At 44.1% G+C, this 68,840-nt stretch overlaps 10 protein-coding genes and 1 pseudogene across 15 annotated transcripts in view; 8 read left to right on the top strand and 3 right to left on the bottom strand.

Annotated features, from left to right (window-relative positions):
* Positions 1-887, bottom strand: part of LOC134179336 (uncharacterized) — a 1,245-nt gene extending 358 nt beyond the window's left edge. The window contains exon 1 of the mRNA XM_062646204.1: positions 549-887. Within this exon, the coding sequence (XP_062502188.1) occupies positions 549-887 (339 nt within the window). The remainder of the gene's footprint in view (positions 1-548) is intronic.
* A 66-nt stretch (positions 888-953) lies between these two features.
* Positions 954-2,067, top strand: LOC134179335 (uncharacterized; annotated as a pseudogene).
* A 12,585-nt stretch (positions 2,068-14,652) lies between these two features.
* On the top strand, positions 14,653-15,152 carry LOC134180537 (otolin-1-like; the record flags this gene model as incomplete). The annotated part of the gene is made up of 1 exon (XM_062647711.1): positions 14,653-15,152. A coding segment is annotated over exon 1 (270 nt), but the record flags the coding sequence as incomplete, so codon positions are not given.
* A 3,984-nt stretch (positions 15,153-19,136) lies between these two features.
* LOC134179334 (otolin-1-like) lies at positions 19,137-19,418 on the top strand (the record flags this gene model as incomplete). The annotated part of the gene is made up of 1 exon (XM_062646203.1): positions 19,137-19,418. A coding segment is annotated over one exon (282 nt), but the record flags the coding sequence as incomplete, so codon positions are not given.
* A 1,564-nt stretch (positions 19,419-20,982) lies between these two features.
* On the top strand, positions 20,983-22,441 carry LOC134179333 (otolin-1-like). The gene is made up of 3 exons (XM_062646202.1): positions 20,983-21,194; positions 21,642-21,982; positions 22,420-22,441. Exons 1-3 carry the CDS (start codon positions 20,991-20,993, stop codon positions 22,439-22,441), a joined length of 567 nt encoding a protein of 188 aa, XP_062502186.1. The 5' UTR covers positions 20,983-20,990.
* A 4,627-nt stretch (positions 22,442-27,068) lies between these two features.
* Positions 27,069-27,939, top strand: LOC134180325 (otolin-1-like). The gene has a single exon (XM_062647458.1). The coding sequence runs from the start codon at positions 27,075-27,077 to the stop codon at positions 27,618-27,620; it is 546 nt and encodes a 181-aa protein (XP_062503442.1). The 5' UTR covers positions 27,069-27,074; the 3' UTR covers positions 27,621-27,939.
* Positions 27,940-35,420: 7,481 nt separating this feature from the next.
* LOC134179292 (2-oxoadipate dehydrogenase complex component E1-like) lies at positions 35,421-54,276 on the top strand. The gene is made up of 29 exons (XM_062646155.1): positions 35,421-35,749; positions 35,812-35,926; positions 39,027-39,097; positions 39,159-39,265; positions 39,344-39,454; positions 39,508-39,619; positions 39,848-39,945; positions 41,975-42,038; positions 42,101-42,174; positions 42,235-42,333; positions 42,957-43,001; positions 43,077-43,192; positions 43,249-43,324; positions 43,600-43,688; positions 43,740-43,842; positions 43,894-43,995; positions 44,065-44,137; positions 44,190-44,251; positions 44,322-44,442; positions 46,900-47,039; positions 47,092-47,248; positions 47,425-47,525; positions 52,871-52,972; positions 53,055-53,117; positions 53,231-53,310; positions 53,366-53,465; positions 53,529-53,592; positions 53,726-53,811; positions 53,897-54,276. Exons 1-29 carry the CDS (start codon positions 35,641-35,643, stop codon positions 53,999-54,001), a joined length of 2,745 nt encoding a protein of 914 aa, XP_062502139.1. The 5' UTR covers positions 35,421-35,640; the 3' UTR covers positions 54,002-54,276.
* A 172-nt stretch (positions 54,277-54,448) lies between these two features.
* LOC134179293 (hydroxysteroid 11-beta-dehydrogenase 1-like protein) lies at positions 54,449-55,611 on the bottom strand. Its single transcript, XM_062646156.1, has one exon. It carries the CDS (start codon positions 55,440-55,442, stop codon positions 54,561-54,563), a length of 882 nt encoding a protein of 293 aa, XP_062502140.1. The 5' UTR covers positions 55,443-55,611; the 3' UTR covers positions 54,449-54,560.
* A 1,664-nt stretch (positions 55,612-57,275) lies between these two features.
* Positions 57,276-61,331, top strand: LOC134180484 (neurexin-1a-like). Its single transcript, XM_062647644.1, has 2 exons — positions 57,276-57,457; positions 57,977-61,331. Exons 1-2 carry the CDS (start codon positions 57,397-57,399, stop codon positions 61,120-61,122), a joined length of 3,207 nt encoding a protein of 1,068 aa, XP_062503628.1. The 5' UTR covers positions 57,276-57,396; the 3' UTR covers positions 61,123-61,331.
* Positions 61,332-61,366: 35 nt separating this feature from the next.
* LOC134180485 (uncharacterized) lies at positions 61,367-66,723 on the top strand. Of its 5 annotated transcripts, none has more exons than XM_062647647.1 (6): positions 61,367-61,501; positions 61,563-61,763; positions 65,158-65,216; positions 65,284-65,386; positions 66,008-66,061; positions 66,482-66,723. In XM_062647647.1, the coding sequence occupies exons 1-6, from the start codon at positions 61,378-61,380 to the stop codon at positions 66,592-66,594; spliced, it is 654 nt and encodes a 217-aa protein (XP_062503631.1). In that variant the 5' UTR covers positions 61,367-61,377; the 3' UTR covers positions 66,595-66,723. The 5 variants fall into 5 exon arrangements, with proteins under 5 accessions (XP_062503631.1, XP_062503632.1, XP_062503630.1 ...); XM_062647648.1 differs by having other exon boundaries at positions 65,155-65,216; positions 65,284-65,380; XM_062647646.1 differs by having other exon boundaries at positions 65,155-65,216.
* A 1,835-nt stretch (positions 66,724-68,558) lies between these two features.
* LOC134179909 (SNW domain-containing protein 1-like) overlaps positions 68,559-68,840 on the bottom strand; it is a 10,678-nt gene continuing 10,396 nt past the window's right edge. For both annotated transcript variants that reach the window (XM_062646929.1, XM_062646930.1), the window contains exons 17-18: positions 68,778-68,840; positions 68,559-68,718 (exon numbers count right to left, since the gene is read on the bottom strand). The exon at positions 68,778-68,840 is cut by the window's right edge and continues 105 nt beyond it. In XM_062646929.1, the coding sequence (XP_062502913.1) occupies positions 68,679-68,718; positions 68,778-68,840 (103 nt within the window). In that variant the 3' untranslated portion in view covers positions 68,559-68,678. The remainder of the gene's footprint in view (positions 68,719-68,777) is intronic.

Raw genomic sequence — 68,840 nt, 5'->3', positions numbered from 1 at the left:
ATTTTCTTCCTTGTGTCTGATATCATGTTGTAGGCTTTTATAACTTCGAAGTCTCTTCTGCAGTTTCTTGCTCATTTCAACAAGTAAGCGAATGCAGTTTTAATCGGCAGGGCAGATTTACAGGGGATTACCCAATCACAATTGGTCATGTCAGGTGGCACATGTCTCTATGACACACAGCTACCTCCTCTAGCTAGACGAGATTTGCTTCCAGCACATCTGAGTGACCTCTGAACCCACGTAGTGGACATACATATCATCCCATGCGGCTGTTCATCTGGTAGTTTTGTAGATATAGTGCCCAATGCATCACCTGATCGTTTAGAAACCTTGCTTGCTTGAAGTATGTTAGAGGTTGGTGATCTGTTTGAAGGACAAATTCTCTTTCATACAAAATATCCTCAACTTTTTCACACTCCAGAGGATCGGCAAGCATTTCCTTCAATCGTCGAAAACCGTTTCTCTCATTTGGTTAGCTTGTTTCTGATGTAGGCAACTGTGAACATCTTTCTGTCATGTTGCTGCATCAGCACAGCCCCAATACCTACCTCAGAAGCGTCTGTCTGTAAGAGGAATGGCTTGCTATGATCTGAAAGGTGGAGAATTGGGTGACTTGTTATCATAGCCTTCAATGTCGTGTACGCCTTCTCCTGAGCAGCAGTCCAGATCACTTGGTTGGGTTGTCCTTTCCTCGGAGCATCTGTCAGCAATACAGCTATAGCTGCGTAATTTGGAACAAACACATGATAGTACCCGGTTAGGTCAAGGAATGACCGAACGTCCTGTTTGGTCAGTGGCTTACTGGCTTCTCTCACCTTCCTAAGGTTCTCTTCAAGTGGTGCACTTGTTCCGCAACCGACAACAAAGTTGTGTTCTGCCCCAATCATTCTTGGATGGCCTGACTGTAAAGTCTTAACAGTTCTCGGACTGCTGCCACATGACAACCCCTCGGACACATGGTTTCCTCCCCTATGCAATTTCCAGAAGGACAAGAACTGAAGCAAGTGATTCGAGACTTTCAAGCACTCTGTCACTTGCCTCAATGTGCAGGAGCATTAGATGGAACTTTTATGAAAATAATAAAACCGGTGGAGTTTGGAGACAGTTACTTTTGCTACAAGCGTTTCACTCAATCATAGTGGTGGGATGTGTTGATGCCAGAGGAATATTCACTTCTGTAAATTCAGTCCGTCCTGGATCAGTGGGTGATTCCTACACAATCACAGCACGTTGAAAGCTAAGATTGACGTGGGTGACTGGTTGCCACTTTCTGAATCTAAGCAAATTTTGGGTCATGACATCAGACCTTGTAGCACCCTAGCTTCGTCTGCGCCAATCAGTGTCCAGTATTCACTTACAATAAGTGACATATCCCACTTCTTCTACATATTGACCGGTCAATAAATCAGGCCGTATAACTGACTGGGGCTACTGGTTTATCAAGATGTGAATTGTTTGTGCAAGGATATCAACGCCTCAGCTGGGTGCTACAAGCCGGTTATAGATCTTCTGGCAAGTGTATAAACGAATACACCCCGCTGCGCCCAGCTCGTTAGCACTTGGGCTTCGCCCTTGTGCCAACTTGTGGGCGGAGCGGGGTGTATTTCGTTTATACACTCGCCAGCGGTCTATAACCTATACTTATCTCATAGCTGATGCTGCTTTTTGTTTGAGTTCTACTGTTCAGAAGTGTTTGATAGTGACAGACTAGCACCACCCCGAAATAGTTTCAACTATTCTGTGATTAGAAGTAGGAGGGTGGTAGAGCAGGCATTTGGCTGTCGTCTCAAAGGAAGATGGAAGGTATGTTCAGCAAGTTTGTTGAATGATTCCAAGTTTGCTGCCAAGGTTGCCAACGTCTTTTGTGGACTTTACAACATTTGTGAACGTTTCAATTGCTCTTATGAAGACATTGTTCTACCTGATCCATTAACCTTTCAACAACTAAAACCAGAAGAGGTTGAGAATGAGGATCCAATTGCAGTGAGACAAGGAAGAGATGTCAGAAATATATTGGCAGAATGGATTCATAACTTTTATTCTCATGGGCTTAGAAACAGCGTTTGACTACAACTAACTATTTGTTTATTGTTGCACTTAGGTAATCAAGTATGAACACCCAAAACAATTGTTTCTTAGAAACAACTACAGTCTGTTATTGTAAGTCAAGAAAGTGCACAAATAGAATAAAACTAAACAAACCGTAGCTACAGATCTAGTACAATTCATTTTAATGATTTAGCTAGTACATGGTTATGGTTTTATCTTGAAACAGTCGTTTCAAAAGCTCAGCTTGAAACAGTTGATTTCTTTGAGATATTTGGTCTTGAAACTCCATTCTCTCCCTCTCCATTCTACGCCTGGACTCATAGAAGCGCCTTGCCTTGCTGGCAAGATTGTTGACTTTTGACAAGGCTTCTGCCTCTGAATAGGGTGGTAAATTGAATTCCTTCTGAACGTTTGGATTCAGCAGGTTGGCTACCTTCCAGCGCTTTGCTTTTTTCATGATCATGTGGCCTTGCAACCGCGCGAGTACTTCATACCACACTTCTATCAACTTCTTCTCTGCCTCAGACGGCCACTGGAATTTCTGCTTGTGAGAGGGCACCATTAGCTAGGACACTGGAGGTGCTACGACTAGTGAAAGCTAAGCTGTCCACCTCCATACGTATATGAAGCCATTCATGCGTGGTTGGAGGACTGGCGTAATGCAAAAACAACGGTAACTATATAGGGTTTACATTCACCTTAGCACTTAGCAATTCAGATATGTAGTAATTTGATATCAGCTTCAAATTGATGGCAATCTACAACATTTGACGTTTTAATTAAACGCTGATCTTGTATTCAACAGTAAAGCTAAGATATCTCTTGGGCATAGCTGCCTAGAACATGTTGCCAAATGCTTAGGCAATTAAAGAAGCTATTCTCTATAGAAAGCGCCAATTAGCACCAATTAAAGAACAAAAAGGTGTGAAAATCTTAGGACCTGGACCAAAGGTGGGATGGGACTTTACTCAAGGCCTGGGGTATTAATCGCGTCAGTACGGTAGTTGGTGCCTAGTTTGATCTAACTAAAAACCTAGTTAGATCGTGTTGTAACTGTTTAAGAGGCACTTATCCCTACGCACTAGACGCTGTGCAGTTCTCTGGAGTGTGCCTTAATAATTCTGCACATCACACTCTTGTAGTGGAGTGTAGTCTAATTTGATAAGAGAACAATACTGGTGTTCAGCAATAGGTCAATGTTCCCTGAGTTGCTTGGGCAAGTTTTTTCAATATTTGGATGACTTTCTCTGCTAAACCATGATGGATGGTATGGGGAAGTTCTAATGTAATCGATTTCGTTAATTTGCTTTTATATAGTCCGTAAACTCGTGACTAGTAAATACGATTCAATGAATTCTGTGAATCGAAAAACCTTTCTCAGACCTCCAATGTGATTTTCCTAGTCAGTTGTTTGACTGGTTAATTCTACTTCAATCCATTACGAGTGTATGTCAATTACAAACAATGGCCAAACCATGTTTTTATATCTCCTAGAAAAAACAGGTTTAAACGCGTTCTTGTATGATGAGGCAAAAGTTTATAATCATATATGTGCCAGCACCATTCCCTGTAATGACTGGCAGCATCTTGATCTGACTTTATATTTTTGATGAAGTCTTCTGACTGTTTTTGGGAGATATCCAAAGTTAAGCGATGTTGATGCTTTCTAGGGTAATGACGTTTCTTCAGGGAATGAAATTGCGGCTTCTCTTCTTCTTAGTTTAATTTGGGGGCAGCCAGGCAGGCAGCAGACAGACAGACAGACAGAAGGACAGAAAGACAAAAAGTATTCAGTGGAGTTGTTTGCTAATCACCTAGACTTCATTGTGTGCTCTACTACAGTCTGTGGAGCTTCTATAGTACCTTACCATCATATACAACTAAATGCAAATCATATAGCCTCTTACAGTGATTTTCCTAACCCCCTTCAAACATGCGTCCTCATCTTGCGCATACACTCAAACTCCCCTTATCCGGGCAGCTTGGGACCGGACACTGCCCATAACTCAGAAACGGCCACATCTGGGAACACCCCCACATTTCGCTTCTGCGGGGCAGGCGTCTGCGTTGGTCTAGTGTCAGACATCTTCAGGTAAGTCTTACAAGCTGTAAATAAGAAACTAGCACCTAAGTATGGCTATCTGTCGACAAGAAACTGGACTAGTACTGGACTTTTGATTACACGACCTTTACCTCGACCTCGTGCACGTGGACCACGCGCAATACACGTGATGCAATTGTGCAATACGGGGGTGCCCGGTAGACGGACGTGCCCGGATATGGGGCGTCCGGATAAGGGGAGTTTGAGTGTATTTGGCCCCGCCCCTAAAGATGCGTGGCCTAAGTCGGTAATGTGGTACAGTAGTAAACGTTTTCTATGGAGAATGTAATTGTAATGTATGTATGTCAACCAAACTTGTAAACAGGTTTTATTATTAAACCAAAATTCAAACAAAGGTCTACACTAATATGTTATAATATAGTCATACAAATTATGCCTAGATGCTGTCCAAGTATTATAGGCAAATACTTTCTACTATAGTCTATATCAAACAAACATGTGGGCATGTTTTACTAGTTTATTAACCAAACTTGTGCAAGCAAACTTTTAGTAACAGTCTGTAAATTATGTTTATCATGTTATGTGGCAGCGAATGCCTATAACACTTTGCGCCCAGGGTGCTGTCCAAGTAACCTTCTAGCTTTGTGCTCTTTCCACTTGCAAAATGCTTGCTCAAAATTGAACTCTTACATAGGTGGTCCTTCTAGTGAAATGCGCATCAAGCAGTCAATTTTCTCTTCAGACAAACAGTTTCGTAGTTTTGTCATTATGCGATTCTGACAAGAGAATCCTCTTTCACAGCCAGCATTTGTTACTGGTATGACAAGTCCTGCAGCCAGAAGAAGTGATAGCTGTGGGAAGGCATCTTTGTGTTCAAATATGCTAGCAGATCCGAATTCAACCATTGTCTGATTTCAAAACTTGTTGCTCATAAGGGGCCTGCAAATCAAATATTCAGTCATTGCATCTTCATTGACAAAGCCCGGCTTTTCAAGAGCTTGTTCTCCAAAATGATTGATCAACATCCGAATCTGTTGATCTCCAAACCGACTAGGTTTTCAATAGGAGGAAGATTTCGAGGATCAAACACAGAGAGAGCGTCTAATATAGCAACATATGGAAATCTAGCATGAATGTTATCCAACAATTCCTGCAGATTGATAGATTGACTGTGCTACGTCATCAACATCTGATCGCCAAGCAACTCTTTTCCAGCAGGTTTGCCGTAGTTAGTAAGGGGAGTAAGACAGGCGGAAATTTCTGCAGCTTTTGTTGTTGCAGAGCTAACTGCTCAAGCAGTTTAACACGTTCAGCGTCTAATTAGAACAGCATGTCACCGGAAAATTCTAGCTGGTAGGAAACATGTAAACTGCATGCAACATGCACGTGTGCAAATAAGGTAACTCACTAACAAACACATTTAGGTTGAAAACGTACAAGGCAAACATCTTTCAGCTCAAGAAAACACTGAATTTCGACAAAACTACAGTTGAGTTCCCGCTGTAGGCATCCGGGATTTGCATTGCATGCGGTTTTTTGTTCGCATCATACACACACACCACCTGTTTTGTGTGCCCATTACTGTATAATTCTGTATGATTATTTATCCAACTCACACAGGCATACGAAAATGATGCGTATGAAAGTTTGAAGGTGAAGGGCCAGTCTAGGTCACTCGTTGCCCGGACTCACCAAATCGACACCCTACACCAGTGTACACCCCATCCGTCAACAGTTACTCGAGCAAGCAAAGTCAGTTTAGCAGTAGGTAAAGAGAACAGGCCTGCTAAAACCCCATAAGGAAGTGATGATGAGTTATGAGATAGAGGTCACACCAGGTGTGCTCATTAGATCTTGTACATGTTACATCATTTAACCTAAATGGTTCCATTTGCTTTCTGTACGTCTTACAAGATAATTGGATAATGATCATAGCTCCATCCCTTGTATCTGAATTCTCTGTTTCCTTTGTAAGAAGGGCTTAGTTAACCTAATAAACAAAAATGCCAGGCTCTCCTATACCAAGATCATCGGGACGGTCCAAAAGGCAGAAGAAATATTGCAGATTTTGAAGTTCACCCTTATGGGGAATAGACTAAACCTGCCGGTGTAATGGGTTTTAGTAGACAAGAATGCATTTAATAGGACGCGTCCTGTTGTCTGAAATCTGCATCCCAACCTCCTCAAATGCGTCCCAGGACGCATCAAATGTATTATAGGAAAATCACTGCTCTTACATGATGTCTGTCTGTCTGTCAATGGTAGTATATTTTCATAAATCGTTACTATGAGTCATGTCAATGCCAATTACATAAAGTTCAGCGACCGCAAACTGGTCGCCAGCAAGTAAACTAAAACTAACGAACAACCAACTGATGTATTTATGTCTCTGCTATGCACAGAGTTCCTTGAAAGAACATTTGCATTGCAGTGGTGCAAGGTGACAGCTAAATGGTTTCCAAAGATTTTGAATCATGGCTGTTCCTTTGCTTTCATTATCTATGGATAACTGAGAGAGTTTTTGAAGAAATTGATTTGCTTTCCATCCCCACTGACCAAAATGCTCCAACACAAGAGGAATGCTATTCCAAAGACATTGATTTCCTTGCCATATTTGCAGATTTTGACTGTTCTCTTTTTGTTGCTGTAAAACCATCAACCTCAGATGCTCGAGAAATGACCTTGTTCCGTCTAGTTCAATGTCTGTGTCAGATGAAGCATTAAAATGCGACAATGTCAGGGCGTGATTTGGAACTATCATACATATTTTGGGCTTCTTATGATAAGTCATGTCAATGCTCTGTCTGACTGTCAATGTGCCTGTTTGTCTGTTTGTTTGACAATACATACATACAAATTGTAATTGTGTTGTATTTAGTTGTATATGCTGGTAGGGTACTATCATGCATGTGATCGCTGATTGAGGCAAATACGTAACCAGAAGTTAGTGTCATGCTCTTCTAATTGGCTCTGACTAACTACATTCAAGCTGCAAAGCTATGGCATGCGGAGGGTTTGCACTTTAGTGCTTCTTCAGTTAGCTAGTGTTTTCTCTAATAGATGTCAGACGTCTAACCATGCATGCCATAGTCTAAATGCGAGACTGTGCAACATAGTTCCCCAATTGTTGACAGAAATTGCAGCTTTCTTAGTCTGTTCTTTTAGATCATGGACCATCAACAGTGCGATATGTTCTGTTTGGCACTTTCTTGTCTGTTTTGCAACAATTCTTGATTATCTAGCAGTTTGCTCTACTTCTTTCCCCGAATATCTGAATTAGAAATAAACCACGCCTCTTGTGCAGTGGATACCCGATCACCACTCCGAAAACCCTGTGCAGAACACTGACTGTGGCAGATTAATCTTTAGACTGAACAGTTTCCCTTACTAGATATACAATCTAGTCTGTGTGGGCAATTGCTAAATAGCAGTGTGTATCATCATGATTTATACATTAGAGTGATTTGCAGAAAGAAAAAACCAGTTTTTTGTTTTAGAAATCAATTGAAATTGTTATGAAAAGCATTTATAGTTATTAGGTTACATATTTATGTAACTTTCAATTAAAATCTTTATTCAGAAGTTACACCATGCAGTTGCAATTTTGAAATTTCTGATTTGCTGTTTAGTAAATGTTATTGCATTTTACTAGAATTTTCGTTGAGATTTTATTTGAAACTCTGTCACAATTGGTTCTTTACAGTTGTTACTACTCTTACAAACTTTCAAAGAGTCTTAGGCTCATCAATCTGCCCTCACTTGGAAATTAAATTTTCTTTAAACAGGAGAGTGAACATGCACATGTATGCACTTCCACCTCACGTGTTTGATGTGTATATGCTCCTTTTGGTTAATTAAACGAGGAAATGACGCAATCTTTTTGAAAAGTAGCATTTTTGCTTCTCTAGTTTTTTAAAGGAGCAAGTACATGCTTTAATTAAAGTAGCACTAACATATGAATGATTTGTTTTTCTAGAATCGCATATCTGAACTGGAAGGCCTGGTTGCAGTGTTACAGAAAAAATTGTCTAACATTTCAGCAGAAGCATCAGTTGGTCCTAAAGGTAATGGAATTTAACCAACACTAGGTGTTAGTTCCATTTGATTAGAACTTTGGCTGCTAACCCAGCGACTGCAAATAGCATGCACATGACCATATTTCACAATGAGAAATGCCAAATTGTTTTTTAAGAAAATGGAGACAAATTGGTACGCTAAAATGTTGCTTCAGAAATTATCACATTTATGTGAGTTGTTGAATATCTGACAACCACTAATGCATTGGCAATTATATATTATGGAGATGAGTTGCTTAATGAAGTGATGAACAAAGAGGAAAGACTTAACAAGTTCATTTGTGTTCAATGATTATGGATGCTAATTGTTAGGCAAACACTCGATCTAGCTTAGTTTTTGTAGTTGGCAGCAGTTGACTCTTTGCAAGGAAACTGATTTAGTGATTGGTAATTCCGCGGAATAAGTTAAAGCAATTACTTGTGACTTGATTATTGGTTATTTATGTGTCTAAGGATTGCATTGTAGGAGATTCCCTAATACAGTAGTTAATTAAATTTAGTTGATATTTGGATTGATGGAACGGTTGCTGTGCCAATTAAACAACTTAACGTAAATTCTTGGTACGCTGTAACCAAAGAAATAGCAATTCCTATAACTAATCTCTATATTTATAAAGGACTGATGAGTCCGTATATCTGTCTGTCTGTACGTGTGTCTGTACGTCTGTCTGTCTCTAATGTCAATCACAATCACACCAAAATGCGGGCCAATCGACAGGAAACAAGGCATGAATACCACAGGGAAGTGCTTGTAGAGGGGCTTGTTTCGAGGTTCGGGAACCGACACTAATGGCAAGGATGCTCTTATTGCTGCTTTAGTGTAACAAATTTGTATGACGAACCTCCGAGGTGATGTCTGACGTCCAATAGAAGGGCCGCCTGATTCTGGTAGCAGCGTTTGGGAACTTTCTTCTAGTTTGAGTAACGCCATGTCTGTATTGTGAAGTACATCAAGAACTACAGGTTGCGTAAAGTTGCAGACTAGCGTATTCTTTGTTGAGCTTTACAAACATTTCAAGAAAACATACGGCGATTGATGACAGTTGCTGTATACGGACATGAACATTCTGCTACTCGAGATTCAGAGGTAAGACGTGTACGCAGACATGGCCAAAGATGCCGACCTCTACGAAACCAGTGACTATTCCAAGGACCATCTACTTCACAACACCAAGAAAAAATGCTGGGAAAACAAGTGATGATTGTACGGGTGTTCCCATCCGGGAATATTTACATGGTTCTTGGTCTCAAGATGTACTCAAAACAGTGACCGCTTTTATCAAGATAGCCAAGGGTGAAGCAGGGTGTCGTGAAGATGCAACTACAACATGAGCAGTAGTGTTGAGCGCTACCTTCTAGCAGCAGTACTTTCTACCACGGCGCATGGCGATAATTCGCGGCGAGACACATCACCAAGATGTCTCTATCTCTACTAAACACAAAACGATAGATCTGCGGGGATGAAATCAGCACCCTGGCTTATGGGCACAAGGATACCCAGTGAATGCTGATACTGAAGACTTTTTGGATCATGGAGGTAACGAATTCACCCGCAAGCTAGGTTGAAAGCTTGCAGCATCCAGCTCATCTATGCCTCGACCTCGGGCGAAAGTATCATTACTACATGTAATACCTAATTTTAACACGCTCCGAATGGATGGGCACAGATCTGCAACCAGAGGAGGTACAAAGCTAGCGTGCGTTAAAGGAACACCCATTGTTAGATTGTGGATCTTCTTGGTTTTGCTTATGTGCTGCTATATATATATACAAGAAACATTAAAGAGTCATCACTGAAATCAGTGGACATACCATCATATATATATATATATATATATATATATATATATATATATATATATATATATATATATATATGGATGTTGCTCAAAAGTACGACTGATAAAAACTGGAATCGAAGATTGATGTTACAAGTGGACTTCACATGCTTACGCTGTCTATTCGTGGCGGCACGACCGCTGCTGTCTTTTGTCTATGTGAGACAATACGAGTCGTTGTAGAATGATCTTTGGGGGTTATCCCACGTTATCCCGCGTTTTCGGTAAGTAACGACCACAATTTAACTCTGCGCCGTGCGTGTGCCTGTGTTTGCTTCCGAGCTCAAGGCAGTGCAAACGTAACCGTACTGTAGACGTCTCCAACTGGTAGTACACCTTAGTCTGAGTACACCTTACTCTAACCCTATGAATATCCTGAAAGTCACTAATGTTCACACTTCCTATACCTGCAAAGCAGTCACCTATACGGTACTAGGATAATACGACTGTAACGTTTTCTGCCTGACCTATATATACGTCGATATCGAACGAAATCTTAGGAGTACACGTACGGCCTGTAACAACCTTACTTCATCAAGTAGGCATGACAAAACGAATCCGTCGAATGCTGCCTCTTTATATACCTCCCAACTTGGGCTTGTCGAAGGTTGTTGCCTCCTAATCGAGAATACAGTCGCACAATATTTCGTGACTGCCGCTTGCTGTTTCGGCCATGCTTCGTTGAGATCGGTAGCACCTCATTCGTGGCACAGCAGCTTCGTATGTTTGTTCATGCACTTTGCGTGCGGTTAATAGTGGTGGCTCTTACCTTTCTACATATCCGGTAGGCGCCCAGCGTTTGTGGCCGTCATCCACAGGCATGATTATGGCTTCGTCTAAATCGATCGGATCTGTTGACTCGCTTCGATGGCGGATTGAATACCCTGCCAGTTAGTACAATCAAAGGCCGTTTAGGTGGGTGTAGGAAACTATTCGACAACCGTATCATAGTGAAGAAGCGCTTCTACAGCTGCAAACGTTTGCAACGATAGTACCGATGCCATCTTCTGTATCTATGAAAATGATGTCTCTAACTATACTAGCAGGGGCGTAGCGTGGCATGGGCAAGACCGGGCTATAGCCCATCATTAGTAGGCGTTGTCATGAAAATTGTGGACTATAAATAGTATATACACCTCCTTTTTTCCAGTCTGGATATGCTACTGATTCTACTGTATCAGTCAAATAGAAGCCAATAAAAGCGGGCGTGTCCGTATAGCGGGCGTGGCGCGTAGCATCGTGAAGTTTAGCCTCCCAATTTAGCGGTCACGCTACGCCTCTGATGTAGTTAAAGTAGCCTTACCCTGCCCTAGGCATGGGCGGTAGCAATTTCACTTGCGCGTTTTACACTAGCTTATTAGACGAAGAAAACGCAAGAATGGAGTGTCACTAGTCGTCGTTATATTTGGCAACTTTTTAATGTTCTAAGTTTTTAGAATAATAATTGTTGCGTGCGCTAGCTCTGTATATAACCACACTTCCTTAGCGCGCGTTAGAACGTACCATACGCTTCTTAGTACTCTGTGCATATTACACTCCAGCCAGAGCAGTTTACACTCTACGCATTAGCTTTTGTTGTTGTATTCGTTCGAGCCAGAGTTCTGTCTCTAGCATCCCGACTCAGACTCTTGTCGCGTAATAACGTCATGATCTATTCGTGGAGAATGACGTCACTTCCTCGAAGAAGTCGCATGCAGCTTTCGTCATACACGGACGCAGGCACGCAGGCACGCAGGCACAAGCGGCCCCGGTGAGCCGGCTTACTGCGACTACAGCCGACGAATCTTACGCTGGTACAGTGTACCGTGCAGACGTGAGAATTAAAATGGCGTACGAACAGTGGCAGTCAGGTTCACTTGACATCCGCATACTTGGTTAATTGAATAAACAAACTCTAGCGCGTCTCATTTCATCCCGCCAACGTCTCATTTCGGCAAAATCCGACTCGACCGTTCGTCTTGGACGGTCGGATCTCGATCCGCTCGCCGCCGGCATCGTGTCGATCGGCGCATTACATACACACAGACGGGGGTAGCATAGGACGCAACTCATCAAATATCTCCTGGACCATCACCGAACATTGTTGTCTGTATGCACTGTAATGCATGAACCTCAAATTGACGAACACAAGGTGCTACGATTGGGTCTTTCGTGGTGACTTTAGAATTAGAGTGGGTGTAATTGGTATGGATTTGTATGAGTTGGTAGTTGTTGTTGAGGCGTTGAAGTAGATGGTTTCTTTGGAATGGGTTATGGTCGTTTTACTGTTGTGGGTTTACATAGTACCTTGGCTACTCGTTTTGTCTTTTTTTCGAGTTGTACATACGGAGAGTAGTTTTATCAGGTTTTCGAGCAACGTGGTTTTGTGGTGTAAATTGCCGGATAATAGATCATAGAAATTGAGCACACAGAATCCAGACGTTGTTAACTTAATCTGTAGGGTAATAGTGAGAGTGTCGAATTCGGGCTATACTGTTAGGGCGTTGATCATATGGTAGTATTTGACCAATGCATCTCATAGTCGATAAGGCTATCTTTCAAGATTCGCATAGTTCGTTTCAACGATTTCATTGTATATATCTATAGAAAAGTTACTTGTTGAATAGGGCGTTCATCTTGGAAGTCTTTGACATTCCAATTGCTGCGTGCGATTTCAAAATGATAAAAGAGCGCGAGGATTACCGAGAGAAGCACAGTACAGTGCTAAATCCACAGCTGGTATGTAATAATATATCTCGTCACGTGATAGTATTTTACATACTGAGGTTTTAGCCCAACCACTCGTCTCAGCTAAGGTTTCCAATCCACTCATTTAGCTAAACAAAGATGCAAAGCTGGGTCTCCAGACTTGCGTAGTTACAGGTCAGTTGCTTCGTCCGAGAAACAGACGCGCCGTCATGGACAATACACATTCCCCTTCCGCAAATTCCCGTGGAGCGCCAAATTTCTGTTGAAGACGACACTAGTGATTTTTTGCAACAACACCGCGATCGCTCAGGCACGCACACAGAAAATTCAAGCTGTTAGACTGCAAAACCACTATGCACAAACACTGGAACAAGCAAAATGTTACAAGTCAGGTACAGCTATACACGTACCGCATGGCGCCGGAATCCAGTACCTTGCTCTCTAGACGCCTGTTTGTTGGTGGGAAAACATGCACGTGCATATGTAGACTATAGGCGTAGTTTTCTATCTGCTAAACCGTTATGTAAAGCAAACGACTAAACACCATGTACAGGATGGACGCACGATGGCCGAATTCTCGTTAGAAGCTACCAAACAAAGAGCGATGAGCCTTATGATGACATCACGTTCGTCTATTGGTTGGTAATGACACCACGTCTCGTCTATTGGTCGGAATAGCTTCATTTGCATCTGCGCTAATCGAGTATAAATACGGTCATACGGTCGTACGTACGGTCGTACGTACGGTCGTCGGCCAGACGACTACCATACCCTTAGCCCGGATATCCGGGCCTCTGGTAACAACACGGAGCCTCGCGTGATTGGAATGTTTGATTATCAAAGAGATAACAAAGAATAGCACAGAATTCATGGAGTTAAGAAGCGATAGCAACAGTCACCACGCGAAATCGGAAAGCCGAAGGCACTTGATTGTGCGCCACAACCGCTATTTTATTTGTGTGGTGTGCGTGCGTGTGCGTGCGTGCGTGCGTGGCATCTGTAGCTCAATTTTCAGACAGTTGCTTTTGGAGAATGGAAACATTTGTGATGTTCGGGTCGCAAGTTCATGTTCGGGATGAGCAAAGACGTAATTTCTTGGACAAGGAACTCAGTTTTTTCTCACCACTCAGGGGTATATATGAGTCCCTGGTCTTTGACTGGGGCCGGTAGCGGGCGGGACTGCGACTTGGCCATCATCCGCTGAGGGCTTGGTAGGACTTGGGGTGCTCACATTTCAGTTGGTGTCACAAACCGGTGCTATAATTACGAGTACCCTGGTCCGGCTCCAGAAGTTTAATAGCCCAGGCTCATAGTTTTCCTGAGTAGCGCACAGGAGCCCAAGCCATAAAGCCTAGTTCACAATATCTGACGGACAGGCAGTCCGTTTCGTTCCGTAACGTTCACGGTCAGGTTCGTTTTGTGAAACGTTGACGAAGAGTGATTCACAATCTGTAGCGCACTCTAAGTCCGTGACTTTTATTTTCTTGATGGGAAAGGAAACTTTGTTGTTGTCTGTGTGTGGTGTGGCACTACCGAAGAAGCAAGAAGAAAAGGAAGCGCAGAATGTTCGTCATCGCCTTCAGTGATTATACTGGATACTCAAACGAGCTAATTCGAATATTCGCGTTTTGTTGTGATTATTCAGTTACTGAATTTCGTTTCCGCTCAAACGAAGACGACTTGCGGTGTCGACGCTGGAATAGACCTTGATTCTATCCGTGCATCACCTGAACGTCATGGTTTGCACCCTCGTCACGTAGCGTCAAGGCATTCACAAATATGCCACTGACCTTTGATGTGGACGACGTGACGCTACGTAACGGATTGGACTGCTCTCCGTCACATACTGTGAGCCCGGTTTAAGGCCGGAGGCGTGACCTTGAAAGGCAGCTCCTAAGGTTTACCGAATTTTTTAACGTGTTTGTGTGTGTCTGTTGTTTGTGTGCGTTTGTGTAGTATGTGTTATAGTATGTGTTTAGAAAATTTGAAGACATCTTGCTGTAAACAGTACCAGACACAGGGTAAAATACGACAATTTGATCAATAATATCAAGATCAAACAATATTTAGTAATAAATATATTTAATGTATATTCACCACTAATTGATTCTGTGATTGCTTAATCAAGGACCACCTGGAGACAAAGGACAACCAGGAGAAAACGGTATAATGGGTGACAAGGGCCAGGTCGGCGTCAAGGGTGGCAAAGGTGAATTCGGTGACAAGGGCGAAGTAGGCATGAAAGGTGACAAGGGCGAGCTAGGTGATGAAGGCCCCGTTGGTGACAAGGGTGAAGGCGGCATACAGGGTGAGAAGGGCGAAGGTGGTGATAAAGGACCCGTTGGTGAGAAGGGCGAAGTCGGCATGCAGGGTGAGCAAGGCGAAGACGGTGATAAAGGCCCAATTGGTGAGAAGGGCGAAGTCGGCATGCAGGGTCAGAAGGGCGAAGACGGTGATAAAGGCACAATCGGAGATCAAGGCCTCGTCGGTGATCAAGGCCCAGTCGGTGAGAAGGGCGAAGTCGGCATGCAGGGTCAGAAGGGCGAAGACGGTGATAAAGGCAACATCGGAGATCAAGGCCTCGTCGGTGAGAAGGGCGAAGTCGGTGATCAAGGCCCAGTCGGTGAGAAGGGCGAAGTCGGCATGCAGGGTCAGAAGGGCGAAGACGGTGATAAAGGCACAATCGGAGATCAAGGCCTCGTCGGTGAGAAGGGCCCAGTCGGTGAGAAGGGCGAAGTCGGCATGCAGGGTCAGAAGGGCGAAGATGGTGATAAAGGCACAATCGGAGATCAAGGCCTCGTTGGTGAGAAAGGCGAAGTCGGCATGCAGGGTCATAAGGGTGAAGACGGTGATAAAGGCACAATCGGAGATCAAGGCCTCGTCGGTGAGAAGGGCGAAGTCGGTAATCAAGGCCCAGTCGGTGAGAAGGGCGAAGTCGGCATGCAGGGTCAGAAGGGCGAAGACGGTGATAAAGGCACAATCGGAGATCAAGGTTTCGTCGGTAATCAAGGCCCAGTCGGTGAGAAGGGCGAAGTCGGCATGCAGGGTCAGAAGGGCGAAGACGGTGATAAAGGCACAATCGGAGATCAAGGCCTCGTCGGTGATCAAGGCCCAGTCGGTGAGAAGGGCGAAGTCGGCATGCAGGGTCAGAAGGGTGAAGATGGTGATAAAGGTACAATCGGAGATCAAGGCCTCGTCGGTGAGAAGGGCGAAGTCGGCATGCAGGGTCAGAAGGGCGAAGACGGTGATAAAGGCACAATCGGAGATCAAGGCCTCGTCGGTGAGAAGGGCGAAGTCGGTGATCAAGGCCTCGTTGGTGAGAAAGGCGAAGTCGGCATGCAGGGTCAGAAGGGCGAAGACGGTGATAAAGGCACAATCGGAGATCAAGGCCTCGTCGGTGAGAAGGGCGAAGTCGGCATGCAGGGTCAGAAGGGCGAAGACGGTGATAAAGGCACAATCGGAGATCAAGGCCTCGTCGGTGAGAAGGGCGAAGTCGGTGATCAAGGCCTCGTTGGTGAGAAAGGCGAAGTCGGCATGCAGGGTCAGAAGGGCGAAGACGGTGATAAAGGCACAATCGGAGATCAAGGCCTCGTCGGTGATCAAGGCGAAGTCGGTGATCAAGGCCCAGTCGGTGAGAAGGGCGAAGTCGGCATGCAGGGTCAGAAGGGCAAAGACGGTGATAAAGGCACAATCGGAGATCAAGGCCTCGTCGGTGAAAAGGGCGAAGTCGGTGATCAAGGCCCAGTCGGTGAGAAGGGCGAAGTCGGCATGCAGGGTCAGAAGGGCGAAGACGGTGATAAAGGCACAATCGGAGATCAAGGCCTCGTTGGTGAGAAAGGCGAAGTCGGCATGCAGGGTCAGAAGGGTGAAGACGGTGATAAAGGCACAATCGGAGATCAAGGCCTCGTCGGTGAGAAGGGCGAAGTCGGTGATCAAGGCCTCGTTGGTGAGAAAGGCGAAGTCGGCATGCAGGGTCAGAAGGGCGAAGACGGTGATAAAGGCACAATCGGAGATCAAGGCCTCGTCGGTGATCAAGGCCCAGTCGGTGAGAAGGGCGAAGTCGGCATGCAGGGTCAGAAGGGCGAAGACGGTGATAAAGGCACAATCGGAGATCAAGGCCTCGTCGGTGAGAAAGGCGAAGTTGGTGATCAAGGCCCAGTCGGTGAGAAGGGCGAAGTCGGCATGCAGGGTCAGAAGGGCGAAGACGGTGATAAAGGCACAATCGGAGATCAAGGCCTCGTCGGTGAGAAAGGCGAAGTCGGTGATCAAGGCCCAGTCGGTGAGAAGGGCGAAGTCGGTGAGAAGGGGGAAGTCGGCATGCAGGGTGAGAAGGGCGAAGACGGTGATAAAGGCACAATCGGAGATCAAGGCCTCGTCGGTGAAAAGGGCGAAGTCGGTGATCAAGGCCCAGTCGGTGAGAAGGGCGAAGTCGGCATGCAAGGTCAGAAGGGCGAAGACGGTGATAAAGGCACAATCGGAGATCAAGGCCTCGTCGGTGAGAAAGGGGAAGTCGGGATGCAGGGTCAGAAGGGTGAAGACGGTGATAAAGGCACAATCGGAGATCAAGGCCTCGTTGGTGAGAAGGGCGAAGTCGGTGATCAAGGCCCAGTCGGTGAGAAGGGCGAAGTCGGCATGCAGGGTCAGAAGGGCGAAGACGGTGATAAAGGCACAATCGGAGATCAAGGCCTCGTCGGTGAGAAGGGCGAAGTCGGCATGCAGGGTCAGAAGGGCGAAGACGGTGATAAAGGCACAATCGGGGATCAAGGCCTCGTCGGTGAGAAGGGCGAAGTCGGTGATCAAGGCCTCGTTGGTGAGAAAGGCGAAGTCGGCATGCAGGGTCAGAAGGGCGAAGACGGTGATAAAGGCACAATCGGAGATCAAGGCCTCGTCGGTGATCAAGGCCCAGTCGGTGAGAAGGGCGAAGTCGGCATGCAGGGTCAGAAGGGCGAAGACGGTGATAAAGGCACAATCGGAGATCAAGGCCTCGTTGGTGAGAAGGGCGAAGTCGGTGATCAAGGCCCAGTCGGTGAGAAGGGCGAAGTCGGCGTGCAGGGTCAGAAGGGCGAAGACGGTGATAAAGGCACAATCGGAGATCAAGGCCTCGTCGGTGAGAAAGGCGAAGTCGGTGATCAAGGCCCAGTCGGTGAGAAGGGCGAAGTCGGTGAGAAGGGAGAAGTCGGCATGCAGGGTGAGAAGGGCGAAGACGGTGATAAAGGCACAATCGGAGATCAAGGCTTCGTCGGTGAGAAAGGCGAAGTCGGCATGCAGGGTCAGAAGGGTGAAGACGGTGATAAAGGCACAATCGGAGATCAAGGCCTCGTTGGTGAGAAGGGCGAAGTCGGTGATCAAGGCCCAGTCGGTGAGAAGGGCGAAGTCGGCATGCAGGGTCAGAAGGGCGAAGACGGTGATAAAGGCACAATCGGAGATCAAGGCCTCGTCGGTGAGAAGGGCGAAGTCGGTGATCAAGGCCCAGTCGGTGAGAAGGGCGAAGTCGGCATGCAGGGTGAGAAGGGCGAAGACGGTGATAAAGGCACAATCGGAGATCAAGGCCTCGTCGGTGAGAAAGGCGAAGTCGGTGATCAAGGCCCAGTCGGTGAGAAGGGCGAAGTCGGTGAGAAGGGGGAAGTCGGCATGCAGGGTCAGAAGGGTGAAGACGGTGATAAAGGAACAATCGGAGATCAAGGCCTCGTTGGTGAGAAGGGCGAAGTCGGTGATCAAGGCCCAGTCGGTGAGAAGGGCGAAGTCGGCATGCAGGGTCAGAAGGGCGAAGACGGTGATAAAGGTACAATCGGAGATCAAGGCCTCGTCGGTGAGAAAGGCGAATTCGGCATGCAGGGTGAGAAGGGTGAAGACGGTGATAAAGGCACAATCGGAGATCAAGGCCTCGTCGGTGAGAAGGGCGAAGTCGGTGATCAAGGCCCAGTCGGTGAGAAGGGCGAAGTCGGCATGCAGGGTGAGAAGGGCGAAGACGGTGATAAAGGCACAATCGGAGATCAAGGCCTCGTCGGTGAGAAAGGCGAAGTCGGTGATCAAGGCCCAGTCGGTGAGAAGGGCGAAGTCGGTGAGAAGGGGGAAGTCGGCATGCAGGGTCAGAAGGGTGAAGACGGTGATAAAGGAACAATCGGAGATCAAGGCCTCGTTGGTGAGAAGGGCGAAGTCGGTGATCAAGGCCCAGTCGGTGAGAAGGGCGAAGTCGGCATGCAGGGTCAGAAGGGCGAAGACGGTGATAAAGGTACAATCGGAGATCAAGGCCTCGTCGGTGAGAAAGGCGAATTCGGCATGCAGGGTGAGAAGGGTGAAGACGGTGATAAAGGCACAATCGGAGATCAAGGCCTCGTCGGTGAGAAGGGCGAAGTCGGTGATCAAGGCCCAGTCGGTGAGAAGGGCGAAGTCGGTGAGAAGGGGGAAGTCGGCATGCAGGGTCAGAAGGGCGAAGACGGTGATAAAGGCACAATCGGAGATCAAGGCCTCGTCGGTGAGAAAGGCGAAGTCGGTGATCAAGGCCCAGTCGGTGAGAAGGGCGAAGTCGGTGAGAAGGGGGAAGTCGGCATCCAGGGTCAGAAGGGCGAAGACGGTGATAAAGGCACAATCGGAGATCAAGGCCTCGTCGGTGAAAAGGGCGAAGTCGGTGAGAAGGGCGAAATCGGCATGCAGGGTCAGAAGGGCGAAGACGGTGGTAAAGGTACAATCGGAGATCAAGGCCTCGTCGGTGAGAAGGGCGAAGTCGGTGATCAAGGCCTCGTCGGTGAGAAGGGGGAAGTCGGCATGCAGGGTCAGAAGGGCGAAGACGGTGATAAAGGCACAATCGGAGATCAAGGCCTCGTCGGTGAGAAGGGCGAAGTCGGTGATCAAGGCCCAGTCGGTGAGAAGGGCGAAGTCGGCATGCAGGGTCAGAAGGGCGAAGACGGTGATAAAGGCACAATCGGAGATCAAGGCCTCGTCGGTGAGAAAGGCGAAGTCGGCATGCAGGGTGAGAAGGGCGAAGACGGTGATAAAGGCACAATCGGAGATCAAGGCCTCGTTGGTGAGAAGGGCGAAGTCGGTGATCAAGGCCCAGTCGGTGAGAAGGGCGAAGTCGGCATGCAGGGTCAGAAGGGCGAAGACGGTGATAAAGGCACAATCGGAGATCAAGGCCTCGTCGGTGAGAAGGGCGAAGTCGGTGATCAAGGCCCAGTCGGTGAGAAGGGCGAAGTCGGTGAGAAGGGCGAAGTCGGCATGCAGGGTCAGAAGGGCGAAGACGGTGATAAAGGTACAATCGGAGATCAAGGCCTCGTCGGTGAGAAAGGCGGAGTCGGTGATCAAGGCCCAATCGGTGAGAAGGGCGAAGTCGGCATGCAGGGTCAGAAGGGCGAAGACGGTGATAAAGGTACAATCGGAGATCAAGGCCTCGTCGGTGAGAAAGGCGAAGTCGGCATGCAGGGTCAGAAGGGCGAAGACGGTGATAAAGGCACAATCGGAGATCAAGGCCTCGTCGGTGAGAAAGGCGAAGTCGGTGATCAAGGCCCAGTCGGTGAGAAGGGCGAAGTCGGCATGCAGGGTCAGAAGGGCGAAGACGGTGATAAAGGCACAATCGGAGATCAAGGCCTCGTCGGTGAGAAGGGCGAAGTCGGTGATCAAGGCCCAGTCGGTGAGAAGGGCGAAGTCGGCATGCAGGGTCAGAAGGGCGAAGACGGTGATAAAGGCACAATCGGAGATCAAGGCCTCGTCGGTGAGAAGGGCGAAGTCGGTGAGAAGGGCGAAGTCGGCATGCAGGGTGAGAAGGGCGAAGACGGTGATAAAGGCACAATCGGAGATCAAGGCCTCGTCGGTGAGAAAGGCGAAGTCGGCATGCAGGGTCAGAAGGGCGAAGACGGTGATAACGGCACAATCGGAGATCAAGGCCTCGTCGGTGAGAAGGGCGAAGTCGGTGATCAAGGCCCAGTCGGTGAGAAGGGCGAAGTCGGCATGCAGGGTCAGAAGGGCGAAGACGGTGATAAAGGCACAATCGGAGATCAAGGCCTCGTCGGTGAGAAAGGCGAAGTCGGTGATCAAGGCCCAGTCGGTGAGAAGGGCGAAGTCGGTGAGAAGGGGGAAGTCGGCATGCAGGGTGAGAAGGGCGAAGACGGTGATAAAGGCACAATCGGAGATCAAGGCTTCGTCGGTGAGAAAGGCGAAGTCGGCATGCAGGGTCAGAAGGGTGAAGACGGTGATAAAGGCACAATCGGAGATCAAGGCCTCGTTGGTGAGAAGGGCGAAGTCGGTGATCAAGGCCCAGTCGGTGAGAAGGGCGAAGTCGGCATGCAGGGTCAGAAGGGCGAAGACGGTGATAAAGGCACAATCGGAGATCAAGGCCTCGTCGGTGAGAAGGGCGAAGTCGGTGATCAAGGCCCAGTCGGTGAGAAGGGCGAAGTCGGCATGCAGGGTGAGAAGGGCGAAGACGGTGATAAAGGCACAATCGGAGATCAAGGCCTCGTCGGTGAGAAAGGCGAAGTCGGTGATCAAGGCCCAGTCGGTGAGAAGGGCGAAGTCGGTGAGAAGGGGGAAGTCGGCATGCAGGGTCAGAAGGGTGAAGACGGTGATAAAGGAACAATCGGAGATCAAGGCCTCGTTGGTGAGAAGGGCGAAGTCGGTGATCAAGGCCCAGTCGGTGAGAAGGGCGAAGTCGGCATGCAGGGTCAGAAGGGCGAAGACGGTGATAAAGGTACAATCGGAGATCAAGGCCTCGTCGGTGAGAAAGGCGAAGTCGGTGATCAAGGCCCAGTCGGTGAGAAGGGCGAAGTCGGCATGCAGGGTCAGAAGGGCGAAGACGGTGATAAAGGCACAATCGGAGATCAAGGCCTCGTCGGTGAGAAGGGCGAAGTCGGTGATCAAGGCCCAGTCGGTGAGAAGGGCGAAGTCGGTGAGAAGGGGGAAGTCGGCATGCAGGGTCAGAAGGGCGAAGACGGTGATAAAGGCACAATCGGAGATCAAGGCCTCGTCGGTGAGAAAGGCGAAGTCGGTGATCAAGGCCCAGTCGGTGAGAAGGGCGAAGTCGGTGAGAAGGGGGAAGTCGGCATCCAGGGTCAGAAGGGCGAAGACGGTGATAAAGGCACAATCGGAGATCAAGGCCTCGTCGGTGAAAAGGGCGAAGTCGGTGAGAAGGGCGAAATCGGCATGCAGGGTCAGAAGGGCGAAGACGGTGGTAAAGGTACAATCGGAGATCAAGGCCTCGTCGGTGAGAAAGGCGAAGTCGGTGATCAAGGCCCAGTCGGTGAGAAGGGCGAAGTCGGTGATCAAGGCCCAGTCGGTGAGAAGGGCGAAGTCGGCATGCAGGGTCAGAAGGGTGAAGACGGTGATAAAGGAACAATCGGAGATCAAGGCCTCGTTGGTGAGAAGGGCGAAGTCGGTGATCAAGGCCCAGTCGGTGAGAAGGGCGAAGTCGGCATGCAGGGTCAGAAGGGCGAAGACGGTGATAAAGGTACAATCGGAGATCAAGGCCTCGTCGGTGAGAAAGGCGAAGTCGGTGATCAAGGCCCAGTCGGTGAGAAGGGCGAAGTCGGCATGCAGGGTCAGAAGGGCGAAGACGGTGATAAAGGCACAATCGGAGATCAAGGCCTCGTCGGTGAGAAGGGCGAAGTCGGTGATCAAGGCCCAGTCGGTGAGAAGGGGGAAGTCGGCATGCAGGGTCAGAAGGGCGAAGACGGTGATAAAGGCACAATCGGAGATCAAGGCCTCGTCGGTGAGAAAGGCGAAGTCGGCATGCAGGGTGAGAAGGGTGAAGACGGTGATAAAGGCACAATCGGAGATCAAGGCCTCGTCGGTGAGAAGGGCGAAGTCGGTGATCAAGGCCCAGTCGGTGAGAAGGGCGAAGTCGGTGAGAAGGGGGAAGTCGGCATGCAGGGTCAGAAGGGCGAAGACGGTGATAAAGGCACAATCGGAGATCAAGGCCTCGTCGGTGAGAAAGGCGAAGTCGGTGATCAAGGCCCAGTCGGTGAGAAGGGGGAAGTCGGCATGCAGGGTCAGAAGGGCGAAGACGGTGATAAAGGCACAATCGGAGATCAAGGCCTCGTCGGTGAGAAGGGCGAAGTCGGTGATCAAGGCCCAGTCGGTGAGAAGGGGGAAGTCGGCATGCAGGGTCAGAAGGGCGAAGACGGTGATAAAGGCACAATCGGAGATCAAGGCCTCGTCGGTGAGAAGGGCGAAGTCGGTGATCAAGGCCCAGTCGGTGAGAAGGGGGAAGTCGGCATGCAGGGTCAGAAGGGCGAAGACGGTGATAAAGGCACAATCGGAGATCAAGGCCTCGTCGGTGAGAAAGGCGAAGTCGGCATGCAGGGTGAGAAGGGTGAAGACGGTGATAAAGGCACAATCGGAGATCAAGGCCTCGTCGGTGAGAAGGGCGAAGTCGGTGATCAAGGCCCAGTCGGTGAGAAGGGCGAAGTCGGTGAGAAGGGGGAAGTCGGCATGCAGGGTCAGAAGGGCGAAGACGGTGATAAAGGCACAATCGGAGATCAAGGCCTCGTCGGTGAGAAAGGCGAAGTCGGTGATCAAGGCCCAGTCGGTGAGAAGGGGGAAGTCGGCATGCAGGGTCAGAAGGGCGAAGACGGTGATAAAGGCACAATCGGAGATCAAGGCCTCGTCGGTGAGAAGGGCGAAGTCGGTGATCAAGGCCCAGTCGGTGAGAAGGGGGAAGTCGGCATGCAGGGTCAGAAGGGCGAAGACGGTGATAAAGGCACAATCGGAGATCAAGGCCTCGTCGGTGAGAAGGGCGAAGTCGGTGATCAAGGCCCAGTCGGTGAGAAGGGCGAAGTCGGCATGCAGGGTCAGAAGGGCGAAGACGGTGATAAAGGCACAATCGGAGATCAAGGCCTCGTCGGTGAGAAAGGCGAAGTCGGCATGCAGGGTGAGAAGGGCGAAGACGGTGATAAAGGCACAATCGGAGATCAAGGCCTCGTTGGTGAGAAGGGCGAAGTCGGTGATCAAGGCCCAGTCGGTGAGAAGGGCGAAGTCGGCATGCAGGGTCAGAAGGGCGAAGACGGTGATAAAGGTACAATCGGAGATCAAGGCCTCGTCGGTGAGAAAGGCGAAGTCGGCATGCAGGGTCAGAAGGGCGAAGACGGTGATAAAGGCACAATCGGAGATCAAGGCCTCGTCGGTGAGAAGGGCGAAGTCGGTGATCAAGGCCCAGTCGGTGAGAAGGGCGAAGTCGGCATGCAGGGTCAGAAGGGCGAAGACGGTGATAAAGGTACAATCGGAGATCAAGGCCTCGTCGGTGAGAAAGGCGGAGTCGGTGATCAAGGCCCAATCGGTGAGAAGGGCGAAGTCGGCATGCAGGGTCAGAAGGGCGAAGACGGTGATAAAGGCACAATCGGAGATCAAGGCCTCGTCGGTGAGAAGGGCGAAGTCGGTGATCAAGGCCCAGTCGGTGAGAAGGGCGAAGTCGGCATGCAGGGTCAGAAGGGCGAAGACGGTGATAAAGGCACAATCGGAGATCAAGGCCTCGTCGGTGAGAAGGGCGAAGTCGGTGAGAAGGGCGAAGTCGGCATGCAGGGTGAGAAGGGCGAAGACGGTGATAAAGGCACAATCGGAGATCAAGGCCTCGTCGGAGAGAAAGGCGAAGTCGGCATGCAGGGTCAGAAGGGCGAAGACGGTGATAAAGGCACAATCGGAGATCAAGGCCTCGTTGGTGAGAAGGGCGAAGTCGGTGATCAAGGCCCAGTCGGTGAGAAGGGCGAAGTCGGCATGCAGGGTCAGAAGGGCGAAGACGGTGATAAAGGTACAATCGGAGATCAAGGCCTCGTCGGTGAGAAAGGCGAAGTCGGTGATCAAGGCCCAGTCGGTGAGAAGGGCGAAGTCGGCATGCAGGGTCAGAAGGGCGAAGACGGTGATAAAGGCACAATCGGAGATCAAGGCCTCGTCGGTGAGAAGGGCGAAGTCGGTGATCAAGGCCCAGTCGGTGAGAAGGGCGAAGTCGGTGAGAAGGGGGAAGTCGGCATGCAGGGTCAGAAGGGCGAAGACGGTGATAAAGGCACAATCGGAGATCAAGGCCTCGTCGGTGAGAAAGGCGAAGTCGGTGATCAAGGCCCAGTCGGTGAGAAGGGGGAAGTCGGCATGCAGGGTCAGAAGGGCGAAGACGGTGATAAAGGCACAATCGGAGATCAAGGCCTCGTCGGTGAGAAGGGCGAAGTCGGTGATCAAGGCCCAGTCGGTGAGAAGGGGGAAGTCGGCATGCAGGGTCAGAAGGGCGAAGACGGTGATAAAGGCACAATCGGAGATCAAGGCCTCGTCGGTGAGAAGGGCGAAGTCGGTGATCAAGGCCCAGTCGGTGAGAAGGGCGAAGTCGGCATGCAGGGTCAGAAGGGCGAAGACGGTGATAAAGGCACAATCGGAGATCAAGGCCTCGTCGGTGAGAAAGGCGAAGTCGGCATGCAGGGTGAGAAGGGCGAAGACGGTGATAAAGGCACAATCGGAGATCAAGGCCTCGTTGGTGAGAAGGGCGAAGTCGGTGATCAAGGCCCAGTCGGTGAGAAGGGCGAAGTCGGCATGCAGGGTCAGAAGGGCGAAGACGGTGATAAAGGTACAATCGGAGATCAAGGCCTCGTCGGTGAGAAAGGCGAAGTCGGCATGCAGGGTCAGAAGGGCGAAGACGGTGATAAAGGCACAATCGGAGATCAAGGCCTCGTCGGTGAGAAGGGCGAAGTCGGTGATCAAGGCCCAGTCGGTGAGAAGGGCGAAGTCGGCATGCAGGGTCAGAAGGGCGAAGACGGTGATAAAGGTACAATCGGAGATCAAGGCCTCGTCGGTGAGAAAGGCGGAGTCGGTGATCAAGGCCCAATCGGTGAGAAGGGCGAAGTCGGCATGCAGGGTCAGAAGGGCGAAGACGGTGATAAAGGCACAATCGGAGATCAAGGCCTCGTCGGTGAGAAGGGCGAAGTCGGTGATCAAGGCCCAGTCGGTGAGAAGGGCGAAGTCGGCATGCAGGGTCAGAAGGGCGAAGACGGTGATAAAGGCACAATCGGAGATCAAGGCCTCGTCGGTGAGAAGGGCGAAGTCGGTGAGAAGGGCGAAGTCGGCATGCAGGGTGAGAAGGGCGAAGACGGTGATAAAGGCACAATCGGAGATCAAGGCCTCGTCGGAGAGAAAGGCGAAGTCGGCATGCAGGGTCAGAAGGGCGAAGACGGTGATAAAGGCACAATCGGAGATCAAGGCCTCGTTGGTGAGAAGGGCGAAGTCGGTGATCAAGGCCCAGTCGGTGAGAAGGGCGAAGTCGGCATGCAGGGTCAGAAGGGCGAAGACGGTGATAAAGGTACAATCGGAGATCAAGGCCTCGTCGGTGAGAAAGGCGAAGTCGGTGATCAAGGCCCAGTCGGTGAGAAGGGCGAAGTCGGCATGCAGGGTCAGAAGGGCGAAGACGGTGATAAAGGCACAATCGGAGATCAAGGCCTCGTCGGTGAGAAGGGCGAAGTCGGTGATCAAGGCCCAGTCGGTGAGAAGGGCGAAGTCGGCATGCAGGGTCAGAAGGGCGAAGACGGTGATAAAGGTACAATCGGAGATCAAGGCCTCGTCGGTGAGAAAGGCGAAGTCGGTGATCAAGGCCCTGTCGGTGAGAAGGGCGAAGTCGGCATGCAGGGTCAGAAGGGCGAAGACGGTGATAAAGGCACAATCGGAGATCAAGGCCTCGTCGGTGAGAAGGGCGAAGTCGGTGATCAAGGCCCAGTCGGTGAGAAGGGGGAAGTCGGCATGCAGGGTCAGAAGGGCGAAGACGGTGATAAAGGCACAATCGGAGATCAAGGCCTCGTCGGTGAGAAGGGCGAAGTCGGTGATCAAGGCCCAGTCGGTGAGAAGGGCGAAGTCGGCATGCAGGGTCAGAAGGGCGAAGACGGTGATAAAGGCACAATCGGAGATCAAGGCCTCGTCGGTGAGAAAGGCGAAGTCGGTGATCAAGGCCCAGTCGGTGAGAAGGGGGAAGTCGGCATGCAGGGTCAGAAGGGCGAAGACGGTGATAAAGGCACAATCGGAGATCAAGGCCTCGTCGGTGAGAAGGGCGAAGTCGGTGATCAAGGCCCAGTCGGTGAGAAGGGCGAAGTCGGCATGCAGGGTCAGAAGGGCGAAGACGGTGATAAAGGTACAATCGGAGATCAAGGCCTCGTCGGTGAGAAAGGCGAAGTCGGCATGCAGGGTCAGAAGGGCGAAGACGGTGATAAAGGCACAATCGGAGATCAAGGCCTCGTCGGTGAGAAGGGCGAAGTCGGTGATCAAGGCCCAGTCGGTGAGAAGGGCGAAGTCGGCATGCAGGGTCAGAAGGGCGAAGACGGTGATAAAGGCACAATCGGAGATCAAGGCCTCGTCGGTGAGAAGGGCGAAGTCGGTGATCAAGGCCCAGTCGGTGAGAAGGGCGAAGTCGGCATGCAGGGTCAGAAGGGCGAAGACGGTGATAAAGGTACAATCGGAGATCAAGGCCTCGTCGGTGAGAAAGGCGAAGTCGGCATGCAGGGTCAGAAGGGCGAAGACGGTGATAAAGGCACAATCGGAGATCAAGGCCTCGTCGGTGAGAAGGGCGAAGTCGGTGATCAAGGCCCAGTCGGTGAGAAGGGCGAAGTCGGCATGCAGGGTCAGAAGGGCGAAGACGGTGATAAAGGCACAATCGGAGATCAAGGCCTCGTCGGTGAGAAAGGCGAAGTCGGTGATCAAGGCCCAGTCGGTGAGAAGGGCGAAGTTGGCATGCAGGGTCAGAAGGGCGAAGACGGTGATAAAGGCACAATCGGGGATCAAGGCCTCGTCGGTGAGAAAGGCGAAGTCGGTGATCAAGGCCCAATCGGTGAGAAGGGCGAAGTCGGCATGCAGGGTCAGAAAGGCGAAGACGGTGATAAAGGCCTCGTCGGTGAGAAGGGCGAAGTCGGTGAGAAGGGCGAAGTCGGTGAGAAGGGCGAAGTAGGTGAGAAGGGCGAGTAGGTGATCAAGGACCAGTTGGTTAGAAGGGTATGTAGAAACTTTTCATTTTAAATTTGTTCGTTTTGTTGTTAAACAATTTTAGGAGGGTAGAAATGATATTGGACAATTATCACGTTGCATCACTATTGACAATTGTATGTTTAGGTTTGACTTACTCATGTCCCGGTTTGTTGCTTTATGTAGTTTTATTGGTTGCACAGCGATATCAATGCTAGGTTTCTTTCCAATTTTAGTATTTCATTAAATTGTATTTGTAGGTTTTGCGTGTAGCAGATTTATTGTTTTATTGATTTATATAAAGTCGCAGGATTTGGTTGTATTTCAAGTACTCACAGAGGCGTAGCCAGGAAGACCAAATTTGGAAGGGGATTTCCGGATCAGAGACGTCGTAGCCGCCCCAAAAACACATTTACAATGGGTGTGGTCGCGAGTAAATTTAGGTCTACTGAATGATTTGATCTCTACACTCAAATATTTTTCAGTCACTAGCCAGCATGTAGGTCGAGAGTCTGCATTTGCCGTGCAATGATGTAAATTATACGTATTTACGCGTCAAATATGCTATGGAAGATAATCTCTATTACTACTCCCGAACCTTCTGTCTACTAAAATTTCCTGCAGAAGAATTCTACAAGGATGTGGTCGAGAAAATATGTTAACAGTTTCGTCAAATTCAGACCCATGCCATAGTTAACTTGCATGAGTGCCTATACGCAGTCAGTCTCTCCTCCACCATTTACTTGTACGCCCCGTAGAACGCTAATTCTCCTCTCGCATTCACAACTGGCGACTGGCAAAGTAGAGCTAAGTCCATACAAAAATGAGAGACAACGTGGGAAAATTACCAGAGAGTTCATTTCAACACCGTTCGAAAGCTCGAGACAAAGTGATGACGATTATAGCTAAATATGAATTGTCGTTGGTCCTTTTTACAGTAATGAAAAAATAGCTGCTTCCTGTCTAGACACGTAAGTAAAAGACCTGCCTGTAATGTCTGAATGGACTGACTGCATGAGCATGCCCGTGTAGTATATATATATATATATATATATATATATATATATATATATATATATATATATATATATATATATATATATATATATATATATATATATATATATATATATATAATATATATGTACAGTCCGCGCCATAATTATAAAAACACAGCATCATAACCCAGTACAAACGCGTTTATCGTCTTCCAGCTAGTGAGAAAAGTACAGAATCCTTACGAGCTTTAAGCAGAGCCTACAAGCAGTGCAGAGTTAATGTTTATCATTGCTAAAATATTTAAAACACGTAACAAAACTGTGAAACGGTTCAAACCGTATCCGCTGTTAGACGAAATTATCACGTGACTTCTCGCTACATTTTCGCTATTGTCTAGACGTGACACAGCATTTTAACTGTTCACTAGTATTTGATTTGTCCACTTCTAGCTGATCTAATTGAAATACGCGACGCGCAGCATTGTCGACTAATGTCTGCACATACGCTGCGTGAATCGTCTGCCATGCCTCCTGGACGGGACGCCAGAGTGCTTCTTCGTTCTGGGGATGCGTTATGTTTGTTGAAACTTTCAATGTATGCCACACGTTTTCGATTGAGTTGGCGTCTGGAGATTGCGGAGGCCAGTCAAGTACGGTGACGTCGTTGTCATGCTACCATTGCCGGGTGGATCGAGCGGTGTCGGGAGTGGGATGTAGACCCGCCTATAACACCCAAACAGCTACCATTATGACGGGTACCAGTAGCCATGAAGACGCATCTGAAGAAGGAACTGGAGCGTTTGGAGCGTGCAGGGATCATAAAGAAAGTGGACTATCCAACAGACTGGGTGTCGCATCTAATAACAGTCAAGAAGCCAGATGGATCTCTCAGACTTTGTCTAGATCCACAGCCGTTAAATTGGGCACTCAAACGACGACATTTCCCGATACCCACAGTTGATGATCTTCTATCGGAGCTGACCAAAGCCAGAGTACACAGTGTGGCAGATGTACGCCATGGTTTTTGGCACTGTGAACTAGACGAGAAATCGAACGACCTCACAACATTTGGTACCCCATTTGGCCGATATCGGTGGGCTAGGATGCCGTTTGGCATTGCACCTGCTCCTGAAATCTTCCAACTTAAGCTGCAGACGGCCATTGGAGGACTCAAGGGTGTCTTCCCTATTGTGGATGATATCCTGATTGTAGGAGAGGGATCAACAGACGAAGAAGCATCTACAGATCACGGTTACAAACTACAGCAGTTCCTTGGTCGCTGTAGACAAACACGGATACAGTTGAACCAGCAAAAGTTTCGATTACGGATAAAGAATGTCGCCTACAAGGCCACTTACTGACACAAGATGGATTGAAACCGGATCCGCGGAAAATTAAGGCTATAGTAGAGATGCCACCCCGCAAAATGTAGCAGGAGTCCGAAGGATGCTTGGTCTCGTGAACTACCGCTCACGATTCCTACCCAACCTCGCCGATCTATGCGAGCCGTTACGCCAGCTGACACAGCAACGCAATGAATGGCAATGGTCACACGTGCAGGAAAACGCATTCTCAAAGTTGAAACGGTAGTCATACAATGTGATGCTTCATCCACTGGATTAGGTGCAACACTTTTGCAGGAGGGTCCACCAGTTGGATTCGCTAGCAGAGCTCTCACGTCGTCAGAACAACAGTATGCACAGATTGAAAAGGAGCTCTTAGCAGTTGTGTTTGCATGTGAGAGATTTCACCATTACACATATGGTCGAGGAATAACAGTTGAGTCAGACCACAAAAGCTCGAAAGCAACTGGATGCTGCACCCAAACGACTACAGCGCATGCTCCTCCGATTACAAAAGTATCACATCACCATAGTGCATAAGAAGGGAAAGGAAATGCACATTGCCGACGCGTTGTCTCGTGCTTTCATAGTAGACACAGCAGAGGAGTGTGAAATCATGCAATTCCGTCGAAATCTGGAAACAGTGAATATGATGGACAGTCTCCCGGTGTCACGGGGGATAATTCAGGAGATGCAGCACAACGTATCGAAGGATTCTGGAATGCAACAACTCAGACGCACGATCATCGAAGGCTGGCCGAGCGAGAACACGACTCTACCAGAAAGTGTCAAACCCTACTTCCAGATACGAGAGGAGCTAACGGTTTCAGATGGGCTAATATTCCGAGGGCACCGCGTAGTGGTACCGCCCCTGCAAAGGGCTAGTATGTTGAGGACAATTCACAGCTCTCAGTGTGGAGTGAATGCGTGTCGGAGACGAGCCAGGGACTCCCTTTACTGGCCTAGCATGAATGCACAGATTAAAGACTTTATCACCACGTGCGAGATATGTCGTTCAATAGATATGAAACAACAGAAAGAAACTTTACATTTACATGAAGTGCCCGACAGACGATGGGCAAAGGTAGCAGTCGACTTATTCGTATGAAAGGAGCAGCAGTACATGGTAACGGTTGACTATTTTAGCAATTTCTCTGAAGTGGATTACCTGACAAAAACAATCTGAGGATCTATAATACGAGCGCTAAAGCAACATTTCTCCAGACACGGAATTTCAAACGTGGTCATTACAGACAATGGACCACAATTCACATCCGAAAAGTTCCAAGACTTTTCGCGATCACGGCAATTTGATCACAAAACATCATCACCCAACTATTCCCAATCAAATGGCAAAGCGGAGAACACCGTACGAACAGTAAAGAGACTATTTTAAAAAGCAGTGAAATCAGACAACGATCCCATGTTAGCACTTTTGGACTTCAGGAACACACCGTCGTAAACCCTCAATTCCAGTCCAGTGCAGCGCCTGTTTAGCCGACGCACACGAGGGCTAATACCCATGAGGAGGAAGCTGCTACAAGCAGAACCTCAGCACACGTAGCAAAACAAACGCAAGAGATCAAACAAAAGCTACACGCATATAATCGAATGCAGAAGATCTATATCCCCTCTAAAATGGGGTGATGGGGTCAGAATCCAGCCAGTCAAAGCGAAGGAGTGGGAATTAGCCTCAGTAGCGAAAGTACTACCATACCGGTCATACACCCGATGGACGTCAGTACAGACGTAATCGACGATACCTGCGAAAAAGTAAGGAGCCAATACCAAAACCAACCCAAATCACAGAGATGGAGGACCTGGATCCAAGCCCAAGACCACGTCCATCAACCAACCAACGATGTACAACACCAGTGGAACAGGATCCAAGACCAAGACCAAGTAAGTCAGCCAACCAGCGATCTATAACACCAGCAGAGCAGAACAAATCAAAGGTGGATATCACCATGCAGCAAAGAACCAGGGAGAGAAAGCTCAACATACGTAGAAGAGCAACCAGGCATAACAAGGAGCGGTCGCCTAGTCAAGACGCTACTCTACCTAAAAGACTACATAACGTAGGTAGCCGAGTCACCATGGATAATGTAGGCACTAGTGCTCAGTCTAAGTATTGTGTTGGGTTAGAGTTGTGTTATAGGGGAAAATTGCGTTGTTTTCAATGTAATCTACAGCGAGTTTTTCTTTTCTTTTCTTTTCTTCTTTTTTTCTTTCTCCTTCTAAAGAAAGTGAGATGTAAGGTATACGGGTCTTAGAAAATAATAATGGGTGCTCATTGCATTCCCACCTGTGCGAGCGAGCACGTACTATACAGCTGCAGAGTAAAATTTTTAAAACAACGTCTAGAATACGTTGTTCAATACACTAGCGGTATGTAGTAAAAGATCAGGAAAAGAGAGCTGCTGCTAGATACCGTAGTAACTTGCAGACGCATTGATTCGGGCAGCATTTACATAGTCAAAGTGGCATAAAGCAGAACACGACTGTTGCATCTCTAGGTGTGTCTATTACTTCGCACATCGATCGCAATGAAATCTCATTCTAGATAACCGCGATCAACACAACTCGATACTCACTCACGTATACAGCTCACAACTGTCGAAAGCTGCCTCAAAACTGATCACTCTCTAGATAATTAATGTGTGAAGTACCAGGAGTCTAACTTGATCAATATTTCACTCAGCTAGATTTAGACATCCTCTATGGAGCGACAGCCGGCAAGCGAAATATTTCAATGCAATTTCACTCACAAAACATCGGCCGCGGCTAGCGAGATGGCATCGGCCAGGTGCACAGGTAGATTAGCTACATATTGCTGAATGCACTCGATGGACAGCAAATCAGTTTTGTTCGAAACAGCTTCGTACAATTAATTAAGGCCCAGGTCAACAGTCACCATACACTTGCTACCACTCTGTAGCTCGTGCCAACCAACAGTCACTATGTCATTATACACTTGCTACAAAGTAAATCTAGCTACAAATATCAGTCACCATGAGAAAAGCAATTGCATGTGAGTTCCTTGCCTACGTGCGCCCATCCCGTATTTTAAACTTCTGACCCAAAGGTCCCAGACATTTGCACTCTAAATGCACTCTTTACCAATTGAGCCTCAGACGCCACACATACACTATATATATATATATATATATATATATATATATATATATATATTTTTTTTTTTTTTTATATATACATATAGTTTATTCAAATATAAATAATAGCTACCCCTCCACTAGAGGGGCCTCACAACGAAGAACAAACAGAGTAGTCTCTGTCTAAACCTAACAAAGACAAACGGTCCAAAATCATCCTAGCGTTAAATTGCCAAAGGCGGAGAGAGAGCTGCCCGTGAAAATTAACGATAGCCCTGCTAACAGTAATACTACTACGGAGAGATGTCCTTCTAGCAATTGTTTTTAAAGTTTGTAAGCTACTGGAGGTCCACGTTCCGTAGGACTCAACTACCTATATATATATATATATATATATATATATATATATATATATATATATATATATAGCACGCATCAAGACTTTGGCTTTATAGCAGCTTTACCTTCTTGCAAAACTCTGTTCTGTTGTCATGTTGCAAAAATCAATGGTATTCCAACAATGCTAAAGATGTGCTTAAATAAGGCATCTTGCAACTTCGAATGCCTTATTCTTCTGTTGCGGCCAAATAATATTTATATTAAACTTTGAAAAGTGATTTATGTAATGGCCAACCATTTGAATTCATTGTCAGCATTGTGTGACATATCCACTAAATCAACTTGCCCTCCTTTCCTAAAGCCTGGAGAGAGTATAGGCCGATAGAAGCAACTGACATCTGGCACTGCTTGCATGAACAAGTTCGGCAGGTCTTTACAAACTCTTGCACTACAGACCTAGTGATGCCGTAATATCGCTGTTGGACCTATTTCACAACAAAAGTACAAAAAGTTATGCAATAGTCATAATGTTTCTGTTAGTGCAAGCAATATTATAGACACTACTATATACATGTATTTATGTATTACATTACTAACCTCAGCAAAGACTTCCAAGTATCCTGCGTAAATTGTCCTGCCCTTCGTAATAGTTCTCAAAATATCAAAAAAAATTATTGATGGCTGCTACTCTGCGTCAGTTACCAAGCAAAGGCCTGTTCTCGCTACCCTATATTACATAGACACAAATTTAAGACAAACAGTTGAGGTTACCACAAGTAGTGTGTGTATATATGGCATGTACAAGTACATCAGAAGATCTAAAAAGTGTATAAACACTTTTAACAGTTAAATGTCAATGACACAACAAGCGAACAGCTTCCATATCAAAGGTTTCTAAAACAATTATTGATTAATTAATGTAATATACAGTACATTACTATTATCTGCCTGTAGATTTGCAAGAGAGCAAATGCAAAAAGTTCAATGGTGTAAAATATAATATTTTAACAAAATACAATAATTGAATTCGTTGAAAAACGCTGACATAGTCACAAGTGTGATGTTTTCATCATAATTTTTTTATTTTATGTAATCAAAGTTGTAATATTAAAACTGAAGGTTGTAAAAAGCTTTGTCAATGGGTAATTGATTAGATCTATCTGACAAATATCAAAGTGAAACCTTGAGTAAGACGACTTTCTCTACTATCTGTACTTTTATCGTGGCTAATTGTATGTGTGCTATACTTTAATAATAGATAACAAACTACAACAAATTACAATATCTATAAAAACTTTGCAAATTTAACGTTTAACTTAATTAAGACAAGCCGTTTAATTTATTTATATAGTAGTCTTTGTTTAATTAAACATGTTAGCGTTTTCAAATTTAATAGATAAGTATAGTTTCAATTTGTCTAGAATCTCTAGGTTTGTTTCCAAGTTTCATGTTTTAGTCCCTAGGCTACGTAATTAGCCTGAACTGCGGGATTATCTAGAATAGAGTGGTGTAACTGTATATATGTAGCTACGTGCTTGGCTTCGGTTTCTCAAGACCCTTACAGAAAAATATAAATTATATACGCCTAACGCGGGAATTTAGAGCCCATTTTGCAAGACGCTTATTTGTCGTAAGCGCTAGACTGGTCTGGGAAACTGAGGCTACTAGACTACGTGCCTAGTACATGTACTCGTGCAGGCGATGCTAGAACTTGTCAGTTCCTTTCCAGTACGAAATGCAAACAGTTAGTGTTCTCAGTTCTGTAGCTAAAGTTTCTAGACAAACTAACTTAGATGATTGTTTGATACAATAGACTGCAATATATATCTCTGACCTCTGGTGCTGGTACACAAAGAACATCTTGTAGGAGGGAGATCGATCGTCACGCTTCGTGGCAAATCTTTTGCTTCGTACATCGAAAAGCGAGGGTAGTTGATATAAACCGAGTGGAATCTAGAATATCAATTATAGTTATTTCTTCTTTATCGTCATACTTTAGAGGCAATGAGCAACACCCATAACTCACCATTCGTGTGTTCGTGCTTGCAAAATGTTGAATCAACAAGTCACGTGGTTGCCTAGTGGGCTGGTTCGTGTTTGATATCAGTCGTCGCCAACTAGAATTCTAGAAGAGGTTTGGCTACGCGAGAGCCTGATCGCCAGAGCTTTTGCCAGGACTCCCTCTTGCGCATTGAGGTCATTGCGCTGAGGACTTCCACTCAACAGAAAAATGCAAAGGCTTCAGAGGCTGAAGAAGTTGACATATGCGCGCGTATATCACTCTAGAAGCGCTGTATTTGGTCACAAGCCAACACAAGCCAAAGATTCATTGGTTTTAGGTAACCGCTTTACATGCGTAGAACTGCATGGCTATGACTTTAGTGGTCTTCTTGTTGTGAAGCTGTCGACCAGTCGCTCGTCCAGAACACTCCGGGTAACATCGTACAACTAACTACTGCATATCAAACTCACGGTTACAAGAAATCTGTGGTGGATCCTCTGCAGCTCTCTCTAAGGTAAAATATTGACTACGTACTTATAGTAGGCTGTACATTTTTTGCAGCCGCACGTTCCATGTTTGTGAGTGTGTGGTCGGCGTTATCTGTAGCATATGTTTATGCATAGATACAGTGACGTAGCCAGGATATTTTCTGAGGCAATTGATGTGAATTTTATTGTTAATAATTAATATTGATGATTATAATACAAAACTATATAAATTTTATTCTAGACATCTAAAAAATTACAGTAAGTTCACTGTTTGTAGGCTCTCATAACCAAATTAGAAATAAGGTTTGACAGAGTCTGTACAGTATGTACATTCATAATAATAATAAATAATAAATAACAATATAATCTGCTTTACATGGATGATGTGAAGCTGTATGGCAGAAATCCTGATCAGCTGAAAGGGTTGTTTGCACACAGTTCGTACTTTTTCTGATGACACCCGGATGAAGTTTGGTCTGGACAAGTGTGCAACAAGTGTGCTGTTGCACACTTTGTCAATGGTAGGCTCACACTTTGTCAATGGTAAGCTCTTGGACAGAATTCTGGGGTGATGGTAGGAAAACAGGACACCATCAACTGTCTGGAACCGGGTCAAATCTACAAGTATTTGGGTGTGGATGAGAGTAACAGTCCAGCACAACAGTATGCAGGAGACATTCCGTCGCAAGTACTTTTGTAGAGTGAACATGTTTAGTTGTGCGGTTGCAACAAGATTCTGGGCATTAACGGGTTTGCACTGCTGGTTCTCACTTACGGTTTTGCTGTCATTCATAGGAGGACCATGGACCTGCAGCAGCTTGATCGATGGACCAGGAAACTTCTTTCTATGCACGGTGTCTACCATCCTGTGGCAGACGTTGACCTGCTGTAAGCTTCGTGCTCCAAGGGTGGTCGAGGGTTACAACAGATCAAGTCGACGTATCAGTCTTGTATTGTGAGGCTGGACTATTACCTTTGTAGCAGCTCTGATGTTTTCATTCAAATGGTACAGGAGTGTGATGCTAGGAGGTCTTCACATTTGATCCGGCGCATGCCCCCTTGGTTTACTGCACAGTTGCTGGGAAGTTTCTCTAAGGACAACAAGTTACAGAGCTTGCATAGAAGTTACAGAGCTTGCATAGCTTGGGTAAAGACCCCACTTGCCCATTATGGAGGGGCATAGCGACACATAATTTTCTTTTACATTGAGATGGTACAGTAACTTACCCTTGTGCATGTCTTCATTAGACAATAAGTCAAAGGAAACACAGCACGCCAATAAAACTAATTTCATCAGCATGTATGACCATGATTGTTTACCTAGGCAATCGCCTTACTGTCTCAAGCCTAGCTATGCCTCTGGCATAGTTACTGTATTTTTGCAAATAATAGCCGTGCGTATTTCTGTATAAGCCGAATTGGAATTCAGGCTAATATTTAAGACAGGCTTAGATGCCATTTGAACACGCTAAGGTACATGTATAGACATGACAACCAAACACTGATATAGTGGTGTGTGTGTGTGTGTGTGTGTGTGTGTGTGTGTGTGTGTGTGTGTGTGTGTGTGTGTGTGTGTGTGTGTGTGTGTCTGTGTGTGTGTATGCGCACACCCGCACGTGCACCAATGAGCTCTTGTGTAGCCAGACCCTTTTTTGCTGCCAAATAGAAACTCATATTCTGAAGAAGAAAATTATGCTGGAATAAGGTTGAGTGATTTTAGTGCATATTTTCATACTTAATCTTCTTAAACAGAGTCAGACCTTATATTCTGACCATGTTCGTTCTGCTGGTTTTCATCGGACTAATGTGACTGTCGGATTATCGGAAATGAATACACAATGACCTATACGTAAATTGATTTTGTGTGTACCTTTGTCAGAGAGTGAGGATGTCAGGTTATCGGTTGTCGAAATAATGAGGTCTGACTGTATATGATTTGTGTAGTAAGAATTTTCATAAGTGTATTTGAAACTAATACAGTTTTCCTACTTTTCCTTAAAATAACATGAAAGTGTATATTTTAGGATACACCAAGTTTTAATAAGTTGCCCAATTTTTAATAAGTTTAAGTAAATACCAAATTTTATGGGTCTGACAGAAGCAAATCCAAAGTGGTACAGCCTAACGCACGCTAGAAGGCGTAGTCAGTGTGGTGTAATTAACATTACGGAAATCTAGCATGATAGAACAGACATGATTGACCACATGGACAACACACTGTTTGCATATGCGTCGCATACAAGGTCCCAGACAATTCCTTAGGAACCTGGATCACAACAGACTGTCAGCAAAATTTTTAATTAAAAACTTATAGTGCTATAGCCTTGGCCGTAGTGCCATAGTCGTTCCGCCAGCCCTGTTTTGTCATCTCGAAATTCAGAATGTTCTTTTAAATACAAGCTTCGTGTGATGTCATGACAAGAAGTATGTCAGCAAATTACAAAGCTGCAAGGGAAAGAAACATTGCTGTTACTTATAGAGCATTGGGTCCTGTTTTACTAGCTCATGTGCGGAGAGCACTTCTACTGCTGTGATTGTCTGTATTACCATAGACTGGGAAATTTTGGTGACAATAATATTTGATGAAGTCCAGATTGTCTTTTAAATGTTGTTGAATGTTATTTGGTGATATATGAGTTTCGTCAATGTATGATGTCACCAGATGTACACAATGTGTTTTCCTTTCGTTTGTGCTGTTGGTCTGGCATTTCAATGTATGTGTGCATGCACGCACCTGGAGACAGATGCAACCCATCTAAGTGAGAGTTTATGGAGCCTTTACCAATATTAAGGGCTCCGGATGTCACGGTAAAAATGATGATTACGGATGCAGCCTTTGAATTCTGTAGTTCTATCCTGCAGGTGTAAGGGAGAGACTGGTAATGGCCATGATGTGGCTGTGATGCATGGCTTTGTGACAAAAGTTTTGTAACAGTAGGTATGCTCACAAGCAATGGGACATCTAACAAATATTGATAAATTTAATTTGGTGATTTTCTTGTTAATTGGCAAATGCCAAATTAAAATTGTTGCCAATATTCCCAGCCTACGGTATTACTGAGATCTGTTTATGAACTGCAAAGTGATAATTGGTAGCGATGAATTGATTAATATTTCTGTTTACAGAATTGCTCCAGAGCTGGATCTGTCTCTTTATGGCATTGATCTTACATCAACGTCAACTTATGACTTACGAGGTGTGCTGAGCTTGTTGTTATGTCTTTTTCTTTTTCTTTTAGTAGTTTCTTCTGTGTGCAGGTCTTATCTACTCTTCGCAACTGACTCAGGGAACAGTCAGTGACTTGGTTCAATATTTAGAAAATGTGTACTGTGGACCCTGTAGCATAGAAGCTGGTCATGTACATGTGAGTTAAGAATGCTGATGTTCAGGATCAGTTAGAAAATGAGACACATATAGTATCGATTTGATTTCATGATCATAGGATGAAGAAGAAAAGCAATGGCTTCTGTCTGCATTTGAGAAGAGCAGAAGGGAGTTTCCTATAGAAGACGAAGAAAGAAAACAGTTAGCGGGATGTCTGATTCGATCACAGGTATTTATAGTTAGTTTTGCATGCAGACATCAAAATAATAGTACTTTTGTTAGGCATTTGATAATTTTTTGGCAAAGAAATTTGGTCATGTGAAACGGTATGGAGCCGAGGGTGCGGAAAGCTCATTAGGCTTTATAAGAAAGTTGCTACAACTGTCAGCTTTGAGTGAGACTAAAGATTAATGATTACTGGTAGACTTGTACCCAGTCCTCTTCTCGCATGCTTGTATCATGACATACTTGACCACATGATGTGTCTACACTGTCTTTTTCTTGCGAAAGTGTAGCACCGGTACATAGTCAAGCATGTAAGTATATAGATGTGCAAGAAGAGGACTGGGTACGAGTCTAGATTATAGAGATGTTTGGAATTAACATCTTGGTTTGTTTGCAGCTGGAATCCAGGATGTTGTGATTGGAATGCCTCATCGTGGTCGTCTCAATCTTCTAGTGGATGTTTTGAAATTTCATCCAACAGCAATGTTCTATAAGGTGGAAATTTTACAACTACCTACAGTACTGTACATGCATTCTAATTGATGTCAATTATTGAAGGTAGTACTGTACAGGAGATATTTATATGGACACTGTGACGCATCTGTATTTTGAATTCAGTCATACTCACTATGACCACACTCTCTCTCATACACACGCACATACACACGCATGTGCACACACACACACACACACACACACACACACACACACACACACACACACGAGCACAGCACAGCACAGCATGTGCAACAGCATAAATACTATAATTTTGTTCGTTTATTGTTAGAGTTTATTTTGGCCATGGGTATTGATTATATATATATATATATATATATATATATATATATATATATATATATATATATATATATATATATGTAGTAGCCTCACTTCAACCTGACATGGCAATGTAGCAATAAGGATATACGTGTGGTGATCCAATTTTCTGTTTTAAGTTTGTCTGTTAGAGTACACTCATTATAGTTGATTGGGAGTATTGGGCATAGAAGCATCGGCATAAGTATCATTGCTTTGAAATATTTTGGGTGTAGCACTCAGAGTTTGTAAAATCTAGTAGTGCATGGAATCAATTATTTATATGCTAGTTGCTAGTATGATGCAGATTACACAGAAACATATACCTTTCTGAGACTTATGTCAGACATCCAGGTGAATACATGAAGTGTCTGTTCATGTGTTCAGTGTGGAAAATAACGGTAGCACATAGAACAATGTCCCACCAAATGTGTTGTTTGTTCAACCAAATGCTGCACCAGTGTTGGGACGTGTTTGGACAAACATCGACCCCTAGGCATACATATGACACTGTAAACCTTGTCTGTTAGCACGTGATGGCCTTTCCAATGGTGTAACTGTTAATTTCTTGAACTTAGGTGCCTCCTAGCATGCTTTATCTAGAGTGACCTCAGCTGCCTTTAACACCATTTCTCTCTTGGAAGTTGGTTATCAAAAATTACATGCAAAATGGCTGCAGTAGGGGAGGCACTTAGTTATACATGTAACATCATACAAGAATGTCCTACCAGGGCTCAGTCTGTCCGAGCCTAAATATTGCCCTATTTTTCACACTGTGTGTTCTTGGAAGGCGATAATAAGATATTTTCACTCATGCTACAAACAATAGCTTTCAGTTAATTGAAGGGCGTTTTCTAATAAATTGTTAATAATAATGATTATTACTATTTGTAATTGCTTTAACAATTCATGCCACATCTATAAATTTTTACTACGTCAGACTTGTAGAGATTTGTCTACTGCTAATCATTCGCGGCCTTCATGATGTGTATGGGCAAATGAAGTAAAGATCAGAGCAGTAAACAAATATTATATCGAAACATGACAAGATGGCTGACACACCAGCAATTAATGCTTATTAATCTGTTGTTTTTTGAAAACTGTAGGCAGATATGTATAAATTTAGTTGAGGTAACATGATCAACTAACCTGCTGAACGTCGAAACTTGCGGCTGGTTTTTGCATTATATCTAGTGCTATAAAGGTAAAGTGCAGCAACTAGATTCTATCAGCACATATCACTGAAATGCTTGATTAAACACGCAAGCTTCAGTCGATTGGCAAAAATGAGTCATAATCGTTAAGACTTCCGGACAAGGATGGTAGGGAGTGTAAACCCTCTGTTGCATACTGTATATTGTTGCTGTATTTTCCTGTGTGTGTGTGTGTGTGTGTGTGTGTGTGTGTGTGTGTGTGTGTGTGTGTGTGTGTGTGTGTGTGTGTGTGTGTGTGTGTGTGTGTGTGTGTGTGTGTGTGTGCTGAGTGAGTGTGCTTTTGTTAGCTATTTGAGGTTGGTTCTGTCTAGAGTACGTAACATAGTTGTATAAAGTACTGTATGGTCAAGGTCTGTAATCAATAACTAAGACAATTCTGACACATATCGAATTAATCTTGTTTTAATGACATTAGTTAGAAATGATGTGTTTATAGTTGTGGATTACATGTTGCAAGGGCACAGATGTGCTACTACAGAGGTTTGTTATGTTAGATGAAAGGGAATACCCTTATTCCTGATGGTTCACACGGGAGTGGTGACGTTTTGTCTCATCTTGGTATTCACTGGTATCTGTTGTGCATTAGCAGTGTTTAGTGCAATAGTCAATATTTGTTATAGTTAACTCAGTAGATTTGACGTTTGGGAAAGAAGTTGTTCATGTGACCATGTTGCCTAATCCTTCACATCTAGAGGTACTATTCGTTGCCGAATCACATTGACATTCTTCCATATAGGCTATGCTAATTTTTTAGGCTGTGTGTCCAGTGGCTGTTGGGAAAGCTCGTGGACGGCAGCTAAGTTTGAAAGAAGGGGACTATAGTTTACAGAGTGGCCACTTGCCTGGAGACAAGGTCAGTTAGGGTTTGCATTAATTTTACTATTGTGTTTATTTTCATTTACGTAGAATAATTCGGCACTTAGGCTATCTTGAATGTTGATAACAATATGCACTCAAATAGAATGACTCCCAATCACAGACACACTGTCCTTATCAGCTGTAACTGCTTTTTGTATTAAATGTTGTGTTGAGGTAACAGACTTACAAAGGAAAGTAATGCACAAACGAAGAACGTCTTTGCTACATCACCATTACAGGTTATAGCTTTTTGAAGATGTGAAAATATCATCAAGGAGCATGGGATTTGAGGTCTTTTGTATTTACTGCTCTATCTATGTACAATCAATTTGCTACTATTTTCATTACTGGTCATAACAATAGTTTTGATTTGTCATGTGTCATAGTTGTGTACATTATTGTTGATTAGAATAACACTGCATACTGTAAGACGACTTGAAATGTTATAATGCACACATGGCTCCACTAATGGCAAAGTGACATAGAGTCAAATTTAAGGTTGTTATGTTTACTTATGGTTATTTTAGTTATTCTTGTTATGGTGTAGTGTCTAGTACAGTGCACATTGAACTTTGATTTTACGTCAGTTTTAGTCATTCAATAATTGCATTGTGATAGGTACTTTGTCTTCAAGTGCACGGTGATGCATCATTTACAGGACAGGTATAAGTATTGATCAGTATGTTGAAGTAGAACATGCCCCTATGTATTAGCAAGGGTGACTATGACTTTGTTCAGGGTATTGTACCGGAGACACTGACTTTGTCTCAGGTTCCTCATTTTAGAGTAGGAGGAAGTATTCATCTTTTGGTGAACAATCAATTGGGGTTTACAACTCCATCTAACAGAGGAAGGCAAGTGATTTATGTGTTCTTATAGTATTGAAGACTGTGAAATTTCCTTTTTCCAGATCATCATTAAATGCTAGTGATGTGGGAAAGATGATTGGCTGTCCTGTGTTTCGTGTCAATGGAGATTATCCCGAGGTTTGTGTGTAATCTTTTGTACATTTATGCATGATTGAGGTACTTGTACATATGTAGTGAAGTGAAGTAACAAAATGCTTAAACAGACTGCTATCTCTTACGTAATTTATATTGCCTTCACATGGGTATTGTGATTGCATTAACAAAAAAGCTCTCTCTTTCTTCTTCTTTTCATGTTTTATGCTTGTTATTTTTATAAAGTGGTTGACTTGAGTCACTGATCAGAGGGTAATGTACATCAACGGAAGTGTTGCACAATCGTATTTGTATTGTAGGAAGTTATTAGAATGTGTCAGCTTGCCATAGAATACCGCATGAAGTATAGACGTGATGTGATTGTAGACCTCATTTGTTTCAGACGTTGGTAAGTCAGTAACCAGGTTATATAATTTGGTCTTAATCTTTCTTTGTAAAGGGGTCATAATGAACTAGATGATCCATCACTGACGCAGCCGCTTATGTACAATGTCATTAATTCAAGACACAGTGTGCCAGATATTTATGTGAAGAGCTTAGTTGTGAGTACTTTGCAGTATGATGCATTTCAGATATGACAACTTGGGTTCTAGGAATCTGGTAAACTGAGTAAGGAGTTTGCTGACACAGAAACAGAAAATTTTAATAAGGAGCTTGGTCTTCATCTGGCGGCGGCAGAGGAGTTTAAGCCTGAGGTGATCGTGTCAATGACTTTGTCACTGTGTGCCTAGGAGTGTTGTAACTTGTATAGGTACTTTGTGCAGGTTTGCCATCTCCAGAAACAATGGGCTAGCTGTCAGGAATCATCTACAAAACATGTGTCCAAATGGAGCACAGGTGAACAATATCAGTGTAAAACTGCTGAATTATATTGAATGACCAGCTCTAGGTTGCCCTCAAGATTTATTGAAGTATGTCGGTGCAATGTCAGTTCATGTTGCTGATGACACGGTATTAAAGCATAATGTTGGTTGAAAGTGGTGTGGTGCTAGCTAGAGTTGTGATGTCTTGAAATTGGTAGAACATTCATCCTCGACTTGTGAAAAGTCATGTGGAATCTAGGCTACGACAAGTGGACCAAGGAGTAGGCATAGATTGGGCAACAGCTGAAGCTCTAGCAATAGGATCTCTTCTGTTGGAAGGTACTGTACAAATGCAAAAAGTAAATGCTATATATATATATATATATATATATATATATATATATATATATATATATATATTTATGCAATATAATTTTTATTTATTGCAAGTCCCAGGAGGGACTAACCGTACCATCTACTACATCTAGCTAGTATCATAACGTACCCTGTATGTAGGGATTGACCCAATTGAAGCGTTGTGAAGGTGTGGTTGTCTTTTTGCACGCGTGAAAACATAGTAAATGAAGACTAACATTTCTCAAAATCAATGAAATGAAATTTTTGTTTGTTGTGTACAATATCCTATTTTTGTTTTGGTCATTAATCATCTAACAACCTAGTAGAAAACTGCTGCTAGCCTCAGAGGCCCATACGGAACCCAACATTTTGCAACGCATATCTCGTATGTGATAACCTTAGCTAAACCAACTGCCATTCATGATTGCATATTCAACTGCATAGGCACTAAAACTTTAGGATCCATATTCGTGCAACGTGCGTTATGATACCATGGTATGCCATCACGTGACCGTTAAACGAAAGCTGTTTAATTAAGTTTACATTTAAGCAAGTTTAATTAGCGCTAATGAAAATGCACTAAATCTTATAATGCTTAGGCTTACAGACCCTAATAGAGACATGCCCTAGGTTAAAAAAATTGCTCTTTTGCACTCCGAAAAACTTACCAAACTAGAATTTTTAGAACTTTTTGTCTGAAAAAAGAAATAGATGTAGGAATTGTATAAAAAGAACAGAAACAAGATCTATAGATAATATGAACCAGAGCCAGATGTCATTAGTGAATCCTTCCAACGTACCCCACATCCCTACGTTTTACATTTAGTGGGTTGGAAGGATTTACTAATGATGTCCGGCTGTGGTTCATATTATCTGTAGATCTTGTTTCTGTTACTTTTTATAGAATCCCTGCATCTATTTCTTTTTTACTAGAAAAAGTTTTTAAAATTCTAGTCATTTTAGCGTTGCCATACCATGTATACGTATAATTTTATTATATATAAGCAAATATAACAACAAAATGCAAATTACTCTAGTGTCCAACAGAACAAAGTCCTCTAGTAAATATCTGTCTAGGATAAGCTTGGCATTATGTTGCCATATTCTTACTGATATTTGCTCCTTGAAATTATTAACAGCTATGCTAAGAGTTGTATTATGAACAGTAGCTGAAGGAGATGCTATTATTTAATTTTCAGTGTTTCTAGACTAGACTTAGCCCGATAACCAACACTTTATACAACTAGTGGCATAAATGACAACCAGATTTCAGGACTTCGTACCATGTTAATTTTTTCATATCTGTCTCATCAACTCCAGTCTCTGCAGCTGGTCCAGGATTATGTGACTAGGCTGTAATGAGTTCCTCACTGAAACATCGAAAAAGGCAGGACATCCTTCTAAAAAATCAGGATGATACAAGTCACCGGGACGTTTGAAGTTTTCTGCACTACAACGTTGTTCAATTTCCAAGCCCTTGTTGTCAGGAAGGAGATAATGAAAGAGTAAGTTGCGTGAAGCACCATGGTGTTTGATCCTAAGACTTCGGTTTCCACAACCTAGTATGATCTCCAAAGACATCGAGAATGTGCCCACAAGAACACCGGGAAACATGTGGTGGAGAAGGGAAGAGTGGCATACCAAGAATGACCTGAATAGCAAACACGGATTCCTCTCTAGACATGGATAGGCCAAGTTTAGTGTTTGGGGTTGCCCGGTGCCATGCTCCAGTGTGAGGAGTCACAAGAGTACTAAGTCTCGCTTGATCACGAAGACTACTTACAGATTTTAACTTAATAGACACTGATGTGTCAAGATGACTTTGAAGCTGACATTATTTTCAAACCAGAGATTTGCAAATCCGGCCTGACACTGTAAGAATTGTTGAAAAGACAGATAATCATGTTCTCCTGAAAATGAAGTTATAGAAGGAAGCTGGGTATATCATATTGTAGTGCATAAACTGCAGACGTAATTTTTAACTTAACATTTTTAGTGGACAAATGCAGCACTAAGAGCAAAGGATGAGATTGTTTAGAGACTTGAACATTGAAGTCCCTGACGTAAAAATGATTGATTTGTTGCTGTCTTTCAACTCTGCATTGTGTTCAGCTGATGAGAAAGATAACATCTACATATAGAGGAGGTGTGTGTGTGTGTGTGTGTGTGTGTGTGTGTGTGTGTGTGTGTGTGCGTGTGTGATTTGGTCACATGTGATGGGAATGGGCTATTTGAAATTCATGTTGTCTCTGCCTAATACTCGGAAGTTAGTGTTATACATGTAACTTTGTTAATATGCCCACGTGAAGAACAGGCAAATCAGCTAGTACCAAATAAGAGAACTTACAGGTTATAGTAATTGCAAGTACCAATTTATCAATTTGAGCAATAAGAGTAAAATAGCAATAAGTAGAGTGAACATTCATGACTTTCTGCTAGGATTCAATGTTCGAGTCAGTGGGCAAGATGTTGGCAGAGGTACTTTCAGTCATCGTCACATGATGATAGTAGACAACCTAACAGATGCAACATATGTTCCTCTCAATCATCTTCATGACGAGCATCAAGGTTACCTTGAAGTGAGAAACAAACACGGCATCAAATGTGCAGTCCTTATTTTTTGTCTATTAGGTAGCCAACAGTCCTTTGTCGGAAGAAGCAGTTTTGGCATTTGAGTATGGTATGAGCATAGAGTCACCACAGAATTTGATCATTTGGGAAGCTCAATTTGGTGATTTCTTTACTGGAGCTCAGATTATTGTGGACACTTACATCTCATCAGGAGAGAGTAAGTAAACTTTTGTTATTGCTCAATAAAGTGAATTTATATGCATGCCTGTAGGTGTATACTATTTGTTGGGTTTTATTGTACTAAATTAACAAGTTATGCAGCAAGATGAGATAGTTGTAAGACTGCATTCAGCAGGATTGAAGCACACTCGGTCAGTTCTAATTTCCTTTCAGGCAAATGGTTACTGCAAAGTGGGCTTGTCATGTTATTGCCTCATGGAATGGATGGGGCTGGTCCAGAACACTCTTCCTGTCGAATTGAACGCTTTCTACAGGTAAGCACACACACACACACACACACACACACACACACACACACACACACACACACACACACACACACACACACACACACACACACACACACACACACACACAGACACACCACACAGACACACACACAGACACACACACACACACACACACACACACACACACACACACACACACAGACACACACACACACACACACACACACACACACACACACACACACACACACACACACACACACACACACACAAGGGAAATATAATGCCCTGACACTGGACATTGTCTGGTCAAACAAGTCCATGTCCGGCCATATATTGTCTTGGCCGGACATTGCATGGTTACTCAAACAGTCACCCAAATGTCATGATCAGACATAACTCATGAGTCAGACTGTGCACTATCAGAGTATGTTTTCTTCGGGTAATCTACTATCTATTCTCCTTAAGTCTGAACTAGGATGTGGTAGAGGTGGCACCAGGTGTGCTCATTAGAGCATGTTATCTTAAGTGGTTCCAAGTTGATGATCCCAGGATAATTGGATAATAACCATTTTTACTAGGCTAATATGTCTTTGATATGCAAAACTGTTATCTTTTGGTTGTCTTTGTATCAAGGGCTTAAATAATTTAAAAACAGATGCCAGACCTGGTGATTTCGAGATCATGACAGAAGGTCCAAAAACAGGGGAGATATTACAGATTATCAAAGTTCACACTTATCGGGAATAGACAGTAAGCTTCTATGCGAGTGGTCAGACCGGTTACTGAAACAGAAGTTGCCTTAGAATACAAATTTTCACCAACAATGCACCACAGCACCAAATAGGAGGACATGAATTGGTAGAAAGAGCGTCTCCAAGACGGTAATCAAAACATCCTGATTTGTGAATGTTTTTTTTCTGGGTATGTGGTCAGGATGTGGGGGTTAAGGGCGGGTAATTGTGACAAAGGTTCTGACACAGGGACTGTAGGTGAGAGTGTGGGAACCTGAAAACAAGCGTCCTAGATACTAAAATTGAAATGTCTGTGTCAATACTTGAATAGTTATCATTGTAAAACTTGTTGAAGCCATAGCAGTGACTGCTGTTTCTTTGAAATCCCAGTCGTTCTGGAAAGATTCTAAATGGTTTCTAGATTTGACTGACAGCAACTAGAGCACATCTGTCTATTTTTTACGTTTACTCTGTTTTTCCATCTACAAAACCTTGACTCCCGTCGTCGTTCAGGCAGCCTTGTGTAAGTTTTTCAAACAAATTTTTGGTACTGTACAGTGGAAGCCCGGAAGTGGGAATGTGTTGTGATGCTAATGAATTGGTGCTAACAATTGGTGCACGTAGATTTCAGCACGCTTTCAAGTTGTTCACTGTGAAAGGGGTAGGCATTTACTTGGGCTGTGTGGAAAAGGAAATCCCAACCACCTTCTCAAATTGTATGTTTATTGGTAAAGTACAGTTCAACGCAGGAATTCTCTATTTTCATATCTTTCTTTAGGTACAGTACAAGTTCAATGTTAGCTTGTAGATATGGACATCATACCCGACACAGTTGATGCAGCTGGCTTTGCTGCAGACAGCGTTGCTACTATCTTGTATCATGATGATGTCCCAGTAAACCATGTCCCTGTGGCGGTACTTGGAGATGGCAACTGTTTGTACCGGCAGCTAGTGTTGCTGTATTTGGAAAGGAGAATGAGCACTCGAATATCAGGGCAAATGCGGTCAAAGAATTGCTAGAAAACGTTTGATATTATGCTCAGCTATTTGTTGAAAGGGCTGAGCAAGCAAATGGTGATGATGGACACAAGGCATTCTCTGCTGCTGCAATACTGTCACAAGTATTAGGAAACGAAACACATGCTGTTTTTTCGAATGAGTTGACGAAAACTTGCAATTTACACCATGCCTTTGCTGAAGGAGTAAACCATCAAGCAGAGTTATCTCACCGGAAAGGAGTGTGGAGTGGCATGCTAGAGATCTCTGCTTTAGCGACTGTACTTGGCAAAGATGTACACACTATCTATCCCAAGCAGTTTTCATATGCATGTCGATCATTCATGCAAACTGTTTACTTCCCTCGCCAAGGAGTTTTATGTGGATCACCCATTCAAATCATGTGGTCCTGCACTAGCCTGAATATCTCCAATGAGAAGTGCAAACTATCTAATCACTTTGTTCCTGTTCTTCCAGTTGATGACCCAAAGATCAACGACAGTTGTATTAGAGGTCAGAATGTAGGTCAGTCATTGTCGCCAGCTTGCATGCAGGCTGAATTTGAAGACAAGTCCATCAGTTCGTGGGTTGAACCCCAAAACCAGCTGAAACGGTGCAGTCCTCTCCCCATTCCTCCATCTGACTCCAAAACGGCAAAGACAAAAGAGTCAGACATTTTCTCGTTCTTGCAACCGAAATAGGTAGCATCAACAGCAACATTCAAAACAGCAGCAAGTTCTAGCCCAACGAAATCAATTCAACCGTCAAGCTCCACTAAAGGCTTCTCAATAATGCTGTCACTTGCAACTGACCTGTTAGACAGACAACTAGAGATAGTAGAAACTCACCAGTCTTACCAAAAAAGGCTCCAACCAGGAATGGCCAAGTCACTGTCCAAGTGCAAGAAGCAGTCATCATCACGTAGAGTATCCCTTTGCACATTTAAAAAGTGGCAGACCCACTATGAGATTGAATATCAGACTTTGTCATGGCTTCGTTGCAATCTTGATTTAGATTCAAATGATTGTGTTGGTTCTCTTTGGTACGAGCTATGTCGCAGGTATGAAAGCAGTATTGTTGGATCTAAGAATTTTCAACATGCATGGCTAGTTGTATCTGTTAACCAGAGAACAAGCAGCGTTATCGATCATGCAATGAGTGAACAACATAGTATAGCGGTTAACAAATGGCGTAATGACAATGCTCGGGCATCTCAGGAGTCTATATCCGCCTATGCACCAGTCGCTAAGAGCCTACTTCACATCGAGAAATCAGAACGCACACGCTTATTGAAGAAGTTTGATCTCTGCTATATTTTAGCCAAAGAAGTGAAGTATTCCGTGCTAGCCAAACTTGAAAAGAGACACGGAGTAGATATTGGCACCTATTTGAACAAAGCCAGAGCCCAAGAGTTTACTCACTACATTGCAGAGAGCCAACGCTTGCAATTACGACGCAAGTTAATGGGTGCCAAATTTTACAGTGCAATGATTGATGGGTCAACAGATGCCGGAAACATTGATGATGAGCTTGTAATGGTGCAATACTGTGCACTTGATCACGATACCTAAGAAGTTAGATCTGTTTCACGTTTTCGATCAGTTGAAGTACCTTTGACTGTAAATGCTGATGGACTTATCCAATGTCTTCAGAGAAGTTTGGAGAAGCTAGGTGTGGTCGATGTTTACGATTCTGAAAATGTTCTTGCCACTGATGCGGTTCTTGTAGGAGTAAGTACCGATGGAGCAGCAGTAAACATATCAGAAATTAATGTCATGAAAGGCAAAATGCAAAGTAAGTTGCCCTGGCTAATGTGGCAGTGGTGCTATGGGGACAGACTTGAACTGGCTTGTAAAGACGCGCTGTGCAGCAAGGTGATCAAGGACGTCATGGAATTGTTGCTTCAAATATGTTACTTACACCACAAGTCTTCTTAAAAAATTACGTGAGCATGAAGGCATCATTGCAGGCCTTAGGGAAGCATACAGCTTCCCCATAGGCGGAAATGTGCTTGTGCGCTGCTCAGGAACACGTTGGATTGCTCAAAAGTGTAAAGCTCTGCAACGATTCATTGAAGAGATGGAGTGTATGTAAACCATTTGTTCACACTAGCAAGTGACAGACAGACAAAGGCAGAGGATAAAGCATGCCTCAAGGGTTATGTTTTTAAGATGAAGAACTACAAAATGCTAGTTGGCACAGCTATGTATGTAGACTTGCTACAGCCCATACATTTCTTAAGCTTCAGTCTCCAAGATGACAAAGTCAACATTGCACATGGTATACATAACCTGCTAAAAGCCAGCAAATCACTCAAAGGTCTTGCCAAGAAAGAGCCCAAACTCGTTTTGAGCCGTCTTCAGAGAGACAAAGAAGATACATTGTATCAAAGCCCCTTTGGCAAACTATTCTATCAGCACACTAAAGTAACTGTGCAGAAAGGTGAAAACTATTTAGTATGCCTTGATAATAAAATGAAAGAGCGACTAGGTTGGTGTGACACCAAACTTCTTTGTCATATAATTGCCTTTCTTGACACCCAAACACGGCAAGAAAGCGTAACGTTCAAACCTCTGAGCAAGATACTGAAGACGAGAATGTTGATGATACTGCAGAGGTTAGAGAAGCTGTAGAAGCTCTTGCTGTTCGTATTGCCAAATCACTAGAAAGCAAAAGTGTTAGTATTCTTGCTCTTCATGGAGAGGTTGAGGAGGTAGTCCGTTATGCTAGAAAATATCTTAATGTCAACAAGGTGTGCTATGAGTCTGTGTGATACATGTACATACTTTACACCTGTCCAGACCATTGTAAGTTGCCAAACGTTCTCCAATTGTGCCAGCTAGTATTTAGTCTCCCCTTTACTACCACACCTGTTGAAAGGACGTTTTCGTTGCTGAAACTGATCAAGACTGACAGGCGCACCAGCCTGGGCAACACCACCTTGTCTGACCTTATGGAAGTATACCATGAAGGACCATCACTTGAAGACTTTCATGCTGACACCGCTATTCAGCTATGGTGGGAAGGATGCAAGACCAACCACCGCCCTACTCAAGATTTCAGAAAGCAATACACAGCAAGGAAAACTGAAGAGTTGGCCCAAGACGATAGCACTAGCAACTTTAGTTTAGATGACTGGGACGTGTGGCATAATCTTCTAAGCCTGTCTACAGATAGTTTTCCAGAAGGGTCTGACTGACAATTTGCACATCATTGTGCTAGGTTTGCCTGTTAATGTTCTGCTATTGTCTCACACAATTATAGTGCACTTTCAAGTTTGCCTTTTGAAGTTCCATAAGTTTCTAGACTTTATTGTAACGCAATTAATATGCTTGCCTTGCAGGTATGTTGTCTCAAAGTTCTTATTGTCGTGATTTGTACATATGTCAAATAATAGCAATAGAGTGTTTGCGGGCTCTGAAATTGATAGCGTGGGCGTGGTCTAAAAATGGGCGTGGCTTTGGCGAACCTGCTTGTCCGGACAAAAAATTCTTTATATTTTGCTCTGCATGCCACACACACAAACACACACACACACACACACACACACACACACACACACACACACACACACACACACACCACACACACCACAGGATTTGGTCTCTTGTGATCAATTACTGAATTGCTGTTGTGTAGCTAACTGATAGCAGTGAGGATGGTCCAGATTCAGACAATGTGAATATGTATGTTACTCATCCTACTACTTCTTGTCAGTACTTTCATCTCTTACGAAGACAGGTTCAAAGTTTAGACACTGTTCTGAATACACAACAGGAGTTTGTGAATTCAAAACAATTTTTTATTTTTGTTTGGCTTATAGATGGTAAGAAACTTTCGGAAACCTTTAATTGTCGCATCGCCAAAACTCATTCTACGAGCTTCTGTGAGTATGTTGGTATCAATCTAATGATTTAATTAAATAGAGTTTTGAAGATGTTTGACAAAGAGGCTACAAAATGTGTTGCTCTGTATGTGAGGATGTGTTTTGTTCTGTAGGAAGCAACTTCGACACTGCAGGAAATGGCGCCAGGCACAACGTTTCATCCTGTGTTGGATGATGAAGTGGATGCTGAGAGGTAGTTGATTTCCCTGAATTCAGTCATCAAAGTATGAAAAGTTGTTTGAAAATAGAGTCAAACGTGTTGTTTTCTGTTCTGGAAAACATTTCTACGCATTAACAAAGCACAGACGTCGTGAAAAGACCGGCAGCACTGCAATTATAAGACTTGAAGTAACACAACCATTTCAGCAATGACGTCACACTAGTTATAGTTAGTGTCTGTCACATGGCCAGGAGCTTTGCCCATTTCCAGCTGAAGAATTGAAATCATGTCTGACTCATTACCCTCAAGCTTCAGGTTAGTAATCTTTGAGATATGTCTTGTAATTAATTTGCTAGTTATGTTAGGCATGTCTCAATGTCTGGTCAACATGTTGTTATCTATGAATTTTATTAATTATAATTTATCACCAACTTTTACTTTGCTTCAGAGTTTGTTTGGAGCCAAGAAGAGCATAGAAATATGGGTGCCTGGAGTTTTGTGCAACCAAGATTCGAATATCAGTTGGGTATAAAGGTAAGCATACTAAAGAATTTTGAAATGAGATTTCATAATGTATGTATACTTATATTGTATGGGCACTTATATTGTATGCATGTAGTTGAGATATGCTGGCAGAGGCCCACTAGCTGCACCGGCAGTTGGGTATGGAAAAAGGCACAAAGAGGAAGAACTGGCAGTTCTTTACAGTACATTTGCAAGCTAGCTGACTGTTATCACAATAAATACCATAGTTGATGTACATGTGGTCACCATATTGCAGATTGCATCTATACAAATTCCCAGTAGTGTACCCCTATGACCTCAACCAATGGGGAAATTATCATAGGTGCCAACATATGTACATATAAAGGAGCAAATCCAGTTAGAAGGGGAGTTAACTAATTAATTGAATTACATTAGGGACGATTGGCTACTGAGAATGGCACATTTAGTTGCAGTTTGCTTTCAGTGTACTGTAGGGTCATAAGTTTGTGGACTTAATGTTGTTGCTATCCAAACAGTTGATATCTACTAGGAATGGACATCATTGATCACTACTTCTTGATAATAGTGATGTCCTCATAGATAGCTGTTGTTGTTGCTAAATTGCAACAAAAAATTGCAAAAACAATGCTATCAATTGAAATTACTGAAATGCAACAACAACATCTTTCAGTAACAGTACATTTATCTGTTGCTGTGCCAACATCAGCTACAAGCAATTAAGTGCCCATCGATCCCAGCCACTTCATAATTATTGCAATGCAGCAACTGTTAATAATCTAACGATTCATAATAGCATTTTCATCATGGTAATACCGCATGATAGAGTCAAGAAAACGAGGAAAGAATTGCTTGACATACAGTGCCAAAACTAGCGACCTGGGATAATAGACTTCCCTCTGCCGAAGTGCCCCTCCACGAATTATAGCTACAGCTGTTTCATTTGCACTAAGTAATGGAACTTTGACTGTGTCCCCTGCTCGTTGTATTGCCGATTCAGTATCAATGAATCCAAGTACACATATAGTTACTGAGATATTTGACTTTGAATAATACAGGTCGTGTCGTAGAGACTCAAAGAACCCGTGCAACGCATGTTTGGTCGCACTGTATGGTGCAGTAAACGGAATCCCCATTTTACCAGCAAACGACGAGACTACAACAATACTGCCACCACTCTCCTCCAAATGCTGCAGTGCATATGTTGCAATGTTGATGTAACTCAGAGTGTTCACCTTGAACATTTTCTCCGCAAGTTCCAGTTTCTCTACTGATTTGGATGTCCAGTGTGCGTAATATCCCATAATGTGATTCAATACCAAGATATCGATTCCTCTCATTAGTGTCACACTTTCATTGATTAGTCTCTCTGCTGATTCCACCAGGCTGAGATCCAAGGGTATGGAGTAGACTTCCTCTGCTCCAAGTTCTCTACATTTAGCAGCAACTTCCTTCAAAACTTCTGCCCTCCTTGCTGTAATAACAATTCGAGCGCCTAGTTTGGAATACTCGTAGGCAATCTGTTCGCCGATTCCAGTGGAAGCTCCGCACACAACAACTCGTTGGCCTTTCAGAGCTTTGTAGTCGACAGGGTCAACGATGACGGTGTAGATGAGGTAGGCTGACAAAGCCACAACTGCTGCGATCTTGATTCCACTCATCTAAAGCCGTCTAGAGAACAGTTATCGTTGCGAGTGAAATACACGTTACATGCTGTATGTACAGACGAAGCTGTACGATCAAACTACAGTGATGAACACGTCTGTGTAACGATGGCGTCTTGATAGCGCACGTTAATGGCATGTAGCCACGCCTTCCGAACCAAACCAAAACCAAACCAAAACATTCTGAACATTGTTGTGCAACTAAGGACTCGAAATTTTGTATTCACTAGACACTAAACAGAGCATTCAGTAGAGCTAATACCAAATTTCACGTGCACAAGATATCCCGGATTTCCTCACGGTTTCTCCGTTTCCCGAATAGAACTAGAGTAGATTCATTTCTGTGCACCTGAAGATAAGCACGTTGCATTCTTATATAATTAGATAGTAAAATAACGCTTTTGTTACTTTAATTTCTTGAATACCTACAGTAGAGCAGTTGTAATGGTAGAACTATTCCAAGAGTCTCAACAACAACTGTGCTATCGTACAAATAGTATATACGCTTTTGTCATAGTTTCACTTATCCTAGACACACTAAAAATGGAAGATGTCTTCAGAAATATACACCGTACACCAATGCCAAAATTAGCTCTAGTTAGGTAAGTACACGAGCACTTGGCAAAATAAACTCTTCTATTGATTAGTCTAAGAGATTTTCATTTCTTGAAGTGTACGAATACAGTAGTAAATCTCGTAAGGCTAGGAGTACGTTGTAGCAGTTGTGGTAAGTTGTAGTTTCCAAAAACTGAAAACCATGTGGGACAACCCTCTGTTTAGTTTACAGGCATAGTCCTAATAACTAATTAATTGTGCAAAAATTAGTACACTGTGTAGAAGCACTAGAAATGCTGAGTGAGTAGGAGAAATCACAATTGAACAGGAAGCGTTGATTCTCACCTGTGAATCCTAGTTGCCACGTGTGCACACTCTGTGGCCTTCCTAGACAATGACGTGTTGTACATCAGCAAATGCAACATAGATTCCTGCAGAGTCATCATGAAAGATGTCATGTAACGGTTCGAAAGAAAAAATAAACCACAACAGCATCTATTACAAGAAGATGTGTCCGGATTGATCCGACAGTTTTCTCTAATAAAAAGAGACCAACCACACCGACCCGACATTCAATAACTTTTGTTAGTGATAACTTTTCATCAGCTTCTAATTGATGCACCTGCTGGTCGTGACCGCAGCAGTCCCCATCCTCTCGAGGTCATCACCCACAACGACCTGCTGCGACTCGTTTCGTTTTACAGGAAACGAGAGGCATTTGTCTTCTAGACTCAGTCGAGCAAACCAAAGGTGTTCGAGTATAGAGCATACATAATAACGAATCGCTCACAAATGGTGCTTTGTTGATACAGAGAGGCCATGCAATGTGATATGGGAATCCGTATGCGTCATCATCGATATCGTTACTTATAAACCCACAGGCTTTTATCTGCATGTGCGAGTGTAATTAGCCAGGACACAACGCTACAAGAACGCGCAGTTGCGAGAATGAACGCAGTTGACGCTCGCCCACGACAGCTTCTCATAACTGTTGACAGTCTCGCGACACCACAAACAACAGCAAACCGTACCAACATTAGCCACACGGTAAGGAACAGCCGGTAAATACTATATTGGTCTACTAGATCACTCCAACTTCCGTCGACATGCCCAAGAAATCGTAGCAACGAGAAATTGCATCGCCTGTTTTGACGAAAAGGAACAGGAAGTACCGCCCGTGGTTCTGAGAAAACGTCCAACCGGTGCGCCTATTGGATAGAGTTCAGTGACGTCATCAATTTTCTACAGTACGCTAAGATCATCTCGTGACGACGCGTTCCCAAACCGTCGGGGGTCATCACCTATCAAAGAGCTGTTACGTGCGCTGAGCGTTTACTGTGGTGCTGAGCACTGTTCTCGTTGTTGTATTTTGGACGGAGTTGTGTACGTACGCTAAATGTTGCGTTACGCTGTTGTGATCGCTGTCGTGATGGCAGCGACGTCGCTGGCTGTCGAAGGTGAGTACATTGCATGAGTGGCAGATGGTCGCCGATTGAGTTGTTTGGAGCTCACCGGCTGTGTGAGGTGCCTGTCATGGTGGCGGCGCCTAGAGTGTTCGGTTCCTTTGTCCAATATGGCGTAGATACATCGCAACGTGACGTTCCGCGTGTTGCGATTTGCTTATCACATCGTTTACGCAGTTGTTCGACGACATGCGTCTTGATGTGTTCGAAGGGTCGTCAATTTTGGCGTCGGAGACGTTCGCTTCGTCAGTTGGAAGCGCGGCAGCCATGCAACTGGTGCGTTACGCAATATGGCTGTAACCGCATGGCGCAGATGTAGCGAAGCGATGCGGATAGTCGTCTTGTGGTCGACGAACTCGCTAGGGCGGAGGTTACTAAACTTTACGATGTTCACCGCTTTAGTGAATGAGTACACGTCGGGGTCGAAATGACGTAGGCGAGCGGCTTTGATTCAGTTGTGTCGCCATTATGTCTGATATGGTAATTGATATGGTACTGTGTTGTAATCTGTAGGAAACGACATGGACTCTGTCTACTTCGACCAGAATTCGAAGCCTCTTAACAGAAACACGTGGAAGGCGGGCAAAGTCGGAGAGATATCGTTCTCGTTTAGGACGAATCGACCGAAAGGAGTATTCTTGTATCAAGGGGGCCGAGATGGAAATGGACACTTTTTTTCCGTTGGTCTCAGCGGAGGGATTGTACAGCTGTTGGTCAGCGTCGGCGGCGATAATCTCCTCTTCATGGACACGGCAAGGACGGACGATTGCAAATGGCATCACGTAGAAGTCGTCAGGGACGGTTTGGGAAGGGGCGAGTTGGTGGTTGATGAGCGCAGTCTTCGGCTGAGTTTCAACGACCCGAAGGGCAATTTTAACATGGGAGGTCTTTTGTATATTGGTGGAGTGATGGAGGACGCGAGAGCGCATCCGTTCGCATTGGAACGCTTCGGGGATTCGTACTTCGGTTGTGTTGGAGGGCTTAGCCTTCTCTCCAAGCCTATCAGTGTGATTGAGATTGCAAAGAAACAACCGGATCGGAGAGTTGGAACAGGATGCGAGACATTGACCTGTGGAACAACGCAAAAAACCACAACCAGTTGTGAGGATGGTGATGACAGCATTACGTTTGATGGTTCCAACTCCTACCTAAACTTCCCCACTTGGACATCCGGCAAGAAACGAGGTGAGCTGTATCTTAAATTCAAAACAACGCAAGCAGATGCTGTGCTCATCAACCAGGAAGGCAAATTTAGGGATGACTTCTCTGTTCAGTTGAGGCGTGGAATGGTGATGGTCACTATGAATGTGGGAGGTGGTCCTTCTGAACTGGCTGCCGGTAGAGATTTAAATGATGGTATGTGGCATGATCTCATGATATCTAGAGAGGGTGCCCAACTTTTTGTTACTGTGGATAAGGATCGTCAGTCAACCGAATTAGCAGCAGTAAAAAAAAATGAGTCTAGTAACACATTCTTTGAGGCTATAGGCCCTCTGTCATTTGGCGGTGCAAGCGATTTGAAGAATGGCGAAAAGTCATTTACAGGTTGTATAAAGTCATTGCAAATTGGTACGAAGATGATGAATCCTATGGCAGACAGTGAAAGTAACAAGGGAGTCATGGCTGGTTGTTGTACTATGCCAGCACAAAACTCCACCACCATGAAGCCGACAACCATGAAGCCAACGACCATGAAAGCGACTACTGAGGAACCAACAACCGAGGAACTCACAACTGTGGCACCCACCACCATGGAACCAACTACTGAGGAGCCTACCACCATGGAGCCCACTACTATGAAGGCAGAAGTACTGAAGCCAACATCTCAGGATCCATGCCCATTTGACGATTCTGATTGTGATGAAGAAAGTGGAGATGGTGGCAGTGCAAAGGATGAAGTAACGAGCGCTCCAACTGTAACCGAAACCGTAAGACCAAGTGTCAAGATTATTCGTTCTACCACTGCTCCTCCAAGAGAGATCTATATGGCAACGTTTGTAAAGGGTAGCCAAATCAAGTACACTCCTGCTAAACCTCTTGTTTTTCCTCAGCCACTCAAGGTGAAGTTTAGCATTGCTACTGTTCAGTCAGAGGCAGCTATTATACACATGGCAGCGAGTGCAAACAGCGGGTTGTTGGTGCATCTCACTGGTGGGCGTGTTGCTTTATCATTGGTTGAAAACAAAGTTCGTCAACGTAGAACATTGTACGAAGAGTCAGTGTTTGTGTCAAGTAAGATAAATGATGGGTCGCCACATTCTATTGATTTAGAGATTGCTACTGCTATGGTGACAACAACTGTTGATGTTTTTGAGCCCATGGATGCCGAGTTGAGATTTAAGCTTCCTTTGCGCATAGTTTCGGTGCACATAGGAAAGTCTGAGGTATCAGGAGTGCCGGGCTTTGCAGGTGTTATGAGGGGTGTAGAGTTCAACAACATGGACATTTTGGCTGAAGCTGCAAAGGGACACAAGCTTATTAAGATGGTCGATGTTGAACTTGTTTCTTCTGCTACAATGCCTCCAAAAGGTGTAACGAAGACGGAAGCGCCAACATCGGAAATGACAGAAATGCCTTGTCAGGAAGATGATGAAGACTGTGATCCAGGTAGTGAGATGAGTGGCTCTGGAATGACAACAGAGCCGTCAGTGTCGATACCGCCAGATGTGATATTCAAGCCAAACAGCAATATGGTTTACGAACCAACAGAGAGTGTGACACTTCCAGAGCCATTGGAGCTTGACCTCAACTTTGGCACTGTACAAGAGGAGGCCTGTCTTATGTACTTCAAGGCATCGGAAGATAGTGGCGTACTACTACATCTTTCCGGTGGTCGTGTGACACTGACTCTCATAGAGAATGAGAATACAAAACGTGGACGAAGACAAGTCAATGGGAAAACTGTGACCTTGACTGGCAAGGTTAACGATGGTTTGTCTCACGCTGTTCAGTCCACAATCAGTGGAACCAAGGCGAAGACAGCAGTCGATGGAGGGAAGTCAAACACGGTGACAGTGCCGTTTGACATTCCTCAATCTGTTGACTCACTTCATGTAGGCTCGTCTCCTGTTGCTGGGGTTCCAGGTTTTGAAGGAAGAATGGCGGGTGCTGGATTTAATGACTTGAACGTTATTGATGAAGTACGAAAGGGCAACCCAGATGTTACAGCGAAGGGAATCACTATTGGATCGGTGACACCAACACCTAAGGCAGTCTCTATGGCTACTACGAAAGAGTCGGTCACAACCACTTCACCTCCCAAGACAAAAACGGATGCACCTATTTCAATCAAGATTGATGTAGTAACTACTAAACCACCTGCGAAAGGCACAGAGCATCCCAAAACAATGACAGACAAACCAGGTCAGGTAACCAAGAAATCGACAGACAAACCGCGAACAACACCAACAACTGATGTGAATAACAACTTTGCAGTAAACGAAGGCGCTTCAGGACTGAGCGGTGGAACTGTTGCAGGAATTATCGTTGGCATCGTGCTTGCCGTGTTGGTGCTTACTGCTGTTTTGGTGTTTGTAATCATGCGCTATCAGCGACGAGATGAAGGTTCGTATACACTCGATGAAGAATCACCCGCAAAGAACGGAGTTCCCAATAATGCAAAGGCAAAGGAGGCAGATAACCAAGAGTGGTACATGTAATTTACCGGTAAACATTTACTGAATCATAGAGTGGGCAGCACAGTATGGTGAATGAATGGATTACTGCAACTTGCAGAGTAGAATGTAGTGAGGAAAAAGTGGGATTGACATTGGAGGGTCGGTAATGTAGATTGGTGTTAAGCTTTTATTGGGTTTTGTTGGTGCTACAGTATTGTATTGTAATGAATAAAAATCAAATATATATCGAGTTTTTGAGTGCGCATGCGTGGATCGACACACCGATGAACGGGTTGCATGGCGTATTGCCGTTCTGCTGCAGACATCATTCTGAAAGCGTTGTCCTTGGAAGAGAGCAGTTCATTGGAAGCGTGTGAACTGTACACTACAGCAATAGAGATACTCCTACAAGGAGCTCGAGGTCACGTGAACGTCTGCATGCATTGTGTCAAGGTAACTGTGTTGTTGTCGAACTCATTCAGATGATGATGATTTGAAGAGAAAGAAAGCCGTGAAAGAAAAAATCCTTCAGTATATGTCTCGATTTGAGAAGCTGTTGAAACTCGGAGAAGAATTTGAAGCCGCCAGAAGGTTGGACATCCCTGCAGCTGCGGATGGTCAGAAACCAATTTCTCGCAAGGAAACGCTTAAAAATTTTCAAGAACAACGTGACGGCGTTGGAAGTTAGTATTAAATTATGAAATGAGAGTGAACACACAAAACTAATTGAAATGAACGTTGAGCTGGAGGCAATCAAAATATTAGAATTTATGTAATGAATATGTAATAACTTTAATATCATGTTCTAATTGCACAGATTTACCAGTGAGTGTGATTTGACTAAAATGTATACATTGGTGGCAATTTAATTTTTGTATGGCATTTCAGTGCTATGTTGAAGGACAGAAATTATGTTAGATTATACCATTGAACAGTTTTATATTAGACAGTTGCGTCTTCATATGTGAGCGTTCAGAAACAAACTTCGTACTATTAGGTGACTTAGCGAATATTTTTTACACAAAGGCATTGAATCACTTCTGGTCTTTGTGCTGTGTGCGTGTGTGCACACGAATGAGTGTACACACGTGAATGAGTGTGTGCATGTGCTTGTGTGTGTGCTTGTGTGTGTGTGTGTGTGTGTGTGTGTGTGTGTGTGTGTGTGTGTGTGTGTGTGTGTGTGTGTGTGTGTGTGTGTGTGTGTGTGTGTGTGTGTGTGTGTGTGTGTGTGTGTGTGTGTGTGTGTGTGTGTGTGTGTGTGTGTGTGTGTGTGTGTGGTTATGGTTATGTCTGCTCAAAATGTGTCACTCTATGTGGTCAAATGGTTCATTCTTGGAGCAGTATTTCCATTTGGTTATACATATACGTAGCAACCGTAGACAATGGCCGGACAGGCTATCACAAACTGCCACTGTTGATAATACATGTTTGTAATTACTTGGTCTTGTCCGAAACGAACAATGAAATCTAACCTGTTTGCAGCAGCCAATGTGAAATCAAAAGTTTTCTGACTTGTGACAAGTGTATGGCAACCTAATGTTGCATAATGAGAGGCGACATTTTATGTCTCACATTTGATGGATTTTGTTACTTCTGTCTTCGATGATTGCAGACTACCTTAACAGTGTTAGAGAATTTGTGTGTAATAGGCATGAAAGGATTGTGGGCAGAATAGTGTCCAATGTATGTAATTATGCAGCAACATTGGATGCCTCGTGCCTTAAATAGGACAGTAGATCGTTTCCAGGTGGCTTTAGAGTTTCCATACTGCTGAGTATTGTGAAACCATTCAGTAACGTCCGACTTGAATAATTGTTAAGTTGAGTAAACATGGATGTATCAGGGGGTTGGTTGCCTTGCAGCTTTAACTCATTGCTGGCAGATTAAAGAGTCATAAATAACCAAATTTGGAAAGAACTCTGGAAGGCAACCACTCACAATGAATGCTAGTTTTGATGACTTGCAATGGTTGACAGCTAATCAGATTTGGCAGAAACTCGGTTACAGTGACAAATGGCAGGAATGTCAATATGGTGAATATGGACTGGACGTGGGTTTGAGTATAATGTTGCTGCTATAGCATGAGGTAAATGAAAATCGAAACTGACAGAAAATCGTCAATGACGATAGTTTATGTCACTATAGCAATGACAATTCTTGCAATATGACAAATGTATGTAAACACACATTATCTAGATCCAGTCAAGTTGGAGGCATACTACCAATAATTTCAAACAAGATCAATTGTATTAGTTGAATTCGACACATTTTATGTGGTTTATTAATCCTTTTTAGCCCTACACAATGTTGGTGTATTAACCTATTATACCTCCACCAAAGCATTGGTTCGTTTTGTTAGGAACGTTACTAAAAAACGCTTGGCTGGATTGTGATGAATTTGGTAGAACCTTGATTGAGGAACAATCGATAAGGTTCTGGGATTGATCCAGACCTGAGTCCCCTCTCGAGGGGTCAGCTCCGCTTAAACCCTTTTTGACAACAAACGTGAGATGACTCACAATTTTGCTCTTGCATACCCATACCATCTCTGTACAGAATAAACGTATCATTTTTGCAGTGGAGCTCCTCTTGGATACAATCGCATGTTTGGCAACTTATGAAGCAGATGACGACGAACATTTGTAATGCGATTATTTTGCAAATAACTGCCTTGGGGGAGGTTTGTGCTCTCCGAGTGCTGTCTAGTTTGTTTATGGTTTATAAACCGTTGAATTCTCGTCAAATGCAGTCAGAATCTATGTCGAATGTACAAGTGCTTCAGTGTGGTCCCTATGTGTGACAAAGTCACTGAACACTAACGTTGTTTCTGGACACAGTAGACAGAGTAGCTGCTAGCACTTCCAAAATCGACATCTTCAGCTTGTCTGATAACGACTTGCTTCATTAGCACAAAATGTGAAGGCATAGAGCACTATTCAGTATGGTACGAGTGCAATCAAGACAAGACACTGCTATATTTTGTGCCAGAAGGTGCAGTACTATGACACAGTAGTGCGTGTGCTGTATACGAAGTGTTTTTACAATTAATTAATATAAATTTTCTGAATTATAAATCAAGATTTTTGTTACAATAAACAAAATTTGTCTTGTCACTGAAGATTTTGGTTCGAATCGGCTATGATTAATTAAGTCAATAGCTTAGTGGTTATAAACAGTCATGTTACACTTGTATTCCTAACCCTTGAATTTCATGTATTCCATAGTTTATCATAAAACATGTTGTAGACCGTCTAGCCTAAGACTGCTAGCTTAAGCTGGACTATATTATTGTTACGGGCAGCTGAGGTTTGCGTGTATTTAATTGAAATATGGCCAGGGAACAGTGAAAGAAAAAAACTGGTAAACGTCGGTACTGCAATAGATTGGAGTTTATGATATTAAATGTGTGAAAGACTTTTTATGCTGGTGCTATTTTATCACAGTTGTGAATTTCTATGACATAATTGATCACAGGCATTGTGTAGGTCATTTACACATCTTTATATGTGCAAATGTCAGATCTTACATGAGACAACAAAGTACTGTGCCATTTATTCGTTGTGAGGATCTCTGTATGTTTATTACCCAGTATGTAAATCTTCCTATTGACCAGAGAAACTAAAGGATGATTAGCGAGAGGTTATAATTGTTATAATGGACTGTATGTATAGCAACATCTGTAGTAAAAACTTTGCCAAGATGTAAGATAATTAGCATTAATGACACTACATTTAGCAGAAAATCTGGATCTGGTATTAGACTAGATTTCCTATGATAGAGAAAGGTAGTTCACCAGTTTCAGTTTGCCTGGGGCAGAATTGTGTGTGACCTATTTGACATTGTCACGGGGTAGATGGCATGGCACACATATTCACATTTGGTTCATAATTCAAACAGAGTTTGTCTTGATGGTTATGCTTGAAATGTAGCCAAGATGAACAGCAAATGTTTAGCTAAGAATTACAGACATAAGATGTGTACTAGATAAACAACAGATTAAGTAGCTTTTGTTTGTGTAAGTGTAGGATATGACACTGAACTACCTATTAGTGTCACTACTAATGTATGATTTAGCAGGTACCCATGAAGATAGTCAAGAAAACAGAGAAACAAGAACTACAGAGATGACAGACAAGGTTGGCAAGTTGACATGTTGGTTAATGTACAAACCCTATGCATGGTTTTGAAATTGTCAGTGTACAGACACATACGCTGACCAGCAATACATTGGATGCTGAATTGTCTGTAGAGGACAAACTGTCTGATATGGGCAGCTGGTCTTCTCAAGTAGAAGATGAAGGTAAACGTAGGTGTATTAATATATTCTACTGCTGTAGTGGGTATAGATGCTGTAGTACCATAAATGACCATATAGATTCCCTGTGCATCAGATCTAGTTTTGAAAGCAAAGGAGTCCATTGTTCTCATAGTTGCTTAGGGCCTCTATTTGGCTGCTTCATATGGTTTTTATTACTAAGTCAAAACTATTAATTACTCTTAACTTGACACATAGCAATTTTGCTAAGTAGATAGACAGTGACACCAGGTGCTAGTGAATGACATCCATTACACTAATTAGCACTAAATAAACAAGAACTGTCTGGTTTCAAAACCAATTTGGCATAGCACGCTGTCTGGATTAAAACCAACCAAATCTTTTTTTGTTTTTATCATAGTACTGTACCTCATTGGACTTGTATAGCAAGATCTGGATTCTGGCCATGCCAGTCTTCAAGCTTTAAGCATGCACTACTGTTGTAGGCATCCCTTTCCTCTCATTTTGCTTAACTACTGTAGTGGGTCATTAACCTGTGTATACATTTCCACAAATTTGGGACTAGATTTTGTGCTCCTTTAGTCACCCATAGGCGTTCTTGTTCAGAAAAACTTTTATATGATCATGTATGGTACTTGTGTCTGGTTGTAGGGTCTTTCAAAAAGAATGAAGAAGAATTAAGACACAGTTTCCCTGATGCTCTAGGTAACATTATGTAGTGTTGTACTATTTGGTAAGGAAGAAAGTTGAAAGAGTTTCTGTATTTCATGGTAGCATTAATTATTTTAAATTCTATTATGAATTAATGAATGCATGTGGCACCTGGTGACCATATATTAATGCATGCCACATTGCAAACTTTGATTTCCATGAAAGCATGATCATATTTGCATGCTATTTTCATTACGTGATTGTCTTTTTATAACCATTGTGGCTCAGTACATAGTGTGAGTGTGTACATGTGCGTGTACAGACATGTTTTGAGTAGCTGGCTGTTTGATATCGACATCTTAATAAGTTTACATTCTCATACTTGTTTCAGAGATGAAATTGTCCTATTGTATACGTTTCTGGAAAGGTTGCTGCACCTCACATATATTTGGTATTTGCATTTTGTTGGTGTAGCTGCTACAGATGCCTTAGCATCAATAAACAGACTAGCCAGCAAGCTGAGGCAGGATCCAGAGATGTGGGAGCTGGAGGAAGAACTGAAGAGAATTTTGAAGGAATCAAATTAGTTGCTATCACACATGTGTGACCATTAGTAACGTTGGTCAGCAATGACAATAACTCTGACTGTACATATTTGTCCAAACGGTTTGTAGAAAGTAAAAACTATTGTATTCAGCCTAATTCGATATCTCATGTTGCATATGCACCATTATTACTGCCACAGGTTAGTGACTTGACGCCCGGCTGAGCAGACTACGTTGTTTGGTTTAATTAATCAAAATTTATGGGACCAGCTGGCATGCTTCTATGTTTAGACTAGTCTACATGCAAAAAGCAACAGCGTAGCCAAACAGCCAAAGGGCAAGGTTTAGCGACATGAAAGGAAACTGTGCTCTGTTGCTACCCATTCTTTTTTAATACTTCCACAAACTCCACTGATACACTTTGCTAGAGATCTTTCATTCCAATACTGACACTGGTCTTCGAATACTGTAGTTGTAAAACTTTGCCTGTTGAAGGGGTATCTATATCCATAATATGGTACAGTTGACGTCGCTAATCTGAGCCTCGCTAATCCGAATTACCTTAGATCCTATTCGGCAGCCTGATCTGGGTTGCGGTTATCTAGTTTTCAGCAAATGCGTGTACTTGACTATTTTAAATCTTGACTGTCACATTATTTAGAAGTACATGTAGTCGTTGCAGCGGTGTCCTTCACAAACATGTAAATGCACTAGTGGTCTGTGTGTGTCCGAGGCAAAGTCTGGACCTCCAAGGCTACGCATTTGGCATTTTTGCATTTTTGCTAATCCCAATGGGGCTTGGCAAGAGGCTGTTCGGATTAGCGAGGTTCTACTGTACAGCATTACCCATAGACATAGGTGCACTACCTGTATCATTGTTTATGTAACTCAACGCATTTCAAAAACACTACTTCCAAATTGTCTTTCAAAAATTTTCTCTGATAATTATCAGTAGAATAATCAATAAATAATAATACAATATGCCAAGAAACTGTTAACCTGATCCATTGACTAAGTTCGACTAAGTTCAGCAACTTGCAAAGATAAGCCACATGTAACATCGTCATACAGTGGTGGTTCCAGTGCTCTTAGGATTTTTGGGTACTGTGCTTGGAGTATTACACAATGGCTGGTCATCAATCTAGGTCATCACAGTCTGCAGCACTTTACAGAAAACAGCGATTCTTGGATCTATTCAGACCCTCGTGTGTCTTCTGTCTTGACAGCCACGACAGTTCAAGCACCTTTAAACTACGATTTACTTACACAGTACTCACAATAACCTTATATACCAGATGGATGTGGTTAAGCGTGCGTGCACACACACACACACACACACCCAATTATAATAAAATAAATTCACACCTCAAACTAGATGTCTAGTGAAAAGTGAATTTTCCCTCCACCACGTGCTTCAAACTTAATGGCACTGTTTACTGCTAGTCTTTTCAACCATGAATCTATCCGTTAAGCTGCTTGCCACACCTAAAGTGGTCTTGATTTGGTCTCACACCAACCATGTGATTCATTAATGATAATCAAGCAATACGTTTATTGATTAAGATTGTGTTCAAGGCATTACGTGTAGTGGCATACTAGTTTTTGTACCATTACAAGTACAGTCGAACCTCCCCAATCCAAACCTCCCTAATCCAAACCTCGTTAATCTGAATCCTTGCCAATCTGAACCCTTGCCAATCTGAACCTTTGCCTTGCGTACCCAGATCCTACTGGGCAGCCTGATCCAGATTGTGGTTATCTAGTTTTCAGTAAATGCACCTATCTGACTATTTTAAATCCTGACTCACATTGTTTAGAAGTACATGTAGTCATTGCAGTGGTGTCCTTCACCACAAACATGAGGTATGAGTAAAGGTACGTAAATGTGCCAATGTCTTTGTGTCCGAGGCAAAGTGTGGACCTCCAAGGCTACGAATTTTGGCATTCTTGGTAGTCTGAACAACTTCACTAATCCAAATGGGGCTTGGCACGGGGCTGTTCGGATTAGTGAGGTTCTACTGTACTAGTTCCATTCAAAAAAATCACATAGCAGTTTTTGTACTACATTAAGTAAAGAAGACAACTTTAGACAAACTTACAGGTATTATTGTCAGTACCATTACAACTCAATGCCTGGCCTTCTTGCTCGAAGAATGTTCATAATCCCTACAAATGACATAGAGCTAATTCTACTTATATCATGAAACTGATGCTCTAGGCACTACCTGCTGCTTCTGTCTGGGTGTGGTCTTCTGGATCTATCCGCTTTCTTTGCATCAGTCATGAAT

The sequence above is a fragment of the Corticium candelabrum genome, chromosome 5 (assembly GCF_963422355.1).
Source record: "Corticium candelabrum chromosome 5, ooCorCand1.1, whole genome shotgun sequence".
Taxonomy (NCBI): domain Eukaryota; kingdom Metazoa; phylum Porifera; class Homoscleromorpha; order Homosclerophorida; family Plakinidae; genus Corticium; species Corticium candelabrum.
The sequence above is the reverse complement of the archived record's forward strand: the minus strand, read 5'-3'. Positions and strand labels throughout refer to the sequence as shown.

What these genes read in the sequence shown, in the direction of transcription:
- LOC134179333 (XM_062646202.1), top strand. Translation starts at nt 20,991, where the DNA reads ATGCAGGGTCAGAAGGGCGAAGACGGTGATAAAGGCACAATCGGAGAT. An exon ending in AAGGCGAAGTCGGTGATCAA is followed by an intron (nt 21,195 to 21,641) that starts GGCCCAGTCGGT and finishes GAAGACGGTGAT; the next exon opens with AAAGGCACAATCGGAGATCA. An exon ending in GATCAAGGCCCAGTCGGTGA is followed by an intron (nt 21,983 to 22,419) that starts GAAGGGCGAAGT and finishes TCGGTGAGAAAG; the next exon opens with GCGAAGTCGGCATGCAGGGT.
- LOC134180325 (XM_062647458.1), top strand. Translation starts at nt 27,075, where the DNA reads ATGCAGGGTCAGAAGGGCGAAGACGGTGATAAAGGTACAATCGGAGAT.
- LOC134179292 (XM_062646155.1), top strand. Translation starts at nt 35,641, where the DNA reads ATGCAAAGGCTTCAGAGGCTGAAGAAGTTGACATATGCGCGCGTATAT. An exon ending in CCTCTGCAGCTCTCTCTAAG is followed by an intron (nt 35,927 to 39,026) that starts GTAAAATATTGA and finishes TTCTGTTTACAG; the next exon opens with AATTGCTCCAGAGCTGGATC. An exon ending in ATGCATCATTTACAGGACAG is followed by an intron (nt 43,002 to 43,076) that starts GTATAAGTATTG and finishes GACTTTGTTCAG; the next exon opens with GGTATTGTACCGGAGACACT.
- LOC134179293 (XM_062646156.1), bottom strand. Translation starts at nt 55,442, where the DNA reads ATGAGTGGAATCAAGATCGCAGCAGTTGTGGCTTTGTCAGCCTACCTC.
- LOC134180484 (XM_062647644.1), top strand. Translation starts at nt 57,397, where the DNA reads ATGTTGCGTTACGCTGTTGTGATCGCTGTCGTGATGGCAGCGACGTCG. An exon ending in GACGTCGCTGGCTGTCGAAG is followed by an intron (nt 57,458 to 57,976) that starts GTGAGTACATTG and finishes TGTAATCTGTAG; the next exon opens with GAAACGACATGGACTCTGTC.
- LOC134180485 (XM_062647646.1), top strand. Translation starts at nt 61,378, where the DNA reads ATGGCGTATTGCCGTTCTGCTGCAGACATCATTCTGAAAGCGTTGTCC. An exon ending in CTACAGAGATGACAGACAAG is followed by an intron (nt 65,217 to 65,283) that starts GTTGGCAAGTTG and finishes GTCAGTGTACAG; the next exon opens with ACACATACGCTGACCAGCAA. An exon ending in CAGTTTCCCTGATGCTCTAG is followed by an intron (nt 66,062 to 66,481) that starts GTAACATTATGT and finishes TTGTTGGTGTAG; the next exon opens with CTGCTACAGATGCCTTAGCA.